General features: G+C 35.6%; 4 protein-coding genes across 4 annotated transcripts; 2 read left to right on the forward strand and 2 right to left on the reverse strand.

Moving 5' to 3' along the window:
• Nucleotides 1-3,153: 3,153 nt before the first annotated feature.
• On the reverse strand, nucleotides 3,154-7,112 carry LOC141717614 (glyceraldehyde-3-phosphate dehydrogenase, cytosolic). Its single transcript, XM_074519766.1, has 12 exons — nucleotides 6,984-7,112; nucleotides 6,854-6,877; nucleotides 6,657-6,757; nucleotides 5,848-5,963; nucleotides 5,634-5,733; nucleotides 4,951-5,097; nucleotides 4,803-4,863; nucleotides 4,613-4,710; nucleotides 4,346-4,488; nucleotides 4,071-4,154; nucleotides 3,724-3,813; nucleotides 3,154-3,542 (listed from the first exon to the last, which is right to left on the reverse strand). Exons 1-12 carry the CDS (start codon nucleotides 6,985-6,987, stop codon nucleotides 3,497-3,499), a joined length of 1,014 nt encoding a protein of 337 aa, XP_074375867.1. The 5' UTR covers nucleotides 6,988-7,112; the 3' UTR covers nucleotides 3,154-3,496.
• Nucleotides 7,113-13,589: 6,477 nt separating this feature from the next.
• On the forward strand, nucleotides 13,590-14,489 carry LOC141718238 (uncharacterized). The gene has a single exon (XM_074520619.1). The coding sequence runs from the start codon at nucleotides 13,590-13,592 to the stop codon at nucleotides 14,487-14,489; it is 900 nt and encodes a 299-aa protein (XP_074376720.1).
• A 27,905-nt stretch (nucleotides 14,490-42,394) lies between these two features.
• Nucleotides 42,395-46,206, reverse strand: LOC141717615 (glyceraldehyde-3-phosphate dehydrogenase, cytosolic). The gene is made up of 12 exons (XM_074519767.1): nucleotides 46,074-46,206; nucleotides 45,941-45,964; nucleotides 45,751-45,851; nucleotides 44,947-45,062; nucleotides 44,732-44,831; nucleotides 44,098-44,244; nucleotides 43,950-44,010; nucleotides 43,754-43,851; nucleotides 43,485-43,627; nucleotides 43,218-43,301; nucleotides 42,870-42,959; nucleotides 42,395-42,667 (listed from the first exon to the last, which is right to left on the reverse strand). The coding sequence occupies exons 1-12, from the start codon at nucleotides 46,075-46,077 to the stop codon at nucleotides 42,622-42,624; spliced, it is 1,014 nt and encodes a 337-aa protein (XP_074375868.1). The 5' UTR covers nucleotides 46,078-46,206; the 3' UTR covers nucleotides 42,395-42,621.
• Nucleotides 46,207-54,683: 8,477 nt separating this feature from the next.
• On the forward strand, nucleotides 54,684-63,988 carry LOC141717617 (uncharacterized). Its single transcript, XM_074519769.1, has 20 exons — nucleotides 54,684-54,862; nucleotides 55,580-55,666; nucleotides 55,778-55,846; nucleotides 55,951-56,083; nucleotides 56,220-56,266; nucleotides 56,363-56,449; nucleotides 57,865-57,926; nucleotides 58,168-58,210; nucleotides 58,293-58,373; nucleotides 58,921-59,040; nucleotides 59,716-59,821; nucleotides 59,984-60,047; nucleotides 60,367-60,409; nucleotides 60,863-61,132; nucleotides 61,214-61,375; nucleotides 62,056-62,202; nucleotides 62,447-62,581; nucleotides 62,810-62,896; nucleotides 63,440-63,508; nucleotides 63,598-63,988. The coding sequence occupies exons 1-20, from the start codon at nucleotides 54,731-54,733 to the stop codon at nucleotides 63,703-63,705; spliced, it is 2,052 nt and encodes a 683-aa protein (XP_074375870.1). The 5' UTR covers nucleotides 54,684-54,730; the 3' UTR covers nucleotides 63,706-63,988.
• Nucleotides 63,989-72,089: the final 8,101 nt, after the last annotated feature.

Genomic DNA, 72,089 nt, shown 5'->3' on the forward strand with positions numbered 1-72,089 from the left:
GAAGAAGATGCTAGTCTTACTCTGATTTCAAAGAAGATCTTACAAACAACCTCTGACATGGCTCATGTTGTTCAGAGTCAAGATGTAGTAAGTTCTAATATGACAGTGAAGCAAGCAACCTCTGACATAGCTCAAGTTGGCTTGATATCAGAAGATAAGGAAAAGGAAACCTCTGACATTGCTCATGTTAAACCTTCAAAGACACTCCTACCAGGATTCACCAAAGCTAAACAGGCTCAATCTTTGAAGACTGCAACAAGTGGTTTTGAAGCAAGAGTTGTTACAAGAAAGGAAGCAAGAGATAAATCTGGATTGGGTAGTTCTGATGAAAGAAGAGTACATAACACTACCAATGATCCAACTTCCTTAAGTGAACCAGGTGTTGGAGCAACTCCTGAAAGATTGAATCGACTTGAATCTGTACAAATGGTTTACCATACCTTTTTGAAAGAACATATCTTGTTATATTTTATGACAGATGGAAGGGTATACCATATCAGGCAGAATGCTATACCACTGAAGTATTTTGAGGAACTGGAATATGTTATATTCCTACTTCAAGTGAAAGACAGATTAACAGATAGTGTTAAAGGTTAATTAAAGTCACAAATTCAAAGACAGAAGAAGCTTTATTCTATAAAGTCTGACAGCACATACTGGCCCAAGTACAGAGATCACAAAGGTGATATTGTCGAAATGAAGCCTAACTCTGCTAAGATCATAACTACTTTTCTGGGTTATAAGGCTGTGGAATTCAATTTAGAGTCTGACAAGGCATATCTGATTAGACTAGATCAGGAGATAAGAAAAGCTAAGATAAATGATCTCAAAGCATCTGTTTTTCAAACTAGTGAAGATACAGCTGAATTGATAAATGCTAAAAGGAGGATGGTCAATGAACTTGAATATGCTGAGAGATGTCTTTTGAAGAACTATCTCAGAACAACTCCTGACATCAAAGAGATTAGAAATTGAAGCCAAGTCAAAGATCTACAACTGCTTAAATTCTGAAGCGCATACAGACTGAAGCTGTTATCAGAAGTTAAAGATGGTAAAGCTGCTTAAATTTTAAAGTGCATACAGACTGAAGCTGTTATCAGAAGTTAAAGATGGTAAAGCTGAAAGGACTGTAAGTTATAGTTATCTAGTCAAATTCTCATGCATTTGTACTTAATATTTTTGACATCATCAAATATCTGTTAAACTTGTATATTATGCTAATTTACAAGTTGGGGGAGATTGTTAGATATATTTGTGATGTCATGGCTAATATGTGTTTAAGTTTTCAGATCTTACTTAACAGGACAAATCAGTACTTAACTGAAAATCAGTACTTATACTGAAGTCAGGACTTAAGATATCAGAACTTAAGATATCAGAACTTAAATTATCAGAAGATATTTATTAGGAGATAATATCAGAATTTAAGGAGACTTTCAGATAAGGCAGCGGCTGATTGAAAGGAAAGAAGATCGAGACTAAGACAGAAAGAAATATGCATGAAGAAAGAATTCTATGAAGAATAGAATACTTGGAAGAAAAGATAACTAGTTAATATATTTTAGGAAGCAAAATTATATTCCATATCAATTAGAACATTATCTTGCAACTGTGTAGTATATAAACACAGGCATAGGGTTTACACTATAAGTGTTATTTTAATCGAAGTTATTATTCAATATAACCCTAGCAGCTCTCGTGATAATTTGTTCATCACTGAGAGAGGACAGTTTCATATTGCAACAGAGTTTATTGTGTTGAATAAAATCTGTTTTATGTTACTTGAGTTCTTATATTCGATTTGATTGTAGTAAACACTGTATTCAACCCCCTTCTACAATGTGTGTGACCTAACAGTGTCGTGTTATCGTGTCATGTACGAAATTGTCGGCTCTACTCCTAGAGGATGTCTCTATTGGAGATGCTCTAATATGTAACCAGAGCTATTTTCATTGATAAAATTGATGTGACATGGGAGTCTGTCTTATGTAAATAAGAATATCCCATCTAAAATTTGGCAATTACGTTTATCATTAAAGAATTTCAAGTATTTAGCATTTCACATTAAAGAATTTCAAGTATCTAGCATTTCTCATTAGATTGCGTTTGGATAAATATTAACATATCTCATCATCACGAAGAGTGACGAGAGGGATGGAGTCGATCCACCCTATACCCGGCATCGGAGTCCATCATATAAACATATCTCATAAGAGTGGTGAGAGGGATGTAGTCGATAAAGATCGAGAGTGAAAGACGAAGAATAATTAGAATGGTTAAGATGATTGTAATTTCAAATGAACCAAAAAAATTGTTATTTCAATTTCTCAGATTATAACTTTTGTTTTAACTGCTAGAATTTGAATCAAATTCAAATCCTAATCCTAATTCCTAATCTATCCAAACGGGGAATTTGTTACAAATCCATCATTCCAAATGAAATGATGGTATCCAAACAGGCCATTTCAAATACGCGCACTATTGTAGTGTATTTTTTTTTGACTAATTTGGCTTATATGCCTTACAATTGAGTAGTCCTAACAAATCTCAGGGATGAGCGAGAATCGAAGTCAGAACCTGGGACGATAAGAGATAAATAAGCCTTTAACCATTTAAGCTATCTCATCGTGTTCCAGTGTATTTGGTTTATTTCTGCAGCCAAAATAAGTAGTAAAGTGCGAAAACAGGATAATTTGTTGGGGGACACCCCGCTAAGGTCCCATATTCCAGACTTTACAGCATTACCAGCACTAAAAAAGTAAAGGTGACAAACTTGTTAAGCATTTGGAATTATTATACTGCCAATACAAGATACACTTCGGACTAGGCAAGGGAAACAATGCCAGTAGTGAGTGCTGTTATCTCTCGCACCGCTAATTATGCGAGTATTTCTTCGTTTTCTGGATACAGTGAACTCTTCTCAGAAGGAACTGTCACAAGACCAAACAAGATCTTATATTATCTGTCACTGTGCCTAGAAAACGAACAAGCCATCTTCCGGACAATGAACTGTGAGAGCCAAAAGGTTCGCAAAAACATGTAATTATCAAAGATGTTATAGAAAGACCAAAATAAACAATCAGGAAGACAGGAATCGATTAGTAAAGGATTGAAGGGGCTAGATTTAGACCCGGACTGTTATGACACTCTGGATTTTCATAACTTTGTCAAAATTCATAACTGAAAAATATGGACATGACGCCATAAATAGACGATTGATCCAAGTTGATAACAGAACTAGAGAAAACATGTAAACCAAAATCGAAAATCACAAGGAAGACCAGGGAGTTCAAGTCTTAAATTATTACATTTGTCTGAGAAGCATCCCAGGAAATATTCAGCCTAATGGAATTTCAAAAGAGAGTTTCTCACTATTCTACCCTAAGCAGTCTTCAGCTAAACACCTCCACAAGATAAGAGAAACAAATCCCTCTTAGAAAACTTCCCATTATTTATTTAGATATCTCACGCTGCTGCTATCCGAAGTAGCCACAACTTACTGAACAGATGCCATGTGAACAATCAAGTCAACCACCCGGGTACTGCAGTGAACACGGAGACAATTTGCTCAGCCAAAATTCACGAATGTGAAAATTTAGTACAATAAACAATGTTCAACCACTAGGCTCAAGCTCCATAATCCGCAAGTGTGAGACTCTAGTGTGTGGCTCACGTAAATCTGTTAAAAGCAGCATTTACAAAAAAAAAATTAGGGTTATTTACCTGTATCCCCATTCATTGTCGTACCACGAAACTAGCTTGACAAAGTTGTCATTCAGAGCAATCCCAGCTTTAGCATCAAAGATGCTTGACCTGAAGATTTCAATTATAACTTGTTAGGAAATATGATGCAACACTACTAAAATGAAAAAACAAGATATGCAACAGTCGTAGACCATCCTTTTATCATTTAATAGTGTTTAATAGTTTATTTGTGCAAGTAGTTAATTTAGATGGAACAGTTGGATATTAAAATAGTTCCAACTTGCAGAATTGCAAAAGCACTACCTCAAAATATGAACAGGTGAGTCACAAAAAAATTGAGAAAAACAAAACCACACAAAACACACCTGCTGTCACCCACAAAGTCGGTGGAAACCACATCATCTTCGGTGTAACCCAAGATTCCCTTGAGCTTTCCTTCAGACTCCTCCCTAACAAGTACAAAACACAGTGCAATACATAAGAAACAAATAACACATTCCTAAAAAGATACTAGCACATGAGCAACACCAGATGTGCAAGGTTCTTGATCTACGCATATGACAGATCACCATTTTCCATGGAAAATGGACAAATGGATTTCACAAGGACAATTATGGGTAACAAAATTAATGACGCTTACTTAATAGCAGCTTTAATTTGTTCATAAGTAGCCTTCTTTTCCAGCCTGACAGTGAGGTCAACAACTGAGACATCCACAGTTGGAACTCTAAAAGACATTCCAGTCAACTTCCCATTCAATTGAGGAAGCACTTTACCAACAGCCTAATAAAATTATGATAAAGCAGCACCAGATAATGAAAAAAATGTATAAGAAAATTCAAAGAGAACAGAAAGGTTACAAAGCCATGTCTATAGATCCCAAAATCTTTTGCAATAAGTAAGGTACCTTGGCAGCTCCAGTGCTGCTAGGAATGATGTTGAATGATGCAGCTCTTCCACCTCTCCAGTCCTTGGCAGATGGCCCATCAACAGTTTTTTGTGTGGCTGAAAGATGAATAAATACGTTTAGAAACAACCTTATTGTAATGTGCAATATGTACATATATACATGCCCGGGAGATAATACACATTCTCACCTGTAATTGAGTGAACGGTTGTCATAAGCCCCTCAACAATGCCAAATCTATCATTGATCACCTGCATATTTAGGATCAAAATTAAATTTGATGTTTATGCCCCTCTTGCATTGCACACAAAACTTGCACAGCGGAAACAACCAATCACCTTTGCAAGGGGAGCAAGGCAGTTAGTAGTGCAACTAGCATTAGAAACAATGTGAAGGTCTGATTTGTATTCCTTCTCGTTAACACCCACAACAAACATGGGAGCATCCTTGCTAGGAGCAGAAATGATAACCTTCTTTGCACCTCCCTGAAGAATGAGAACAGACATCAAAGAAGAGAGATAAGATCAATTTAAGGAAACAGTAAGTTAAAATTTAAGCAAACAAAATAAAAAAAAAAATTGAATGTATGCATACAAGGGCAAAACTGTTGAAATAAACCAATAGCCCAATAAATGATTCTTCATAATAAGTCCCACAATTGCAATTAGTTCAAATTCAATGTCAGTATCTTATTCGATGTAATTAACAAATCAACATACTCAGTATTGAGTAGCAAAATATCATTTGGATAAATTGAAGTCTGGATTTATCAAATGTGATAGAAATTAAAGTTCAACTTTCCTAGATAATACAAGATATTACATATCCACATAAAATTGAAGTCTAGATTCATTAGATATGATAAAAATTAAAGTTCCAACTTCCTCAATCATACATGCAAACTACTTGTCCACAAAACATCAAATTAAGTTACCTAATAGTATCACTTATCATTCAATAAAAATACATCTACAAGCATCACATCAATAATAAGGAATTTAATTTTAAGCGCATCACAAACCTTCAAATGTGCAGCAGCCTTATCCTTGTCAGTAAACACACCAGTGGACTCCACAATGTACTCTGCACCAGTGCTAGCCCATGGGATCTCCTCTGGGTTCCTACAAATTCATCAACCAACAAATTAATAGTCAGTCAACTTGCAAGCAACCGATTGTACATACACAATCATTCAATCAGACAATAAAGTGTAGTTACAAATACAATGACCATACCTGCAACCAAATACAGCAACAGGCTTCTCACCGAAAAGAAGGGTCTTCTCATCCTTAACCTTTAGTTCATGATGCTTCCATGCACCGTGAACACTGTCATACTTGAACATGTATGTCTAAAAGAAACAAAAAAATTGATTAGTACATACTTCTACACACACAATCTAAAACAAGCAAATCAATCAGTAGTATAATCTCATACTTAAACATACATGTCTAGAACAAACAACAATTAGTCCATACTTTTACGCACAACTACATTAAGTAAATCGATCAGAGCAACATAATATCAACTATACATCAATCAATACCGTATAATACAAACAAAATACATCACAATACAAACCAGTAGCAAGCAAATCGATCAGAGCAGCATAATATTAACTAATACATCAATACACTATAATAAAATATAAATACATCAATACAAACCAGTAGCATCAAGCAAATCGATCAGAGCAGCATAATAATTAATAACAACTAATAAATCAATAAAGCACAATACAAAATATATACACAACGAGAACAGACTTGATTTTTGACTAATCAATCACGAACAATAATAAACTAAATCAATTTAAGATCTCACACCTTAATTAGCAACACAAACAAATCCAATTTGAAATCATGACCTTATTTCGATCACCAACACGAATAATCGAGTAAATATAGATACAAATAACAGCACATAAATTGGAACAGATCACAAGCTGTAAACACCAAATCTAAACAAAATAGCTTAATCAAAGCCATTTTGAACATAAACAATCACAAAAAATAAACTACAACAATAATTAAAAATAATTTACCATGTAATCAGTTGAGATAAAAGGATCGTTAACAGCAACAAGCTCAACATCATCTCTCTGCAGAGCAACTCTCGCAACTAATCGACCGATTCTTCCGAAACCTACACAATTAAATCAATTATTCACACATCGAAAACAATTAAATTAAATCAATTAAATAAAACAAACAAAATAAACATTTGAGATTAGATCTGTACCGTTGATTCCGATCTTGATAGGTGCTGCATAAACAAAATAAACAAGAACATATAAATCAGATCATATCATAACTTGCAAATAATTTAATAATTAAAATCAATAATATTAGTGTATGTATAATAATCATACCCATGGTATTGAGGATAGGAGTGAGAGAGAAAGAGAGTGAGAGAGAGAGAGTTGAAAAGTTAGACAGAGAGAGAGTGATAATAAATGAGAGAGAGAGGCTTCTCGTGAGGGTTTAAAAGGAGAAAAATGAGAGGGTTATGAGAGGCGGTGAGTGCGGGTGTATGGTAAGATATTGTGTTTCCTAAATATGCGCTGTCCGATTCGATGATTTCAAAGGGCGGCGATTTCGATGTATTTTTTACAGCCGTTTGATTTTGGGCTTTTGTTATGGGCTTTGGCTTGGGTTTTTTATGCGGAAAACGTTATCGAACGTTCCGGAAGAGGTGGGTGATTTTTATTTTCACTTGCCTTTTTTGTGTGATAACATGATAATCTCAATTTACAATTCGTGCGGAGATATTATTTTAATGTTTAGTGCTGATATATGCATAACTTTTCATTATATTAGTATATAATACATGTAATGCACGGTTGTTTTTATCATATATATTGTAAATTCTAATTTTGATTATACTTCTTAAATAATACTATTTTTTTATAATTGTAATATGTTGTCGGCAGGATTCGAACCTTATATCTCTTGAATAATACTAATTTTTATTAATAAATTTAACGGTCAACAACGATCGACAACCAAATTTTCAATGTTTTGTCTTTAATATAAGAGAGAATTACATTTTGCACCCCTTATATTTGGCCAAAACTCAATTTTGTATACTTATTTTCATAAATTGCAGTTTGCATCCCTTTACTTTGAAATCCGCTTCAACATGCACCCTTTTTGCCTAATTTTTTAGCCCTAATTGTTGTCTCCAACAATATATCTCATTTTTATCTTCAATAATAGATTATATATGTTGTTAAAGATAATAATTTTGGCAAAAAAATTGATAAAATTTGGCCAAAAAGGTGCAACTTGAAGTGGATTTCAAAATAGGGGGATGCAAACTGCAATTTATGAAAATAAGTATACAAAATTGAGTTTTGACCAAATATAAGGGGTGCAAAATGCAAATCTCTCTTAAATATAATAGTGTAGATAGCAATATAATATAAGTGTCCTATTTTAAATATAATAGAATTGATAACCGATTAATTTTAGGTGACCTGTTTTAAATATAATATGAAGTGTCATAATATAAGTGTACTATTTTAAATATAAAAGAATTGAATTCAGGTGTCCTGTTTTAAATATAATATGAAGTGTCATAATATAAGTGTCCTATTTTAAATATAATAGATATAATATGCGAGTAATTTTAGGTGTCTTGTTTTAAATATAATATTAAGTGTCATACTTTAAATATAATAGAACCACCAACAACCAAACTTTTAATGTTTCGTGTTTAATATAATAGTATAGATGTGCACATTTTTATTGTTATTAAAATTAAAATCTAATACCTTTACAATTCGTACGATGCACGGGTTTTTATTAATATTTTTATATTATTTAAAATTATAAAAAAAAATTGGTCATTACTTTATGAAAATATTTATAAATTCATAATTGTTGTAGCAGTTACATTTTTCGAGACCAATTAGGAATCGCCATGTGTCCAGGTTAAATAATAATATAAATATTTGATATTGGTGGGTTCGAACCTGGGAGATTTAGTAGTATATAAATAATAATATAAATATTTGTTGTTGGCGAGTTTTGAACCCGAGAGCTTGAACAGTGTATAGTCTTTGAGTATTGGGAGCTTGAACAGTGTATAGTATTTTAGTGTTTGAATCTAATGGCCTTGATCACTTGATTAAAAAGATCTGACGGTTATAAATGAAGATAACCAAACCAACAAAAAATATGCATACCAAATTATACCTCATTCTGGTTATTATAGTATAGATACCATTATATTAAAAATGAAACATTAAAAGTTTGGTTATTGATTCTTGATCACTCAATCCAGAGCCGTCAGATCAAACTAATGAGAATCGTTAAATATAATCTTAAAAATTATTATACAAGAAGTATAAGGTTCGAATCCTATCAGTAATATATTAAAATTATAATTTACAGTATATAATATAAAAACTAGTCTACAACTCGTGCGATGCACGTATTATTTTTAATATTACATAACTTTTTTAAATTTAATCTTAAGTAAAAATTTTAAATTATTAAACTTATTTATTTGAAATTTTAATAATATGATTTGATAATATTTATTAATATACATATAGGTGTATAAGTTAGTGATACTACAGTTTTAAATAATAATATAATGATTGAAATTTATATTTTTATTGATATTTATAAGTGTGTTTACGAAAGATTTTTATATTTAAATAAAAGGTAATTTTTAGGTGAGATCAATAGTACACAAATTGTCATTAGTCTGTTAACCAACAAAATCCAACTAACTATATTCAAATTTATGTTAGTTTAATATATTTAAACCCGAATCAACGGTAAACTTTTATGTGTCAATGGCAAAAAAATTTGTTAGCTTAAGGCTCGTTATATCAACCAAATACAGCTAATTATATTTACTATTTTGTTTAATATTATTTTAGCCCGGGGTGATTGTTATTTTATTTTAGACTGAATGAATAATATGTATTATTTTGTTTCAGTTTGATGACATTATATCGACCTCACGAATTTCCTTTCAAATTTTTATTTTGTTATAGTTCGGTTCAATAATATAATATTTTTAGCGGGATCAACAGGGACCTGCAAACTTCTCGAGCGTAAAGCTTGCGAGAGTTGTGAGAGAGGCCCCCGGCGGCTATACCGCCAAAGATTACGTCAATTACACGGTCGTCCTCACCTCGATGGAGGCGTCTGGGTGCATCATCCTGTTGTACATAGTGGACAAGTTGTCCTCGGCGAATCTTACATTCGATGAGGTTGCTGAGTTGAAAGCATTGCTTTGTTGTATGGTCGGTGTCTTCATGATATTCACAATATCTGGAGTTTGGGGGTCTGCGCGGTTTCATGGGTCTTGGAGGACGGTAGTCGGGCTCTGTTTTTAAGATTGCCAAAATTATCGCCTTTTCAGTATTGAGTTTAGTAAATTCTTTCTCAGATCGATTGCGGGGCTGCCAATCTTTTTCTCTTTTATCCCTCGGAGGGAGATCAGATGTGCGTGGTGGCGATGATCGGCGACGTTCTCGGCGCCTTTCCCTTGCGGGGGATCGTGGACTATAGCTGCGGCGCGGTTCATATCTTGACGACCTCCGAGGGGATTGTATGCAGCTTACTACTTTTTGAAGCATCATGCGATGTTCTATAATCTGGAATGCGGCTTGAAGGGTTTTTGGCCTCTTTTCAAAAATTTCTTCTAAAAGTAGCCCATGTCTGGACTTATCGATGCCTGCTGTCAGGAAATTGACGGCCATCTGCTCTATTAAGTCCCGAATTTCTGCTATCTCTTCCCTGAACCGGGTTAGGAAACTCCGGAGACTTTCACCGGAACGTTTGTGCATTGTCATCAAGGATGCTGTAACTTTGATTTCTTTGTAGTTACTGGAGAATCGAGCTCAGAACTTGCTCTTCAGAGTTGTCCCCGAGTCGATTAACCGAGGTGGCAGGTTACTATACCATCGGAGTGTCGTGCCTTGGAGGCAAGTGGAGAAAAACTGACATCTAGTGATCTCCGAGTGACCGAAGAAAGCCATGCGACCGTCAAAAGTATTTAGAAATGCTAACGGGTCCGAAGATCCGTCGAAATGATCGAGGGCGGGCGTTTTCAACATCCTGTCGATGCGTGCTTTTTCAAGAACCAACGACAGGGGACTCTTAGATACAGTTTCAAATCCCGACTAATTTCTCATTATGGTGCACATCTGAGCGATTTCCTCGTGCATCTTGGTAAATTCCTCATGGGAGATCTGTAGACTCAGTTCGCTGAGAGACGTCAGCAGACGACACTGTGCGTTGTCGGCGTCCTCGCGGTTGTGAGTACATCGACTCTGCTGATGGCTCATACTCGTCGTCGGCGTCTTCGTCGTCGATGTAGTGATCATCGTCTTGCCCATGGTTTTTAATCGATGCTTGTTGAAGTTCTCGACGAAGACGATGGATTTCACGCTGTCGTTCGAGCTTGGCTTGAAGCATTTGTGTCTCACGTTCTAGGAGCTCAAGCTCCTCATCGGAGTATGGTAAATCCTCCAGGCCTTCATTGTTTTGAGTCTTTAACCTTTCAACCTTTTTAAAGTGAAGTCGCATGTCACTTGACAACACATTTTTTCCCTTGAATGTATGGGTCCTTTGTCGTTGATCTGATTTGAACTTTCTCTTCTTGTCTCGCTGATCTGCATCTGATAACTTCGGCGACTGACCATGAGAAGCTCCCTCAAGTGGAGGGAATAAACACTTCGGCTTCAAAGTCGAATGTTTGGGTGGTTCCTGCGCCTCGTGACTTTTTGGATTGGCGATAGCTTCCGCCACCGGTTCTTTCACCTGAGTTGGTCCGGTTGTTGCCGGATCAATCTCTTCAACGATCAAACTTTTGTTGGATCTATAAAGTAAAGCTCTTTCTAGAGCCAAATGATGAGCCTTTAATATTTATTAATATATAAGACTAAATTATAAGGTGTAATCTTCTTTACTTAATTTTCCAACCCCTTTTCAAGAGGTTGTTGTCTCTTATTTATACTAAGTCTCAAATGGGCTTATTGGTACAAATGGGCATTCTTGGAGAAGGCCCATTTGCTTGTGGACACACAACTGAGGCCTTGATATGTTGGATTTTTAACTCTTTTAAAGTTTTCTCAAATTGAACCCCTAAAAATTGCGTGCCATTGTCTGAAACTAAGATTTGTGGGATTCCAAAGCGAAATACCACATATTCCATGAAGAACTCAATTATTTCTTTCTCTCTGATCTTTGAAAGGTGTTTTGCCTCAACCCATTTTGTAGCATAATCCACTGTGACCATGATATATTGGCACTGATATTTAGATTTTAAAAAGGGTCCTACGATATCGATGCCCCACTGAAAAAAGGAGCATGGGGCGAGGATTGAATTGAGCTCTTGTCGTGGGTCGATAATTTACGCTTCCATGTAGTTGACATGCTTGGCACTTTCTAACATATTCCTCACAATCTTTCCGAATTGTGGGTCAATATAGACCTTGTCTGATTATTTTAAGGGCTAGGTTTTTTCCTCCGAGTTGATCACCACAGATTCCCGTGTGTACCTCGACCATTGCTTGATGGGCTTCTTCTAATGTCAAACATCGGAGCAGCGGTTCAGATAGAACGCGCCGATATAACGATCAACCAATTACACAGTAATTTCTTGCCTTAAACATGAGTGAGCGAGCTTCGCGTTTCCCGTCAGGGAGTTTGTTGTTGATAATGTACTCGAGAAATGGCTTTCGTTAGTCGGGGTTATCCTGGATGGTGGGAGCCGCTAAGACGTCGACATATGTCGGATTGAGATTGATAGGTAAATTGGAGGATGCTAACTTGGCCAGGGAATCAGCCCACTGGTTCTCTTCTCTATCGACATTCGAAAGTTTCCATGAGGAGAATTTCTTGAGTAGCTCTTGTGTTCGTGCCATATATCGAGCCATTTTTTCATTATGTGTCTTGAACTCCTCGCTTATTTGTTTAGAGACTAGTTGGGAATCTCCGAATATGTCAATAATTTCATCCTCGAGGTCCGTCGCCAGTCTTAAGCCTGCGATGAGTCCCTCATATTCGGCGACGTTGTTTGTAGCTGGGAATTCAAACTTTAGAGCTTGCTGGACTTTAAATCCCTCCGGGCTTATTAAGATAATTCCCGCTCCTCCAGAGTCGACCATCGAGGATCCGTCAATGAATAATAACCACGGTCTTAAATAATTTTCGTCAGGTGTCTGGGTTTTAGCTTGAAATTGACATTCAGCAACGAAGTCTGAAAGAACCTGGGCCTTTATCGCAGTTCGAGGCTTATACTCGATGTATAACTGACTCAATTCAATTGTCCACGTAGCAAGTCTACCCGTCATGTCTAGCTTGTGTGGGATCCTCTTTAGGGGTTGATTCGTAAGCACATGTATCTCCCTCACCTGGAAGTAGTGTCGCAGTTTTTGGCTTGCGACAACTAAGGCATAGACCAACTTTTCTACTTGCGGGTATCTGACTTCGGCATCCCGAAGAGCGTGACTAATGTAGTACACCGGGATTTCTTTTCCTTCATCGAATCGAACCAGCACAGCCGCGACAGTTTCGTCGGAGGCTGAGAGATATACCTTCAATGGCTCGCCTAGTAAAGGCCGAGTGAGGATGGGTGGGTTTGTTAGGAATGCTTTTAGCTCGGAGAAATTCTTTTCACACTCGTCGCTCCACTCGAAGTGTGAGGACTTGGAAGCTTTTTTCATTGCTGTGAAAAAGGAAAGGCATCTTTTTGACGATTGGGGGATAAAACTTCGAAGTGCAGCGATACAACCAATTAGTTTTTGTAAATCTTTTACGAATTTTGGATTTTCCATTTCCAAGATTGCTTTTGTTTGAGATGGATCTGCATCGATACCTCTTTGTGTGACTAAAAAGCCAAGGAATTTTCCGGCAGTAAGACCGAATGAACATTTAGCTGGGTTTAACCGTATATTATTTTTCCTTGCGTTTTCAAATGTTTCGCGAAGGTATATCAACATGTTTCTCCCATGAAACCGGGCAGACCCCCAAGCTCTAGATATTGTGAATATCATGAAGACACCAGCCATACAACAGAGCAATGCTTTCAACTCAGCAACCTCATCACAGGTAAGATTCGTCGAGGACAACTTTTCCACTATGTACAAAAGGATGATGCACTCAGACGCCACCATCGAGGTGAGGACGACCGTGTAATTGACGTCATCTTTGGCGGTATAACCGCCGGGGGCCTCTCTCACATCTCTCGCAAGCTTTACGCTCGAGAAGTTTTTAATATCAATCCCTCGACAGCTAAACGCCCTCGAGCGAATCCCTCCCCGGTCATCTATTTCTCCGACGATGATTACTGTTCCGGTCTCATCGAAGGTCACCAGGATGCCCTTGTCATCACCACGCGTGTGGGAAACAACACAGTTAAGAAGATGCTGGTCGATAATGGTAGCTCCATCGATGTCCTATATCATCATGCTTTCTCCCGAATGGACATCGGAGATCGAAGACTTGAAAATTCCCAAACACCGTTGTACGGGTTCACAGGCAATGAGGTCCACATGGTAGGAACCGTCGACATGCCAGTGCTTTTTGGCTCTCCGCCGTGTCAGGTTTGGAAGGTGGTCAAATTCCACGTAATTAGTGTCTCCTCTAGTTTCAACGCCATATTGGGGCGAACAACGATCACTGCACTCCGAGCTATAACGTCTATCTCTCACTTGAAAATGAAATTCCCCACAGACTTTGGTGTAGGAGAAATGATCGGTGACCAGGAAACAACAAGACAATGCTACTTAACCACCATGTCTCCAAGAAAAAAGGCTGATGAAGAATTAGAAGTCAATCAAGTGCTCGATATCGACCCCAGAGCCCTTTTTGATCCACCCACTAGGAACTCTTGCTCTCCCGTCGAATAAACCGAAGAAATTGAAGTATTTGAAGGTAATCCTGAGAAAACTACAAGGGTCAGCAAAAATCTCCTTGAGCACTTAAAGAAAGATATCACGTGCCTTATTCGTGAATTCTCTGACATTTTCGCCTGGGATCCCAAAGATATGCCTGGAATTCTCGAAGTCGTCACTCGACACTCTTTACACATCGGCTAACACATCAGGCCAGTGAGGCAGAAACACCGAACATTTTCCGCCAAGAAAAGAGCGGCCATCGACCAAGAGATCGATAGATTACTCGAGGCCGGTTTCATTGAGCCGGTACAGTTCCCCACATGGATCTCGAATGTGATCCTGGTCAAGAAAAGTAATAAAAAGTGGAGAATGTGCATCGATTACTCAGATGTGAATAAGGCCTATCCTAAAGACTTTTATTCACTTCCAAATATAGATCAACTCATTGATGCAACAGCGGGAAATGAGCTTCTCTCTTTTATGGATGCCTTTTTGGGGTACAACCAGATTAAAATGGACTCACAAGATTGGCAGCAGACTGCATTCATCACACATCGGGGAGTCTTCGGCTACCGAGTGATGCCTTTCGGTTTAATCAATGTTGGGGCCACTTTTCAACAGATGATGGATAAAATATTCGCCTCGCAGATCGGGAGAAACATGATGATATGCGTCGATGACATGATTACAAAGTCGAAGATTTCTTCTGACCATGTGTTAGACCTTCGCAAAATATTTGAAAATGCAAGGAAAAATAATATGCGGTTAAACCCAGCTAAATGTTCATTCGGTCTTACTGCCGGAAAATTCCTTGGCGTTTTAGTCACACAAAGAGGTATCGAAGCAGATCCATCTCAAACAAAAGCAATATTGGAAATAGAAAATCCAAAATCCGTAAAAGATTTACAAAAACTAACTGGTTGTATCGCTGCACTTCGAAGGTTTATTCTCCAATCGTCAAAAAATATGCCTTCCCTTTTTCACAGCAATAAAAAAAGCTTCCAAGTCCTCACACTTCGAGTGGAGTGACGAGTGTGAAAAGAATTTCTCCGAGCTAAAAGCATTCCTAACAAACCCACCCATCATCACTCGGCCTTTACCAGGCGAGCCATTGAAGGTATATCTCTCAGCTTCCGATGAAACTGTCGCGGCTGTGCTGGTTCGGGTCGATGAAGGAAAAGAAATCCCGGTGTACTACATTAGTTACTCTCTTCGGGATGTCGAAGTCAGATACCCGTAAGTAGAAAAGTTGGTCTATGCCTTAGTTGTCGCAAGTCGAAAACTGCGACACTATTTCCAGGCGAGGGAGATACATGTGCTTACGAATCAACCCCTAAAGAGGATCCTACACAAGCCTGGCATGACAGGTAGACTTGTTGCGTGGACAATTGAATTGAGTTAGTTCTACATCGAGTATAAGCCTCGAACTGCGATAAAGGCCCAGGTTCTTTCATATTTCGTTGCTGAATGTCAATTCCAAGCTAAAACCCAGAGTCCCGACGAAAATAATTTAAGACCGTGGTTGTTTTTCGTCGACAGATCCTCGACGGCCGACTCTGGAGGAGCGGGAATTATCTTAATAAGCCCAGAGGGATTTAAAGTCCAGCAAGCTCTAGAGTTTGAATTCCCTGCTACAAATAACGTCGCCGAATATGAGGCACTCATCGCAGGCTTAAGACTGGCGATGGACCTCGAGGCTGAAATTATTGACATATTCGGAGATTCCCAACTAGTCTCTAAACAAATAAGTGGGGAGTTCAAGACACATAATGAAAAATGGCTTGATATCTGGCACGAATATAAGAGCTACTCAAGAAATTCTCCTCATGGAAACTTTCGAATGTCGATAGAGAAGAGAACTAGTGGGCTGATTCCCTGGCCAAGTTAGCATCCTCCAATTTACCTATCAATCTTAATCCGGTATATGTCGACGTCTTAGCGGCTCCCGCCATCGATGAGTTTTCTATCAACCAAATCCAGGATAACCCCGTCTGGCGAAATCCATTTCTCGAGTACATTATCAACAACAAACTCCCTAACGGGAAACGCGAAGCTCGCCCACTCATGTTTTAGGCAAGAAATTACTGTGTAATTGGTTTATCGCTATATCAGCGTGCTCTATCCGAACCGCTGTTCCGATGTTTGACATTAGAAGAAGCCCATCAAGCAATAGTCGAGGTACACACGGAAATCTGGGGTGATCACCTCGGAGGAAAAAAACTAGCCCTTAAAATAATCAGACAAGGTCTATATTGGCCCACAATTCGGAAAGATTGCGGGGAATGTGTTAGAAAGTGCCAAGCATGTCAACTACATGGAAGTGTAAATCATCGACCCACGACAGAGCTCAATTCAATCCTCGCCCCATGCCCCTTCTTTTCAGTGGGGCATCGATATCGTAGGACCCTTTCCAAAATCTAAACATCAGTGCCTATATATCGTGGTCGCAGTGGATTATGCTACAAAATGGGTCGAGGCATAACCCCTTTCAAAGATCAGAGAGAAAGAAATGATTGAGTTCTTCATTGAATATGTGGTATTTCGCTTTGGAATCCCACGAATCTTAGTTACAGACAATGTCACGCAATTTGTGGGGGCATAATTTGAGAAAACTTTAAAAGAGTTAAAAATCCAACATATCAAGGCCTCAGTTGCGTATCCACAAGCCAATGGGCTTGCAGAAGTAACGAATAGAACCATCCTACAAGGGTTAAAGAAAAGTATTGAGGAAATTCTCCGCTGCTGGGTTGATGAGCTTCCGAATGTGTCGTGGTCATACAGGACAACCCCCGAAGCGTGACAGGTGAAACCCCTTTCCGCCTAGCGTATGGCGTCGATGCAGTCTTGCCAGTTGAGATAAGCTTAATTTCCCCAAGGGTCGAAGTTTTTGACCCTTCCCCCGCACTCGAGGGCTTGCCATTTCACAATGACTTTCTTGAAGAAATAAGAGAGGAATCTCAACTACGCATGATCGCGCAACAAGAAAAGACTGCAAATTACTTTAACAAGAAAGTCAAAAACAAGCGCTTTAAACTAGGAGACCTCGTCCTTCGAGATTCCGCTGCATCACAACCCACTGTCACAGGAAAGCTTAAACCAACGTGGGAAGGCCCATACAGAGTTTCGAAGGTCGTCAGTATGGGAACTTATGAGCTCTCACACCTCGACGAACAACCAATTAAGAACGCCTGGAACGGCATCCATCTCAAGAAATTTTTCAGTAATGTGCTCCTATGTGTAATATTTGAAACTTCAAGGCTACAACTGCCCTACCAAAAACAAGCCTCGATGCAATGAGGATCATTATGAGATCCCCATCGAGGGTTATTTAGTTTATAATATTGGAAATGTTTAAGGTATTTTATGAAATTTTCAACTTATCTTTCAAATTTTCAATCACATTTGATACCAACTCAAGGAGGAGAGGCACCTAAAAAAACAAAACAAATATCCAAATTCATAAAGTACTAAGTCAAAACTTGAGAATACGGGCACGACGCGAATAGTTAGCCAAAGAAAATTCAAATCATGTCATATATAAACTCCCCGTACTATCTATCAAGACGAATTTCATTATCCCCTCGCACGCAAAAAAAAGAAGAAGAAGTTTTTTATATATATAATTGTGCATCTCTTGTTGATTCTGTATAGTAATAGCTGCAGTAGCTAATCAGTTATCCAAACATTTTACGTACATAAGAAAAGAATTGGTAAAAAACCAGGAATAGTAAAGAAAATAATGCTTGTTGCTTTAGAGTGATAGTATTTTCCTGCTCATCTTTACAAATGAAACTTTTTGTTGGAGGTGATTATAGAAAAGCCATTGAAATGTTTGAAATTTCCTCTTCTACTTTACTGCTGAAGATTGGTCTACCAATCACATGCTTGTAAAGCCCACCACTCCATGCCTGAAAACTTAAATTATTAGCTCTAACAAGTGATCATGATACGCGAACACGAACATATCTTACTTTCGAGTGGAACATACTGAGTAAAGAGTCTAAACAAACAAGATTATAATTGAGCAAGAAAACAAAAATTAGAGTAAAAAGCATATAATCTTTTACGCCTTAAAACAAAACCGACAGGAATAACTAAACAGTTTAATAATCATCCAACAAATACCAAAGGTTCAAAACTATTATTATATCACAACGGGGCATTCCCCGCCTTCAAGCATCGTCTTTAGGAGGAAGATCCCGGGCAGTCTCTCTGGCATGAGCAAAGTCGTGGATATAATCCTCGAACGAATGACCGGCTATGTCGACCCCAACACCCGATAACCTCGTCAAACAACGACCATAGCCATCACCCAACGCCTTTGCGATATCCTCAATACTCTTCTCTAATTCCGTCTTCATCTGACAGTTATCTTCAATCAAATTCTTGTTAGAAGCAGTTAGGTCCACAAAGTCCTTCTCAGCTTTCTCCTGCATTCTCTTCTCATCGTCCCTCGACAGAGTAACATTACGTAAGGCTTCCTCCAGTTCAGCTATCTTCTTGCTAGAAACATCACGCTCCGCTTCCAACTCACTAACCTGTGTGCTTAGCTTCGTATTAGCCACATCCAACTCACCAGCCCGGCGATCCGCCGCCAAATACAAATCCTCAAATTTTTTCTTCTCTCGAGTCATCGACCCAAGATCAGCGCTAAACCTAGAGGATGACCCCCCATCACCATCATTCTTAAATTCACTCATGATGTAAGTAAAATCTGAAAGGAACTGGAAATAAAACAAAATACATACGTTAAAACGAAACTTCAAAATCAAACAAGATACAATATTAGGCATCAGAGATGCATACCCGACCAGCACGGCCCATACATCTATCCACTAAATCACTGCGCCTCTTAGTAGAATAAGGCATCATGTCTTGGGGAAGCTGGAAGGCCCTAAAAACCTGTAGCGGCACCGTCGAGCCTCCAGTCCACCTCTCGTTAGGCAAAACCTCAATACGTACCACATCCCTCGATGCTTTGACATATGAGAAAGTCTTCAAAAGCCCCTTCCCTCCGACAATCGTCAGTGTTTTATTCGTCGGCACAGAATTAGCCTCAACCCTCGCCCCATCAAAATCTGAATGCTGCCTCTTCCTAGGTACCAGCTCAGGGTCGTCCGCGACAACTTCTTCACGATCCTTTACAACTCGATCACCATTGTCATCCAGCAATTCAATCGAAACATACCCGCCAACTTTGGATTCCCCAGCATTCGAACCACCAACTCTCATCTCCTCGCGAGTTGACCCACTTGCTTTCTGAACTAGGAACATCATCGCCTTATTCATCTTCTTTCCTCGAACTCCGTTGTCAAGTACGTTCTTCAAAGAGCTTCCAGCAACTGCAGAAAAGATGATTCTTATTAAACAATGAAGAAAAACAGAACAAGAACAAAACAACAGATATAAAGGGATTATATCCTTACGAGAATGACTCTCCAAAAATGCACTTTCCTTCAACAGCAAATGGGAGTACAAAGACATCGACCCATGAAAATTATCCAAAAACTCAGAATCATACTTGTCTAGCCTATTCAAAGCATCAAGAGCCTCTCGGCTAATTTTATGACAAGACTGCACAAACTCTAAGTCAGGGCCCGCAAAATACAACCACTTAGCGTAATACCCTGAGTTCGATGACCGAACACTAACTATCTTCATTCGCTTATGTCGCGAATCAAATAAACCTGACCCTCGTGGTACCGAATCCCATAAATAGAAAAGAATAACGGATTCGTTGGAACCCGACCCTTTTCATGACACAGCGCAATAAAACCGTTTACTTGAGCAACAGAGTTAGGAGTCAACTGCACGACACCACACCCTATTGCCTCGAAAAGTGCTAATTGGAAAGGGTGCATCGGAAGTCGAAGTCCAAACTCAAATAACAACAAAGGGATCCCATGTATGCCATACTCAGGCATCATCCAAACCCGGTCATTAGGAACCGGAACCCGATACCTATATTCGTTACTAAAATCGACCCAATTCTTTAATTTATTCGAAGGCACGGGCATGTTCACATAAAAACTAATATAATCTAAACTCGGCTTATCCCCAAATTCATGCCTACCCATCGATAAATTATCTGCTAACTTTCGCTCCCTAAACGCAACGGTTCTGGGACTCAAAGGAACAGGGATCTGAGACTCAACACAAAGGAGTTGTGAGAATAAAAACAGCTAAAGAAGTTGTAATTAGAACAACTATTAGTTATAAATGTAAAGCCCAAGAAGACCCATTTGTACCAATAAGCTCATTTGGGACTTAGTATAAATAAGAGACAACAACCTCATGAAAAAGGGGTTGGCAAATTAAGTAAAGAGGATTACTCCTTATAATTTAGTCTTATATATTAATAAATATTAAAGGCTCATCATTTGGTGCTAGAAGGATGGGGGATTTGAACCCTTGAGCATGGGGTTGGGTATGCAAAGCTTTTAATTGCACTCTACAACCAATTGTGTTGCCTTGACTTTGCCTTGACTTTGGTTGACTTTTTGGTATCATCACATTTTGGTCTCACAATTTATGATTTATGTTATAACTCTAAGTGTATTATTTTTATCCTTTTTATTCTTATATGGCTTATAATTTAATACTATATATATATACTATTTTTACCCGTTTTTTGAATTTTATAAGCCATGTTTTTTTATTGTTTTTATAGGTTTGAATTATATTTTTAATTATGTTTTAAAATAAATAGTTGCATATATTGACCCAACAAAATAGGTTACGAAAAATATAAATCACGATCAAGTAAATAGGTCATGTGTAAACCGATTTTTAAGTGATACCTTGATTTCACTTATTTTTTGGTTCCAACACATTTTGATTTCACCTTTTATAATTCATGTTATTATTTTTATCCTTTTTTTATTCTTATATGACTTATAATTCTAAATGTATTATTTTTACCAGTTTTTTGAATTTCATAAGCCATGCTTTTTTTATTATTTTTATAGGTTTGATAACATTTTTAATTATGTTCTAAAATAAATAGGTTCATATATTGGCCCAAATAAATAGGTTACGAAAAATATAAAAACCACGACCAAGTAAATTAATAATAACTAACATTTATTAATAAGCGAAACCCCTTTTTAAGTGGTACACAAGTATCAATTTTGGTTTCACCGATTTTTGGTATAACCAACATTTGGTTTCACTTATTCATTCATGTATCTTATAATATTACTTTTTTATTTCTTTTAATTCCGCTAAAACTTTTGGTTACACCCTTTATCTTCTGTGTGTATATTTTACACTTCTACATATCTTATGATTCTATTAAGTTTAGTTTTATTTTTGTTTTCTTATACTTCTACATGTCTTATTATGATTCTATTAAGTTTGGTTTTATTTTTATTTTACCCTTTTGACTTTAACCAATGTGTTCCTGATTCCTTAAGTATTGTTAATTCAATATATTATATGTTTTTGGTTTCATCAACTTTTGGTTTCACCCCTTTTTGAATTTCAATATAACACTAAATTGTATAATTTTTATTCTTCTTTTACTTTTATACGACTTACAATATTATATGTATTATTTTACCCGTTTTTTAATTGCAATTCTTATATTGATTTAAACTCGGAAATCCTATTTCTCATATGACTTTATAGTATATTTTAGTGGAATAATAATTTTTTTAAAATCATATAATAATTATAATTTTTTATTATAATCATAAAACAAATATTATACTCAAAAGTTTGGATTGGGTGAATTGGTTTTCTGACTAAAAGTTAAAAATTTTAACATGACACTTATACTATTACAATGTTTTAAATATATTAACTCGGCTCATACTTCGCACGGATTCTCAACTAGTATCTAATAAGAGCTATTTTCATCGATAAGATTGATGTAACATGGGAGTCCATCCTATGTAGATAAGAATATCCCACCTAAAATTTGGCAACCCACGTTTCTCATTAAAGAATTTCAAGTATTTAGCATTTCTCATTAAAGAATGTCAAGTATCTAGTATTTCTCATTAAATTGCTTTGGATAAACATAAACATATCTCATCATCACGAAGAGTGGCGAGAGGGATGGAGTCGATCCACCCTATACTCATATAAACATATCTCATGAAAGTGGCGAGAGGGATATAGTCGATCAAGATCAAGAGTGAAAGACGAGAAGTAATTAGAATAGTTAAGATGGTTGTAATTTCAAATGACACCAAAAAATCTGTTATTTCAAATTCTCAAATTTTAATTTTGTTTTAAATAGCTAGAACTTGAATCAGATCCAAATCCTAATTTCTAATCTATCCAAAAGGAAAATTTGTTCCAAATCCATCATTAAATGATAGTATCCAAATAGGGCATTAAAGAATTTCAAATACACCCCCTATCATAGTGTACTTGGTTTATTTCAGCAGCCAAAATAAGTACAAGTGAGAAACTAGAATACTTTTTGGGGGGTATACTTGACATAGAACACCCCGCTAAGGTTGCATATTCCAGACTTTACAGCATTACCAGCACTGAATTATTATACTGCCAACATACAATACAAGATACACTTCGGACTAGGCCTCACAATTCATGTGAAAAAAGAAAACAATTTCCCATAGTGAATATGTTGTTATCTCTCGCACTGCTAATTATGCGAGTATATCTTTGTTTTCTGGATACACTAAACTCTATTTAGAAGAAGACCAAACAAGATCTTATATTATCTCACTGTGCCTTAAAAAGGAACAAGCATCTTACAAAAAATGAACTGTAAGAGACAAAAGGTTCACAAAAACAGGAAATGGTATCAGAGCCATAATAGGAAAATAGGCCGAGAAGATGAATAGTAATTTACTGTAATAAATAATAGAAAAGTAAAAAAAAAATCGGAAAGTGAATAGTAAGAAACGAAATATAAAAATTAAATGAGATCTCCAGCAAAATTACTAAGAGATAATAATAAAAGTTATAAATCTAAAATAATAGCAACTCTATTAATTTATTTTATAGTAGAGAATAAAGAAACAAAACAAATGTGGAAGAAAAATCTATATAGACAGTTAATATATTTATATAAATAAATAAATAAATATTTGATTTATGGAAGATTATAAGTTAGAAAGTATTAAAATGATAGCAGATAAAAACCTTACTTTTAATAAAGATATAAATCAACATATTGAAAGTTGTAAAATAAGTATGCAAATAATAAATGAAAAATTAGATATTATAGCTACGATACGAACAATGTTGGAAGAAAGAGATGAAAAAATTAGAAGACTGGAAGAAGAAAATCTTTTAATAAAACGAGAAAAATTTATTAAAGAAACTAATTTAGAAATTCAAATAAAAGACTTAAAAGAGGTATTAACTGAACAATATAAATTAATAAATAATTTAAGACAAAAAATAAAAAAATGAATTGGATAGATCCAAATGCAATAACTAGAAATAATAGAAAAATGAAAGAATTAATAAAAAACCAAGAAAAATTAGAAATAGAACTAGAAAAATTGCAACAAAGAAAAAATAAAATTGAATGGACAAGAGAAAATATGGATGAAATAATAAGATGTTATCAACAACTTGGAAATATGATAATAACATTTAGAAATAATAAACTAAGAATACAAGGACTTAAAAGAATAATTTTATCAAGTAACATAACTGGATAATAATACAGTTTGAAAAAATGTCATTAGAAAAATCAAGTGAAAAACAAGATGTATATTATTAAATGGATGAATACGAAGAAGGAACATCACAAACTCTAAGTTTTAAACCGGATATATATAATAAAATCCAAAGTGAAACAGAAGAACTAACAATTAAAAAGATATTCAAAACATCATATTTTGAAAGAAATAAAGAAGTTAGATATATAGCTCAGAAACATGAAAATATAATGGATATAGATACGATAAATGGAAAAGCAAAAGTAAATTTAATAACACATGGTTTGATAAAAAAGAGAACTATCCAAATTAAAACAAAAGGAAGCAAATAAACTAAAAAATATTTATTTTGGACCAATAGAATTTACAATAAAAGCATATTTTCAGAAAAATATCGATACTCCTATACAGATATATGTACTAGACGATAGAATATTAGGAATATACAAGATTCATTAATAGCAGTAGTAAAAGGAAACTTGATATATCATAAATTAAAATTTATAATACAACCTGATTTTAGCATATCATTAAGAGATGAAAATAAAGAAAGATTTTTAACATTATATTATAAATTAGATGGAATAAAAATGCAAAAGGGAAGTAAAGTAATTAGTATAGAAACTAAAATAGTTTATGCTATGACCGGAAATCATCATGTAAAGAAACAAACGGAATTAGGAATAATAGTACCAAAATTATACAATGATATATTAGAAAAAATTGAACATAAAGAAGAATCTCAAATAACAATCCCAGAAGAATTTACAATAGACTTTAGTAATAGACAAATAATTTCAACACAAAGAATTAAACCAATATTAGAAGGATCTAGATTAAGTTTTAGAAAAGAATTTAGACATTTAAGTTTTAGAGAACAACCAATTATGTCAAGGCAATATAGTTTACCTAAAACTATAAATTTAATAGATGTGAAAACTGATAGATTAAAAATTAAAGTAATAATATTCGAAGGAATTATAGCAAAAGATTGTATAGCTGAAATAAATACACGCGTTGTTAAAAGTTTTATACACATAAGTAAAATTGATGAAAATAACTGCTCCATAATAGAACCACAAACTTATAATTATCCTGAAAATGAGAGAGAAATTATAATTACTAAAAGTGTAAATTTAAGATTTAAACTACAAGATTTAGAGTATAATATAAACATAGGAGTTATAGAATATGATAGTTCTAATGAATTATTATTAGGAAGTGACTTTTTGACAATGATAAATTATAAAATTAATAATAAAGGCATTGAAATAAATGACCAAGGAAAAATTCGATTTATTAATAAAATATGAATACACAAGAAAAATAAAAAACATAAATTACAAAAAATAAAAGACACTCTAAAAAAGGTGTATATTCACAAATAAAATATTTAGAATATAGTGAAAAAGAAATAAAATTAGAAAAAGACATAAAAGAATTAGAAAAAGAAAGTTCAAAAACTGAAAAAATATGGATAGATATGGAAAATGGATGGAAAAAACGAATAAATCTAACTAATGAAAAGATAAATGGATGGAAGGAATGAGCTAATAAAATGGCTAATGAAAAAATAGAAGCTTTATGGGAAGAAATCATAATAAAAGAAAAAATTCAAAATATGACATTAGTAATGAATGAGATTAAAAAGGATCAAACTCAAACAAGACAAATAATAAGAGAAGAATTAACTAATCTATGGAATGCATCTGAAATACCATCATTTAAAATAATATTAGAAAAATTAAATAATCTAGAAGACGAAAAACCAAAAAATAAACAAATGCTAAAAGAAGATATCACAAAAACACCAGAAATTGTGGCTATAAATGCTTGGAGGAGAACTAAAGAACCTGTTATGATAGATATTAGTAAAATGAAACCCGTTATACCAGAATCTGTAGATAAAACATTAGATGGATTATCTTCGTTACATAAAAAGGAAAATTATAATGGACAAACAAGAGTATAATGTAATAACATTTCATAAAAATCATGGGAAAGAACTACTAGAAAAAGAAAGATATAAATATGAACCAATGAAAAAGGAATCAAAAAATTTAGATATAGAACAGGAAAAATAGAATACATACAATTAAAGTTTGAAAAACAGGAACAAGAATTGAAAAGATTAAAAGCAGAAAATAGCAAACTCAAATTAAACACTAATGAAGAATGGTTTGACAAGTATAAAAAATATAAGAACAAATATGAAAATAATAAAAAAGATTTGAAAGAAACTAAAAGAGAACTAAAACAAACGAAAAAAGAGTTACATCAGGAAATAGAAGAAACCAAAAGAAATTTAGAAATGTTAAGAGAAGAAATCAAAAAAATTAAAGAAAAAGAAAAAATTACTGAAAGCACAAGTAACTCAGATACTTCAAGTAATAGTGTCAGTTCTAATGAAAAATTAATAAATTTTATAGAAGAATATGAGAATGAAGATAAATCAGAAATAGAAAAGGAGAACAATTAAATAATGCAAGCCTTAAGAAAAATGAAAAATGTGAATGCTATCATAAAAGAAGAACCACAAAGTGACAATCAAGATGAATATAACGAATCTATAGATACTGAAATGGAAACTGTAAATGAAAACGTTGATAACTATCCAGAAGAAGAATTAACGGATGTTAATTTAGAAGTAATAACAAGAAGTGGTAATAAAATACCTAAACATATACCAATCGGATATCATGCAGAATTTAAAGAATTTGTAGGATCTATGTCACAAGGTGTTAACCTTAATGGATATTTCTTAGATTTAGATAATGTCTACGAAGAATAAGAAATTAGTAGAAGGATTACAGATTGGAATCTAGGAACTTATATAGCACTAATGAGTTCCACACATACTGATAATTTAGATTATACTTATGATTTAATATCCAAAACATTAATAGGAAAAGTAGCATTTTGGATAGAATCTATAGCATACCAATTAAAAACAGAAGTAATGCGTAATGTAGGAAATTGGAAATCTATGCTACAAATCTTTGATATGATACTGAAAAGAGAATTTTTAGGAGAACCATGGATGGTAGCTAGAGATCAAGTATTGATAGAAAGAAAAATAGAAATAATAATGAATTTAAATAATATGAAATGTTGTAAAATAAATAAACTACCTGAATATACTATAAACTTTACTAAATTCTTTTATGAAGCTAGGTTTCAACCCGAAGAAAGCCTAATCTACCAACAACTATATTATGATCATCTTCCAAAGCCATATAATAATGAAATAACAAAAGAATATAATAATTTAGAACCAGGAGAAAACACTTTAGGAGAAAGAATAAGAGTATTAAGAGGATATCTTATGAGAAAATGCGAAGAATACCGAGTTCAACAAACAGTTAAAAAGGATAAAAAACTAGGATTAAGAGAAATATGTGGGTTTACTGAAAGAAGATTAGTATTTGGATGTGATGATGAAAGAAGAAAAAACCCAAGTAAGAGATATAAGAAAAAATACATAAAAAGATTTGATAAAAGACAAAACTACAATCGGAACAACAATCCATATTATAAAAAATACAAAAGAAGAAAGTTCAGAAAATTCAGAAATAATTCTGGCACAAGGAAAAGATTTAGGAATAGAAGAAAATTTAGAAGAAAACCATTCAATAAAGGAAAAGAAAAATTGAGTGAATGCAAATGTTGGAATTGTAATGAAAAGGGACATTATGCAAATAAATGCCCTAAATTAAAAGAAAAGGGGGTAAAATATATAAATACATCACATTTTATAATGAATCTGGAACAGATAAAAGAAGATAATAATAACTGGTATGAATACGAAGAATTTTATGTTAGTGAAACTGATAAAGATAGTGGATCATAATCTTTCATTTATAACTCTTCAAGTGAAAGTTATTCAGATTAATGGTAGCTATTTACATAGAAACTTATGTAGAACATAAGCCCGGAAAATTAATAAAACAAAAAATATTTATAGATAGCGGAGCAGACTTATGCTTGGCAAAAGAGAAAGTATTAATCTCGCATAAATGGAAAAAATCTAAAATACATAGAACTAAAGTAACATGATTTAATGAACAAAGAAAAGAATTAGATACAATAGCTGAAAACATGAGGATAATATTAAATAAAACAATATTTAAATTACCTTTAATCTATCAAGAAAATAAAATGAAGCAACCAATATTATTAGGAAATAATTTTTTAGATCATTTTAAAACACAAGTTGTTACTTCTAATACTTTAAGTTTGCAAACACCTTGCAATAAATGGATAATATTAAAAAGAATAATGCTTATAAACACATTAAGTATAAACAACTTGATAATAAGTAGAAACAATAATCTACAAGAATTATCGAAAAAGTATCATAGTCTACTAAAATCAAATTTTGGAGAAAATCCAGTACAATTATGGGATAAAGAAAACCTATTAGATATAGCTCAACGGACCAAAAATAATTTGAAATCCAGATAAATGAATTATTAAAACTAAAAATAATACAAGAAAATAAAAGTCCACATAGTAGTCCAGCTTTTTTAGTAAGAAAACACAGTGAACAAAAAAGAGGCAACGCTAGAATGGTAATAGATTATAGAGAATTAAATAAAAAGACTATATTTGATGGATATTTCTTACCATATAAAAGAAATGTTAGGACTATATGTGCATTAGTTTGATGATATGTTTAACAAAACACTTAAGTAGAAATCTAGTGTTTGTAGCCTCAACGGATAAGACCATTTTGGCTATCCGTTGATGGTGTAGCTTTACTTAGAAATAAGTCTAGTGTTGTAGCACATTTCAGTCTCTGAATTTGAGATATAAATTCTTAAATGTTGAGGGAAATTATAAGTCATGTTGACTACTAGAGGATATGCAGATAGGAAGGCCAATTGTAAGTATTTCATGCCTTGTAATTTTGTATAAATGAAATGGTGTCAACGGATAACTTAAAGACCTTCAACGGATGAGAAACAAAGCTTCAACGGATGTCTCTAAAGCTTCAACGGATAACATCCTTCAACGGATGAGTGCATCAACGGATAGAGCTTCAACTGCTAACACATCAACGGATAAAGCCATCAACGGATGAAGGCTTCAACGGATGTTCTGTTAAATAGCAGTTGACAAGTGGTAGTTGTACCTACAAACAGAGGCACATGGGTTGACAGAGACAACTGAGATGTGGAAGCCTAATTTCAGGAACATCAGAAAAAGCAGGAGGAATGAAGTCTAGGAGAAAGGCTAACAAGAATGGACCCAAGGAAACTTGGGTACCAAAATCAACTTGATTGATTTTATGGTGTGCAGGGAAAAAGAAGAAATCTATGGTACTTGGACAGTGGCTGTTCAAGACACATGACAGGAGATTTCTCCCTGCTCACAGAGTTTAAGGAGAGAGCTGGCCCTAGCATAACCTTTGGAGATGACAGCAAAGGGTTTACTATGGGATATGGCTTGATTTCAACAAGGAATGTCATAATTGATGAAGTTGCATTAGTTGATGGTCTCAAGCACAACTTACTGAGCATCAGTCAACTATGTGATAGAGGGAATACAATTTCCTTCAATTCAGAAGCATGTGTTGTCACCAGTAAGAAAGATAACAAAGTGGTTCTAACTGGAGTTAGAAAAGGAAATGTGTACTTAGCTGACTTCAACTCTATAGATGCAGAATCTATTACTTGTCTCTTCAGCAAAGCAAGTTCAGCTGAAAGTTGGCTATGGCACAAGAAGCTATCCCATTTGAATTTCAAGACAATGAATGATCTAGTCAAAAAGGACTTAGTTAGAGGAATTCCTCTTGTTGAATTCTCAAGGGATGGTTTGTGTGATGCTTGTCAGAAAGGCAAACAAAGGAAAACATCATTCAAAAAGAAGCTTGAAACAACAATTGATGAACCATTACAGCTGCTACATATGGATTTGTTTGGACCAGTCAATGTATTGTCAATTGCAAGAAAAAGATATTGCTTGGTGATTGTAGATGATTTCTCAAAGTTTTCATGGGTCTATTTTCTTGGATCAAAGGATGAAGCAAGTGAAATCATTATCAATCACATCAGGCAAGTCAATAATCATCCTGACTTGAAGGTTAGGAATATCAGGAGTGACAATGGAACTGAGTTCAAGAATTTGACAATGAGGCTGTTCTGTGAAGAAAATGGAATCATGCATGAGTTCTCAGCTCCAAGAACACCTCAGCAAAATGGGGTAGTTGAAAGAAAGAACAGATCTTTAATTGAGGCTGCTAGAACAATGCTTGAAGAATCAAAGTTACCAACATATTTCTGGGCTGAAGCTGTTAATTGTGCCTGCTACACTCAGAATATTTCTTTGATCAATCAAGCTAAAGGCATGACTCCTTATCAGTTGTTCAAGAGAAGAAAACCAACTCTAAACTTTCTTCATGTCTTTGGATGTAAATGCTTTATACTGAGAAATCAATCTGACCATAAAGGGAAGTTTGATGCAAAGGCTGATGAAGGGATATTTGTTGGTTACTCAGCTGGAAAATTTTATAGGGTCTACAATCTAAGAACCAACATTGTTATGGAATATGTGCATGTTGTGTTTGATGATAAAAAGATTGATGGACTAATAGATGAGGGACACCATGAAAGACTCAAATTTGACAACATTGAGATATATTGTGATGATAGTGAAGAGGAGATTGATGGAGATGACACTTCAAAAGGGATTCAAGATATGCCCATGGATAATGCACAGAATTCTGCATCCGTTGAAAGAGGCAATGCAGTATCCGTTGAAAGACATAGTGCATCATCTGTTGAAGTACATAATGAAGCATCCGTTGATCATAGTTCATCAACGGATAATCGATTTACATCATCAGTTGATAGAACTCCAAGTTTCCTGCAAAGGACCAACAACTCAGGGGGAGTTTCAACTGATCAACACTCTGTCTCACATCACGACAATACTGAGGCCACCTCATCTAGAGCACATCTTCCACCTCAAAGGAAATGGACCAAGAATCATCCCTTTGAACTGATCATTGGTGATGCATCATCTAAAGTGCAAACAAGAAAAGCTACTCAAAATGAATGTTTGTATAGTAGTTTTCTATCTCAGGAGGAACCTAAGAAAGTGGAAGAAGCCTTAATGGATCCAGATTGGATATTAGCTATGCAGGAAGAGCTGAACCAATTTGAGAGAAACAAAGTTTGGAAGCTGGTACCCAAGCCAAAGAACAAGAGTTCCATTGACACAAAATGGGTATTCAGAAACAAGATGGATGAAAATGGCATTGTCATAAGGAATAAAGCCAGATTGGTTGCTAAAGGCTATTCTCAACAAGAGGGAATAGATTTTGATGAAACATTTGCTCCAGTTGCAAGACTTGAAGTCATCAGAATCTTTCTAGCCTATGCAGCTAATGCCAATTTCAAAGTCTATCAGATGGATGTCAAGAGTGCATTTCTAAATGGGGAATTGGAGGAAGAAGTTTATGTAAGCCAACCTCCAGGTTTTGAAGATCAAAATTTTCCAGACCATGTGTATTATCTGTTGAAAGCACTCTATGGACTAAAGCAAGCACCTAGAGCCTGGTATGAGACTTTGTCAAAGTTCCTTCTAGATAATCATTTCACAAGAGGTACTGTTGACAAAACTCTCTTCTTTAGAAATGTTAATGGCTCTAAGATACTTGTACAAATTTAAGTAGATGATATTATATTTGGATCTACAGATGATAAGCTTTGTAAAAAGTTTGCTAAATTAATGCAAAGTAAATATGAAATGAGCATGATGGGAGAGCTAACTTACTTTCTTGGGTTACAAGTAAAACAAGTTAGTAGTGGAACTTTCATTAGTCAAACTAAATATATTTATGATCTTTTAAAGAAGTTTGACTTAATGGATTGTTCACCTGCAAAAACTCCCATGGACACTGCCACTAAGCTTGAATTAAACAAGGCTGAAAAGTCTGTGGATATTACAAGTTATAGAGGCATGGTTGGCTCACTTTTATATTTAACTGCTAGTAGACCTGATATAATGTTTTCTACATGTCTCTGTGCTAGATTTCAAGCTGACCCTAAAGAATCTCACTTAGTGGCCATTAAAAGAATTTTCAGATATCTCAAGGGGACTCCAAATCTAGGAATTTGGTACCCTAGAGAGTCTGGTTTTGATCTAATTGGCTACTCAGATGCAGATTATGCAGGTTGCAAAATAGACAGGAAAAGCACAACAGGCACCTGTCAATTTCTAGGGAACAAGCTTGTATCATGGTTCAGCAAGAAGCAAAATTCTGTTTCCACATCAACAGATGAAGCTGAGTACATTGCAGCTGGTAGTTGTTGTACACAAATACTATGGATGAGGAACCAGTTATTTGACTATGGTATGACTGTTGACAAAATTCCAATATTTTGTGACAACACAAGTGCCATTGCCATTACTGAAAATCCAGTGCAGCACTCAAGAACCAATCACATTGATATCAAGTACCACTTCATTAGGGAACATGTGATGAAAGGTACAGTGGAACTTCATTTTGTTCCAAGTGAACAACAAATTGCAGACATATTTACCAAGCCACTTGATGAATCAACATTCACAAGATTGGTAAGTGAGCTAGGTATGCTTAATTACTCTTAAAATTCATGTCCTTATTGCAATTTGAATTGAAGCCTGAAATGTATTAGCTGCAAGAACAAATTTGATTTTTAACACAGATTATTCCATCAACGGATATTCCCTATCCGTTGAAAGTCAAAATTGTTCTGTCAACGGATGTTCATTATCCGTTGAAAGTCATATACATTTCTGGAATTTTTATCCGTCAACGGATAAAACTGAAGTGCTCTTCAACGGATGACAGTTTACCTTATCCGTTGAAATATCACATCAGTCGATTCAAGTGTTTCACAGCCGTTGATTCTATTGTCTTAACCGTTGATACTCATACATACAGCTGTATGTATTTGTTTTAAAGGTAGTTTTTAGAATACTTACAGTTTATTCTTAAACGGCTGAAATTCACTTACATATATTTATTGTTTAATCTCTTATTTATGCTTTTTAATTTGAGAAAGTATATAAGCCCTTCTGATCTTTCATTTTTTACTTTACGCTTTCTTGAAATTTCAAAGCTTTTACCATTTTCTCTCTGCAAAACCTTCAAGTTATTCTCTGCAAATTCTACTCACAACAATGGCACCAGTAGTAAAGATTATGTCTCAATCCGGATTCATCTATGAGAAGAACAATTTCATAGCTTTGGTAGAAAAGAATGAAGCCCACTCCGATTATCACAAAATGATGGACTTCATCAAAAACTGTAAACTTAGCTATGCAATGCTGGAAGCCCCAACGATTTACTGTGAAGTAGTTGAGGAGATTTGGACAACTGCTGAGTTCAACTCAATAGATATGACTATTTCCTTCACTTTCAAAGGTAAAAATCACTGTGTTAACTGTGATGATTTACTAGCATGTTTTAAATTACCTGAGAACAATGCCATGACACCACACACTGATAATGATGTATCCAGCATGTTAGATTCCATAGGTTATTCTCTTAACTCTGCTAGTTTAGGGAGTATTAAAAGAAAAGGCCTTAGGAAAGAATGGAGTTTTCTTGGGGATGCCTTTATCAAGGTTTTCTCTGGGAAAATTAGCAATTTTGATGCCATAACTTCATCTCTTGTTAATATGCTCTATATGCTTGTTTCTGATAGGTATTTTAATTTTAGCAACTATGTTATGCTAGAATTGGGTACTAGATTAGGTAACAAAGCTAATAGATCTAATAACATCTATTATGCTAGATTCTTTATGTTATTGGCTAACCATGTTGCTGAAGGTTTGGTCATAACCAATGAGAATAATAAACTCAAGTGTTGGGCACAAGAGAAAAGAGTTCTTGCAGATTTATTGAGAATGGATCTCAACAGCAGTGTGCCACTGGTATATTTACCAATCATGAATGCACCTCAGGTAAGTGAGGTAATTGCTTCTACAACTTCTACTTCTTCCAACCCCTCTATTTCTTTATCTTCTAGTGTGGCCATGGAATCTGTGACAATGCCCCAACAGATTCCTACCAAGGTCACCAAAACTAAACTTTCAAAATCAAAGACAAAGAAAACTACCTCTGTTGTTTCTCAAAAGACAACAGTTGTAACATCTACCATTAACCTTGAAGGGAGTGAACAGGGTGTGAGTGGTGAGGGGAGGGGTGAACATCAAAGAAACCCCCAGGATAAGGAAGGAGAGATAAGTGCTTCCCAAGCTAGCCAAGCCACAGTTTCTCAAAAAGCTGTGGTGGTTGAAAGGGTTACTAGCATATCCCTAGCTGCATCCACCCAAAAGGATGTAACTATTGAAAATAGTTCCCAACCAGGAACACAGAACAAACGAGGGAGGGACACTAAAGCCAAACACTCATCAACAAAAGCCTTTATTAGAAGAAAGAGAGCAAGAACCCAATCTTCTACACAGGGTGCACACACTGCACAGATACATCCATCTGTATCTATGCCTTCTCAAACTCAGTTTGATGTGGCTCCAACAAATGTGGAGTCACAACCCCATTCTCTCACAATTAACACACATCAATCACCACACACTTCTTCACCATCTCTAGATGTGGATATGTTATTCCCATCAATTCCTGATTCTCCCTCTTTACAACTCAGGGAGGAGCCCCACTCAAATACAGGTGATCATCATCTTTTAGATGATTTGTTGGATCACCCGCAAATTCTTTCAGATGTAATTGAAGGATCTGTGTCACCAAAACTCATATCAATCTACACAGATTCAACAGTTATATCACTTTCAATTTCTACTTCTTTTCCTTTTTCAACGGATATCACTCATCCGTTGACAAGTGGTTGTTCTTCAACGGATAAGCTTAACAGCAGTTATCCGTTGATACCATCAGTTTCACCTTCAACGGCTATTCCTCATCCGTTGATAGTCTCTACACACACAACTGAAACAATTCCAAGTGTAGAAGACTTGATTACTGTACAATCACTTCTAGGACTGAGGGAAGGGAGTGACAATTTGAGTGAGAGGCTGGGTTGCTCCCAGGCAAAAGGAGAGATTGAGAGCTCAAACATGCATGCTATTTTTTCCAGCATGGCAAAAGTAAGTGAGAGGAGTACCACCTTAGTAGGTGAAGGTGAGGGAGTGAGTTGTGTGAGCCAAGGGGAGCCCCTGATGCAAGAACATAGAGAAAATGAGAGAAAGGCAGGTACAGCAGAAATAAGGATGGATCCAGCCATTGCTAGTGAGTCAATGATTGTGAATGATGCTGAAAAGGAAAGACAATTTCAGCAACATTACAAAGCTGTTATTGATAACATTTCCTTGGATGCTGACACTTTTACTCATCCTGTTTCAGCCTATCAATTATTGGCTGCACAGGGCAATGTGGAGGCAGAAAAGACACTACATCTAGTACATACAATAGCATTTCTTCAAAGGGACAAAGCTGCTATTAACAAGATGCCTTCAACAGCTGGTGAGTCATTTGAAGAATTTGGAGTAAATTCTGATGATGATGACTTTGTTTCTTCTGATGGAAGCATGAACTTAGGGGGAGATGAAGGCCCTGGTTCTATTCCAAATCTACCTGAATGGGCCTTCACAAAGGAGTCTACAACAGGGCAATTCAATGTCTCCTTAGTCAAACAAATCAGTACTATCAAACAGGCCATTCAGAAAACTTCTCATGCTGGTACAAAGGCTATCCTTACAGCTCACTTGGACTCACTGCATCTCATGAAGTTGCAGCAAGTAAGACAGAATCTGAGTGTGGATGAACTCAGAAAGGATATTGCTGACTTGAAATCCTACAATTCTGAAAAATTGGATTCAGTCATGCCCTATGGTACAATGCAGGACATTTTGTTGAGATTGAAAAAGGAATCACATACTGAAAAGAGGCTGGCCAAATTGGAAGACAGAGTTCAAGTTATTGAAGATTCTGTGGCCACCATTCTTCACAACCAACAATCTCAAACAAATCTACTTATGCAGCTGGCAAAAGCACAGGGCTTGACCCCTCTCCTTGATGATAACAAAAAGGGGGAGAGTAAAAGGGAAGGGGAAGGAGAGCCATCTACAAAAATCCAAATATCTAAAGTGCTAGTTCCTGCCATCACTACTTCTCCAATCATTCAAATCAAAGGAAAGCCGGATGGAATTGATTTAATCCAGCTAGCAGCAGCTGAAATTCAAGTGAAAGAGCAAAGGAGGAGAATTGATGAAAGGATGCAACAACTGTTTGGCTCTACACAAGATAAATCAATATCTGTGAAACATAGCACAAAGGTTGAACCAATCAATATGGAGCACAAGCCAGAAAGGAGAAATAAGGTTGGAGAGACTTCTTTCAAGAATCTAAAACCTATGGTTCTCAAGCCCAACACTAGATCCAGCAAGGACTCCACAAAGAACCCTCTAGACTTTGCTCAGATGAAAGAAGTGGACTTTCCTCTTCCAAAGCCTGATGAAGACAAAGTTTTGGGTACTAGCATCATAAAACACAAGGAGACCATGGATGAGGCAGTAAGGAGAAACATGGCTATTATCTTTAGAGAGGGAAAGAGCATATGTGTGATGCAAGGACATCCCAAATTCTCAATAGCCAAGAGGGAAGAAACCATAAGGTTAAAGAAAGAAGCTGAAAAACTCAAGGCTGACAAAAGAGCACAAGCAAAGCTTGAACAAAAGCTAAAGTCAAGTCTAGTTGAAAATGAGAAAGGAATTGAAGTCAGGGGTGAAGACAAGATTGCAAACTTAGATGAGGTTTTTGGGAGTATATTTGGTGAAAGTATGGAGGAAAAAGAGGAATGGCAGAAGGGAAACTGAAGAAAGGTCAAGGCACATAGAAGGAGTGAAGGCAACACTGAAGAAACTAAATCTCTACCTTCCATACCTGAACCCTTTGTTGCTGATCCCACTATAAACATCCATGGTGAACCAATCATCCCAAAAGAGGAACCTATTGATTGGGACACCATCAATTTGCCTACCTTTTTAACCACTCTTCCACTACCAAAAAAACAGAAAAGAAAATCCAAATCTACACCTCCCCTAAACTCTAAGAAATTCACTCATAAACATAAACCTAACCCTAAGCCACCCATTTCTAAAGATGATTATGTTCACATCTGTGACATAAAAGAAATTTCAGACATTGAACTCTATCTGGATGAGCTGGAGGATGTAAGGGGAATTGCTGCTTACAGACAGCTACCAGAGAGATTGGTGTTCAGATACAAAGGAGCCGGGGAAAGAACATGGCCTCTCTACAGGATTCTGAATGAAGGCTACTCTACCTTGATCAGAGTCTTTTCAGCCATACAAAAGGATTCTGGCTTTACCAGGACTGCCAAGACTGAAATTCTCAACAAGATTGCCAACATAAGGAAAACTTGGAGGGAGCCCAATGCCTTGCCCAGAACCTTACTCATTCAAGAAAGGGGAACTACAATTCACAAATCACCTCATTGGTTGATGGAATTCAGAGATGATAAAAGAGTCAGAAGATTTTTCAGACTTGAAGACCAACTCAAGATTGCCAGCAATGAAACTCTCAAAGAAATGCAATCTAAGTTGGATATCAGTGATGAAGATGAAGCTGAATTCTTCAGACAACTCCAACTCCAAATTGAGGAAAATGACAAAGGGCTAGGAAAGAAAACCAGGGATCAAAGAAGAAAAAGATGATTTGCTCAGGCTAGAGGAGCATCCTTGGAAATACTGTAAATCTTCAATTACCTTCTAGTACATACACTTTTGCAGCACTTTTGAATTTCTACTTAGTTTCAGTTCATATATTTGTTAAGTGTTTTGTTATCATCAAGTTAACCTTGAATTTATGTCTACAATTCTTATAGACATAAATAGGGGGAGATTGTTAGGAATATATGTGCATTAGTTTGATGATATGTTTAACAAAACACTTAAGTAGAAATCTAGTGTTTGTAGCCTCAACGGATAAGACCATTTTGGCTATCCGTTGATGGTGTAGCTTTACTTAGAAATAAGTCTAGTGTTGTAGCACATTTCAGTCTCTGAATTTGAGATATAAATTCTTAAATGTTGAGGGAAATTATAAGTCATGTTGACTACTAGAGGATATGCAGATAGGAAGGCCAATTGTAAGTATTTCATGCCTTGTAATTTTGTATAAATGAAATGGTGTCAACGGATAACTTAAAGACCTTCAACGGATGAGAAACAAAGCTTCAACGGATGTTTCTAAAGCTTCAACGGATAACATCCTTCAACGGATGAGTGCATCAACGGATAGAGCTTCAACTGCTAACATATCAACGGATAAAGCCATCAACGGATGAAGGCTTCAACGGATGTTCTGTTAAATAGCAGTTGGCAAGTGGTAGTTGTACCTACAAACAGAGGCACATGGGTTGACAGAGACAACTGAGATGTGGAAGCCTAATTTCAGGAACATCAGAAAAAGGAGCCGTTCTACTCTAGTACAAAGAGGCAATAGTCAACAAAGTACTTGAGTGAAATGGAGAAGAAACAAGTGGAGAACTTATTTTATTATTGTATTTTTATCTTTGTCTTCAATTGTACACTTGGTGATATATAAACCAAGTAGCAGCTAGTAATTAGAAAAGAATTTTTCCAGTGCTGTTTAGAAAAATCTTGAGAGAAAAATTATCTAGTTTGTACTAGGACGCAGCTGTGATCAACATCTAGAATCACAGATTTTCTGAAATACCATCTCTGGTGGAACAACAATCCACCAGAAAAGTTTTTAAGGTCTGTTGTGTTCTTTACATTAGTGCTTGAATATATATCTGTCTGTATTAGCTTAAAGCAATTCACACACTTGTTTATCTTGAACACAAAGCCTTTAAAACTGCTCAAAACTTGAAAAAGTTTTGAGATTTACATTCAACCCCCCTTCTGTAAATCTCATTGTTAGTCCACTAGGAATAACAAGAAATCTTATTAATAGACTTGGAAATAAAAAATGGTTTAGTAAATTTGACTGTAAAAGTGGATTTTGGCAAATTAAGCTGACCGAAAAATCCAGACCTTTAACAGCTTTTAGTGCACCGGAAGGACATTATGAATGGATAGTATTACCCTTTGGATTAAAAAATGCTCCACAAATATTTCAGAGAAGAATGGACCAAGTTTTTAGAAAATTAATAGATTTTTGCATCGTATATGTAGACGATATATTGATATATAGTGACACTTTAGAATGCCATATAAAACACCTAGAACAATTTATAACAACCGTAAAACAACATGGGATACTACTTTCTGAAACGAAATCAGAAGTCTTTAAAAATAAAATAGAATATCTAGGATATATAATAGATAAAGATGGATTAAAATTACAAAACCACATAGTTTCAAAAATACAAAATTTTAAAGATAAACTAGAAAATAAGAAAGAAGTCCAACAATTTTTAGGAATAATTAATTATGCAGCAGATCATATAAAAAATTTACCATAATTAAGAAAACCCTTACAAAAATTAACAAAAAATAAACCTTTTGAGTGGAAAGAAGAACATGATAAAGCTGTTAAAACTCTTAAAGAAAAAGTCAGTAATTTACCAAAACATAGGATACCAATAGAAACAAATAAATTAGAACTTTATACTGATGCTAGTGATATAGGATGGGGAGCTGTTCTTATTGCTTACGAAAATAATGATATTGACAATGAAAAACCCCTTATATGTGGTTATGCAGTAAGAACGTGGAAACCAAATGAACTAAACTACCATATAAATGAAAAAGAATTATTGGCAGTAAAATTTGGAATAAAAAAATTTCATTATCATTTACTACCAGTAAAGTTTATAGTTAGAACGGACAATACTCAAGTAAAGGCTTTTATTACAAACAAAATAGATTTGTTACCAGAACTAAATAGAAGAAGAAAATGGCAGTCATTTTTCTGTTGTTATGATTTTATTGTTAAAAACATATCTGGTACTAAAAATGTTCTAGCTGATTTTCTTAGCAGGTACAAGTATGACGACTAACAACTTTAATGTGTATATCAGTGATGTTACAAAAATTATTACAAAAAATCATGAAGATATAGCCCAAAAATATGAAACGATCACCCAGTTAGACAAATACATCAAGATTTTAGTCCAAGAAAATACACATCTTCTGAAACAATTATCAGATGCTATAAAAGACAAACAGACAGTGAAAACTCTACAAAACCCACTTGCACCCTCTGCCAAACCACAAACTTTTACATCTAAACTTGCAACTATGCATTCTTCTTCAAACTCACATGAAATATCTCCACCTATTTCCATGAGTGCCAGGGTTAAATTCTCATTTGAGATCATAATAGCATACGAAAAAATTATGAAATATTATGACTATAAGTCAAATGATCAGATAGTACGAGGCATTAAAACAAGTAAATATCCAAGATATTTGTGCCAAATAAATGCAAACCCAGATGTGGTAGAAAAACTATTTACCTATGGATTTATTGATAAAATATTAGTTGATGACACATTATATAGCATTTCAAAATTACCTACAGTAATTGTGGAATCTACAAAAGTCTACATGGAATCCATGGGAAATGGGATTTATGGAATCCAGATATTTGATGCTTCAACAAATTTGGTGGGAAAACCTATAGTCATATGTCAAATATTCAAGATTGGAAAGATACCAGTAAGGGGAGACAATGCAAATTTGAAACTACCTATCCCGTGTAATATAGAAAATTTTCAAAAATGGATTTCTACAAAGAGAGTAATTGGTCTCATAACCTTAAAGATCAAGATATAAGACATGTTGAGAGCAAGAAAAGCTAATATTATTGGATCAAGTCGAGGAGGACAAGCTAAAGAAATTATTATTCTATATTATGACAATGAAGCTTTGTCCCAAGATACTATCGAGCTAGAAAGGCTGTATGACAAAGTTATCAACCTAAAACACACACATGCAAAAGAAACCATAGAACAATATCACATTTTAACAAGTCCAAGAAAGAGACCAGTGATCAGTGTTAGTACAAATAATACCCCTATTAAGATAAAAGGAGAAAAATGTACTGATCCATTCCAATAGTAAAAACATTACAAGCCCAATGTAGTTTTACTACAAAAGGCCCATCAATAATACCATATTAAAGCCCAATGTAGTTTAACTACAAAAGACCCAACATATTACTACTTTACAAGCCAAAAGAATTTCAAAGAAAGAAGGAAAATGCAAGCTGGAAATGCTGAAATGATAGAAGACAAAAAAGAAAAAGGCAAATGACAATGGAAATGATGAAATGATAGAAGACAAAAAAGAAAAAGGTAATGGCCGACAGAAATAAAGACATAAAGGAAGAAAGTATTTTGGAAGACCACAAGAAAAAAGTAATGAAACAGTGTACTACTGTATCAATAATGAAGTCTACTGTATCAATAATGAAGAAACTGTATCAATAATGAAGAGATTTTCTATATAAGGAGTCTCATTGTTACAAAGAAAGACATCTGCTACTTACTATAAAAAATCTCTAGTTTCATATATCTCTCATGCGTAACTAAATCTCTAGTTTCATATATCTCTCATGCGTAACTAAACATTTCTCTTTTCCATAATTTCAGCCAAGCACAATATCATAAAATCAGAAAGGTTATATTATGAAATTATATTTAGTATTTATTAGGTTAGAAATATTATCTTAAAACAACATTTTGGAGAAGTCTGTTGAGTACTCTTAGTGCCGAGACCAATATCCCACAGCTGATGTAAGAAAAGGGAATAAGGAACCACGGTGAGTTGAGAGCTCCGATGATCTAAAATTCTGTTACAAGGTAAATATTCTAAACTAATAAATTACTATGTATAATTTTGATAAAATGATTATTTTTTGATTATGATATTAGAATTGGTTAAAAATTATGAAAAAATTAATTAAAAAATGAATTTAATTTTATTTAATATTTTGTGCAATTATAAAATACCATCTATATTCCTTCCCTTTCCCTCCTTCGGGTTAATAGATGATGAGATCCTAATATTATATTATTTCAAAAAACAAACTCTCCTCGGGAAATGGTATCCATAATATACGATCAGGAAGACAGGAATCACTTTAGTAAAAGATTAAAGAGGCTAAACATACCCAGCCTGTTATGACACTGGTTTTTCATAAATTTGTCAAAATTCGTAACTGAAAAATATGGACATAAAGCCATAAATAGCCGATTGATCCAAGTTGATAACAGAACTAGAGAAAACATGTGAAACCAAAATCAAAAATCATAAGGAAGACCAGGGAGATCAAGTCTTAAATTATTATATTTGTCTGAGAAGCATCCCAGGAAATATTCAGTCTAATGGAATTTCAAAAGATAGCTTTTCACTATTCTACCCTAAGCAGTCTTCAGCTAAACACCTCACAAGATGAGAGAAACAAATCCCTCTAAGAAAACTTCCCATTATTTATTTAGATATCTCACGCTGCTGCTATCCAAAGTAGCCCCAGCTTACTGAACAGATGCCATGTGAACAATCAAGTCAACCACTCGGGTGCTGCAGTGAACACGGAGACAAATAGCTTAGCCAAAATTCGCAAATGCGAAAAACTAGTACAATAAACAATGTTCAACACTATTTCCATTATCCACTAGGCTCGAGCTCCATAATCCACAAGTGTGAGACTCTAGTGTGTGGCTAACATAAATCTGTTAAAAGCAGAGGATTTACAAAAAAATGAAAAATTAGGGTTATTTACCTGTATCCCCATTCATTGTCGTACCACGAAACTAGCTTGACAAAGTTGTCATTCAGAGCAATCCCAGCTTTAGCATCAAAGATGCTTGACCTGAAGATTACAATTTGCAACTTGTTAGGAAATATAATGCAACACTACTAAAGTGAAAAACAAGATATGCAACAGCCATAGACCATCCTTTTATAGTTTAATAGTGTTTAATAGTTTATTTGTGCAAGTAGTTAACTTAGATGGAACACTTGGATATTTAAAATAGTTCCAAATTGCAGAATTGCAGAAGCACTACCTTAAAATATAAACAGGTGAGTCACAAAAAAATTGAGAAAAACAAAACCACACAAAACACACCTGCTGTCACCCACAAAGTCGGTGGAAACCACATCATCTTCAGTGTAACCCAAGATTCCCTTGAGCTTTCCCTCAGACTCCTCCCTGACATGTACAAAACACAATGCAATACATTAGAAACAAATGATACATTCCTAAAAAGATAATAGCACATAAGCAACACCAGATGTGCAAGGTTCTTGATCTATGCATATGACAGAACACCATTTTCCATAGAAAATGGATTTCACAAGGACAATAATGGGTAACAAAATTAACGATGCTTACTTAATAGCAGCTTTAATTTGTTCATAAGTAGCCTTCTTTTCCAGCCTGACAGTGAGGTCAACAACTGAGACATCCACAGTTGGAACTCTGAAAGACATTCCAGTCAACTTCCCATTCAATTGAGGAAGCACTTTACCAACAGCCTAATAAATAATTATGACAAAGCAGCACCAGATAATTAAAAAAATGAATAAGAAAATTCAAAAAGCACAGAAAGGTGACATAGCCATGTCTATAGATCCCAAAATCTTTTGCACAAAGTAAGGCACCTTGGCAGCTCCAGTGCTGCTAGGAATGATGTTGAATGATGCAGCTCTTCCACCTCTCCAGTCCTTGGCAGATGGTCCATCAACAGTTTTTTGTGTGGCTGAAAGATGAATAAATACATTCAGAAACAACCTTATTGTAATATATAATATGTACATAAATACATGCCCGCGAGATAATAAAAAACACAATTCTCACCTGTAATTGAGTGAACTGTTGTCATAAGCCCCTCAACAATGCCAAATCTATCATTGATCACCTGCATATTTAGGATCGAAATTAAATTGGATGTTCAAGCCCCTCTTGGATTGCACACATAAAACTCACAGCGGAAACAACCCATTACCTTTGCAAGGGGAGCAAGGCAGTTAGTAGTGCAACTAGCATTAGAAACAATGTGAAGGTCTGATTTGTATTCCTTCTCGTTGACACCCACAACAAACATGGGAGCATCCTTGCTAGGAGCAGAAATGATAACCTTCTTTGCACCTCCCTGAAGAATGAGAACAGACATCCAAGAAGTGAGATAAGATCAATTTAAGCAAACAGTAAGATAAAATTTAAGCTAACAAAATCAAAAAAATTGAAATAAACCAATAGCCCGATCATTGATTCTTCATAATAAGTCCCACAATTGCAATTTCAATATCAGTATCTTATTCCATGTGATTAACAAATCAATATACACAGTATTGAGTAGCATATCATTTGGACAAAATTGAAGTCTGGATTTATCAGATGTGATAGAATTAAAAGTTCAATTTTCCTCTATAATACAAGCATATTACATATCCACATAAAATTGAAGTCTGGATTCATTAGATATGATAGTAATTAAATTTCAACTTCCTCAATCATTCATGCAAACTACTTATCCACGAAACATCAAATTAATTTTACCTAATCATATCACTTATCATTCGATAAAAAATACATCTACAACTCATCACATCAATAAGGAATTTAAGCGCATCACTAACCTTCAAATGTGCAGCAGCCTTGTCCTTGTCAGTAAACACACCAGTGGACTCCACAATGTACTCTGCACCAGTGCTAGCCCATGGGATCTCCTCTGGGTTCCTGCAAATTTATCAACCAACAAATTAATAGTCGGTCAATTTGCAAGCAACCGATTGTACCATCACGATCATTCAATCGCACGATAACTTGATAGTTACAGATACAATGACCATACCTGCAACCAAATACAGCAACAGGCTTCTCACCAAATAGAAGGGTCTTCTCATCCTTAACCTTTAGTTCATGATGCTTCCATGCACCGTGAACACTGTCATACTTGAACATGTATGTCTAAAACAAACAAAAAAATCGATTAGTACATACTTTTATGCACAATCTATACCAAGCAAATCAATCAGTAGTATAATCTCATACTTCAACATGCATGTCTAGAACAAACAACAATTAGTCCATACTTTTACGCACAACTACATTAAGTAAATCGATCAGAGCAACATAATATCAACTATACATCAATCAATACCGTATAATAGAAACAAAATACATCACAATACAAACCAGTAGCAAGCAAATCGATTAGAGCAGCATAATATTAACTAATACATCGATACACTATAATAAAAAATAAATACATCAATACAAGCCAGTAACATCAAGCAAATCGATCAGAGCAGCATGATAATTAATAACTAATAAATCAATAAAGCATAATACAAAATAAATACACAACGAGAACTGACTTGATTTTCGACTAATAACACAATCACCAACAATAATAAACTAAATCAAATTAAGATCTCACACCTTAATTAGCAACACAAACAAATCTAATTTAAAATCATGACCTGATTTCATCACCAACACGAATAATCGATTAGATATAGATACAAAACAGCGCATAAATTGGAACAGATCACAAGCTGTAAACACCAAATCTACACAAACGAACTTAATCAAAGCCATTTAAACATAAACAAACACAAAAAATAAACTACAACAATAATTAAAAATAATTTACCATGTAATCAGTTGAGATAAAAGGATCGTTAACAGCAACAAGCTCAACATCATCTCTCTGCAGAGCAACTCTAGCAACTAATCGACCGATTCTTCCGAAACCTACACAATTAAATCAATTATTCACACATCAAAAACAATAAAACAACTAAAATAAAACAAATAATAAACATTTGTAACTAGATCTGTACCGTTGATTCCGATCTTGATTGGTGCTGCATAAACAAAACAAACAAAAACATACAAATCAGATCATATCATAACAAGCAAATGATTTAATAATAATCAAAATCAATAATATTAGTGTATGTATAATAATCATACCCATGTATTGAGGATAGGAGTGAGAGAGAAAGAGAGTGAGAGAGAGAGTTGAAAAGTTTGAGAGAGAGATAATAAATGGGAGAGAGAGAGAGAGTCTTCTCGTGAGGGTTATGAGAGGCGGTGAGTGCGGGTGTGTGGTAAGATATTGTGTTTCCTAAATATGCGCTGTCCGATTCGATGATTTCAAAGGCCGGCGATTCCAATGTACTTTTTACAGCCGTTTGATTTTGGGCTTTTGTTATGGGCTTTGGCTTGGGTTTTTTATGCGGAAAACGTAATGGAACGCTCTGGAAGAGGTGGGTGATTTTTATTTTCTCTTGCCTTTTTTGTGTGATTAACATGATAATCTCAATTTATAATTCGTGCCGAGAGATTCTTTTAATCTGGATAGTTCGTTTATTTAGAGCAATATACGTGCACATTTTTTTATTATTATTAGAATAAAATATCATTTATACATGTTTAACTTCAGATCTAATCCGCTATTTTCGTCTTAAATAAAAATTGTATGATCTTAATATTCTATAAAAAAACTAATCCAAAATCTGTGCGATACACAGATTATTTTTAATATTATTTAATTTTTGAATTTAATTTCAAGTGAAATTTTAATCTATGAAATTTATTTATTAGAAATTTTTAATAATATAATTTAATAATAATTTTAAATGCATATGTGTATAAATATCAATATAGTTTTATTGATATTTATAGGTGTGTTTATCAAGGATAAATATGTTTTAATTAAAAGATAAATTTTAGCTAAAATTAATAGTATACAAATTATTTTTAGTTTGGTATACCGACCAAATCTAACTAATCAAATTCATATTTGTTTTAGTATAATTTGTTTGTACTCGGATCAATGATAAAAACTTTTATGTCTTATTAGTAACAAAATTATGCTAACCTGTATAAAAATACATATTATTTTATTATAGTTATTCTAATTATTTTCTTATTTTAGTTTTGATTTTTCATGAATCAACTGTATAATATTTTTAGCTCAGATGAATAACATATATTGATTAATTTTAAATCGACGCAATTACAGGGACTAAGGAACCGTCTATATGTTTTTTTTATTAAAATAGTATAGATATTATAAAAACTAAAGAAAATCTGTAATTATATAAATCCAAATATTGTACACACAAATTTACTTTCAAACTTTTTCATATTTTGGCTATTAGGTTATCCCACACTTTGAAATCTACATTACACCTACCAACGAATTAGGTAGATTTTTTATTTTATTTTAACACGAATCAATAATATTAAGAATTATCTTTAGTTTGAATTTAATTTTAGTTTTACCGTAGATCAATAATACACATTATTTTAGCCTCATGCCCGTTATATCAACGAGCTAATTACATTTAGTTTATTTTTAATTTTATTTTAGCTCTCAGTGAATATTATATTGTTTTAAACCAAATAGATAATATACTTTATTTTAGCGTGATGACATTATATCGACTAACGTATTACGTTTCAAATTTTATTTTTGTTTTAGCCTAGTTCAATAAGAAAAAAATTAGCCAGATTGGTAATAATTATTAATTTATTTTAGCATGAATTAGCAAATCTTGGTTTTAGGCTCATACCCGTTATATTAGCCAAATCTAGCTAATTATATTTAGTTTTTTTATTTATGTAGAATGGTGTAAAAGATTGTAAGAAACCTATAAAGAGATTTTTTTTAGTTATTGTTGAGAGTAGTTGTATAAGGTTAATAAGAAATTATTTTTATGAAGCTTGTACAGAGGAGATTTGTAAGAGAATATTGTTTGAGTTTGTTGAAGGGAGAGGAGAGGATAGAGGTGCTTAAATAGATGTGATGAAATTTTGTTTAATTTTACTTTAGCACGGGGAAATATGATTTTATTTTAAACATAATGGATAATATGTTGTGCAAGACATACCGGTACATAACAAGACTAATTCATTTTGACAACCCTAAGGACACATTGTATGATAATCTAATTTTATATTCTATAATTGTATTTCTTGAGTCTGTAAAAATGTTAAGTAGATTAGACTGGAGCATTTGAACAGTCATCAAGCTAGGGAATACACTCTGAAAGAAGATCAAATCATGATCATGCCTCGGAGAGAAGTGTAGCAGTTTGGATTTGAATAATACTATTCTACGAAAAATGTTCTTAGTCGGATATCGACAAGTCACAAATTAATAAATATCGAGAAGTCCATAATGACTTGTAGAGAAGTCCTGAGAGATATCGATAAGTCTATATGCATGTAGAGATCTCATATATCGTCAAGTCAAAAAGAACATGTAGAGAATTGAAAATATCGACAAGTCATTTTTTCATGTAGAGATCTAGATATATCGACAATCCAAATCTTTATGTAGAAAACTAGAGAAATCGACAAGTCAAAAGCCTATGTAGAGAATTGGAGATACCGACAATTCATTATACATGTAGAGAACTGAAGACCTCGATAATTCATTAATACATGTAGAGAACTCAAGATATCGACAAGTCATTTTACTTATCTATATGTGATATTTCTACAGAATAAAAGAGAGCTCGACAAACTACTTCATAATTCATAATGCGAGCAGCTTGAAAATTCAAGATTATCAGTCAACAAACAATTCTATCACTGAATTAGGAAGACTACAAATGCAGTTTGAATAATACAAGATCAAGGGCCAAGATTTACTGGACAAAGGAGGGTCACAGACCTATTAGATTTTGCACATATTTGCTAACACTAGAAATGAAAAATATACAAAGTAGTTTTATAAATTATGTTAGTCCATTTTAATGCAAGTTTTGTAATCTCGTGCATGTTGATCTATAAAGCATGTCACGAGTCCTTTGTTTCGAAGAAATAAACAGATCTAGGAAATATCTAGTATTCTCTCTCAAGAATTATAGTTGAGTTCACGGATTTGCTAATACTGGAAATAAAAAATATACAAAGTAGGTTTAGAAACCGTGTTAGTCCATTTAAGTGCAAGTTTTGTAATTCCGTGCATGTTGATTAATAAAGCATGCCATGAGTCCTTTGTTTAGAAGAAACAAACAGATCCAGGAAAAATATAGTATTCTCACTCAAGAATTGTAGCTGAATTCTTATCTTTTAAGAACACAAATTTGTTGCAAAACAAATTTGATTTTAATAAATCAAGTGAGTTTTTTATAATTGATTATGTATTTTGCATTAGTACTTTATCTCCACAAATTCATACATCTGTCTTGTTCTAAATAGCCAAACACTTTCACAATTTAATTAAAATTCAAGAAAACACATTACCCCCCCCCCCCCCCCCGTGTTGTATTTCATACCTAACAAGTGTTGTCAAAGCAAAATATGAAAGTAAACAGATAAAGATCTTGGAGGTATGAGTGCCCATAAAATCACCAATATCAGGATTTCTGTCTTTTACAAGATAAACTACACTATGTGGAATAAGAAAATGATGTTATTCATCACAATGGCCAATCCAATATACATTGAAATTCTTATACATGAACCCTTTATTCTTATGAAAATGACTCCTGAGTTAACAGAAGGAGACATAGTCATTCTTGCACACTTTGGTCCTAAAGATCCATCTACCTACACAGAACCAGAAAAAAGAGAAGGTTGCACTTGATAATGGCTTCCAACTCATTTTAATTGAGTCTCTTGATAATGCAATGTACAACAATATCATAAATTGTATCAACTAAGAAAATACAGGAGAAGATAGAGATCTTTAGTGAAGGAACATGAGAGGAGATCTAATCGAAAAGGGATCTTGGTATCACAATATGACATTTTTATGGAAAAACCAAAAGAAGGCATAACTGAAGTTTTTGAGAGATTCAACAAACTGATAAATGACTTGCAACTTCATGACGAGTACAATGAAGCTGAAGAAGTTAACCTAAAATTTTTGCTCACTCTTCCTGACCACTTGGAACAAAAGATCTCTGAAATAAGAGAAGGAAGAGATTTAAGAAGAATAACTTTAGAGATTTTATATGGTATTCCCAAAACCTATGAGTTGGAGATGATGCAGAGAAAATCACCAAAATCTAGTCAAGGGCATATTGTGGATGTGTCAAGTGCCTTGATAGCAAATGACAATAAAGTGACCGAAGATGAAATAGACCCCCCTCAAGTTATTCAAGCTGTTGAGCAGAAAAACAAAGAACCTCAAAACAAGTCACTTTAGAGTTGGAAGAAGATGAGTTCTACACTCTTGATGAGTTGGATAAAATGGACTAATATATGATTTATCTAGCAATAAATTTTCAAACATTAGAGTGAAGAAACCTATATATTTCAAGGGTAAAGGCCATTCATCATTTAACAACAATTGGAAAGAAAAAGCTCAGTTAAATGCAACTCGCAGAGGTGGCTAAACTCAGGATTTGTGGACAGATCAAAGATAAGGTGCTACAATTGTGATGAACTTGGTCACTTTGCTAAAGGATAACTTTCAATAGTATCAAAGTATATTAATTCTTATATAGAAGTATAATGATTTTTCGGCCAACCCAATCCAGCATGATTTAAGCTATGAATTTTGTTCGATAATTTATATATTATATACAACTATAAAATGTACAATATATCATACTTTTATTGATAAATTTGTGCCTATATTTTGTATTTATGTATTTGAATTACGAAACAATCTACATTACTAAATTTTAAATGTTTCAAAAATAAAATATTAGCACTAAATCGTAGGTATTACGTATTTTAGTTTTACTTGAATTTTCAAAATGAGCGATTTTGTATGATATTAAACTTTTTAATAAAATCATTTAACCCGTTCAGACCGAACCAAACCAACCCAAACCGACGTATAATGGGTAGGACTGAGTTACAGATTTATTTTTCACGGGTTGGGTTAAAAATTTTCATACCACTTTCATTGGGTAGGGTTATAAAAACACCCTCAACACGCCCAACCTGGCCATGAACACCCGTACTATGGGTTACTCTGGTTCTAAAATCAAGGTGTTGAAGAAGAAATTACCTCATGAACACACATTTCTCTCACCTCTATGCCTTCATATACTTTTTATCGATTAGAAAAATATCTTTATTTATAATCTATATATATTAAAATAGCGTAAACATTAAAAATTTGGTTGGTATAAAGATTCCGGGAAATAAATTAAGATATAAAAATTTGCCTCTATATAAAAATTTCGGGCATCAAAATAATATACATTATTCGTCTGGGCAAAAAAAATTGTACTGTTGATCTAGACGAAAATAAAATGAAAATTAGACTAGAATTTGGTGTTGGTATAACGACTTCGATATAAAGTAGAATAATATATACTATTGATCTCGGTTAAAAAAAATTAAAGGCGAAATAATGAATCAATTGAGCCGAACTAAATAAAATTTAAAGAAAATAAAATATAATTAGTTGAATTTTGTCGAAAAAGTATAATGGGTCTAAGGCTAAAATAAAACAATAAATACAATTGATCTAACTAAAATATTATACTATTAAATCGACATGTTACAAAATTAAAATCGAAATATAAATTATTAGTCGATATAATAACATTAGATAAAAAAACGAGTTTATATTCAATCGATTTAAAATAAATTAAAAGCAATTAAATCATGGAGATATCGTATATAACACGTATTTTAAACTAGTGGTATTTAAGTTATAGTGTCATCGTAAAAAATTATTTTAGGCATTTACCAAGTTAAATCTCTATTATAACTAACATAATAATCCGTGCGAGGCACCGACTATTTTCTAGTAATATAGGAATTCATGTACATAATTTTTGAAATGTCAATTTTTTATGATTAAGAAAAAAAATATATATAATTCCTAATAATTAAAATAAAATGTAGAAAAAACAGCACCATGAGTAGTTTATGTTCAATGATAATTTAGACGCTTAAGTGAGACTTTATTATGCTATATTTATTCTCCTTTTTAAGATCCGATGATTTTACTAATAACAAATATTTTTATTGTACATCATCTCTAAGTTAAATATTTTGTTATGTATTATAATTTGCCTAGTTCCTATATATACGAGTCTAATGTGATAAAAAAATTATTGCATATGAATTAGAAGATTTCTCAACCCAATCTCAAATTTACCATCTTAAAGTATCACTATAATGCTTTTAAATTCTTTACGACAATATTTACTTAGCAATTATTGGCATATCGACTAATTATACATGAGATATATGTACTTGAGAACATGTCATTCTTTGTGAAAGTGTTGTGTCAAATCACATTTTTTTAGTATAAAATTAATTTAGCATTATTTTAATTGTTCTTAATTTTGTTGGTGAACGATTTCAATCTTTTTTCATATATACAAATTCAGTAATCAAATGTATTGGCTTTATATGCCAAACTTTTTAAATTTCGAGAAAATTTCATAAATATTATTACTTAAATTTCTAATATTTTAACGTTATCATGAAAGAAATAGTATGATAATTTATGTGATCTTTTTAACTTATAATAGATCTTATCTAATCATATTTTAAGTGTGTGCATAAATTTTATTCATATACTAAAATTAAAATATAAAAATAAATTTTCAATAACAGTAAAGTATTTTGTACCGAACGGACAATTACAAAAATTGTCATGTTTCATTCACATACTATTAATTTTATGTAATTTTAATTATATGAAACAATATATAATTTATATTCTTTATAAATAGAGTATTGTCTAAAATCATTTAAGGCTCTGTTTGGGATTACTGTTAAAAATTGTTGTGCTGTTAGAAAAAATGCTGCTGAAAAAAGTGTTGTTGTAAAAATCAGACGACTGTTTGGTAATTTTTTTGATACGTATATGTTTTGATGCAAAAAATTAAAAATAATGATGCGTTTGGTAAGGTTTGATGGTGAAATCAGCATCTGCTTCCCGCAACAGCTGAAAAGCGGCTTTTTCTAAAAGCATGGGGGACTTGCTTTTTTTCTAACAACAACTTTTAGTCCAAAAGTACTTTTCGAAAAAGCGGCTTTTAAATTTTACCAAACAGTTTTTTAACTGCTTTTCAGCGAAAAGCTGCTGTTGCTGTCTGCAACTGCAATACCAAACACACCCTAAGTCAACTAACTTTTCAAATTACATTTCCTGCTACAATTGATTTTTTTTATAAAATTGTAAAAGAAATAACATTTTTCTTCTAATTTTGTACGAAATACAAATTAGAATTTAAAATTGCTCTATAAGAATCACCATTATTAAAAAAGTCACATACACATAGTTTAAGTTTTGATATTAATTTTTATATATTTTTTAACAAAGTGAAATATGGAAAAAAAGTTTATCAGTGGAAATTGTAAAAAGTCTCGATTCCGAGGAAGTACAAAGCCGTAAACCGTAGTTTTACCCAATCGTGCGATAATCTGGATAAAATACCGAGTATATTTCAAAAATCGGGTCAAGTATATGATAAATCGTAATAAATTATGTTAGAAATTTTATATATTTATTGATTGGGACGTATAATAGTCTCTAACACATTAATACATGAGGAAATATGAAGATATATATATATATATATATATATATATATATATATAAAATGCCCAAAATACACTATTTTTCAGCTATAACTGTCCAAAATGCTGATTCGCGGTACGTTTCGCCCAAAATACCTCTGAAATACACATTTACAAGATGCGTATTTATCTTTTCAAAAATCTTGTGAATAAGTGTTCCCTTTTTAATTTAAAGGAATATGTATCGCATACTCAACCAAAATAAAAAAGGGAGACACTCACGTAAGTATTCTTTACGAAATTTTTAAAAAGTGTACACACATCTCCCATATACCTATTCAGTTGGTATTTTGGACGGATCATCCCGGGACATTTCCTCCCCAATAGTGGGTATTTCGGTTTTTCACCCATATATAGATAGGTAAATTTATTTATTTTTGAAATTAACTATACAAATAATGAACTAGTTATGTTTGAAATTAAAAATAAAATATTTTTCTATCTACAAGACTTACATAATATGTGTATTATTAATATCATATATGATATTACGGCGAAGTGGTATGAACATCTATTTGTGAATGATTAGATCCAAATTCGATCAGTAATCAACAACACATTTTTAACTAAATTTTAAAAATACAGGCATATTAGTCATTTCAATTTACAAATTAAATATCTAATTACTTTATATTCATGTTGGTGTATTATAAAGATAAAAAAGATTTACTTAGAGATTCAATGCTCAAGTCTCGTAAATAAAAAAATAATAATAAAATTTCAATTTAGCAATTTTGAAAATACAAAAAAAATCGTGGCTCAAACATACATCATTATAGTATATGATCTTCTGTCATTTATTTTTTAATAATAAATATATGTATATACTAAAATATGAATTATATTAGAACAAAATACATCAAAAATCATTTATGCATTGCAAGAGTAAGTATAAAGGCATAATTAGATCTAAACAAAATTAGCCGGTGCTTTGAATAAATTTAAGTCAGCAATTCAGCCACTTTTGAGGCCCAAAGAGCATATCGGGCTGGGCTGTAGAAAGGAGTCCACAGAAAAAAAAAACCACTGCAAAACAACGCGTTTCAAACTCTGTATATACCGTTACGTTTCTAAAAAACCTTTGTATCGGGTAGATTTCGGCGGGTGAAGAAATGGGGAAGAAAACGAAGAAGCCTGGTAAAGGCAAAGAGAAGACTGAGAAAAAAACACTCAAAGCTGAAGAGAAAAAAGCTCGTCGAGAATCCAAAAAACTCTCTCCTGAAGATGACATCGATGCTATATTGGTACTCACACTCTTCATTCTCTCTCTCTCAATTATCAATCATTTAATACCTTGTTATTACTTTAGTACTATGTGTGTGTGCGGGAGAGAGAGAGAGAGAGAAGGACTATGTGTGTATGCGGGAGAGATAGAGAGAGAGATGAGAGAGAGAGAGTGCGAAAGTTGTATAGAGAGAGAAGAGAGAGGGGGAGAGAGATGGAGGAAGGGAGGATAGGGAGGGAGAGATAGATACATTTTACTTTAGTACTATGTGTGTGTGCGGGAGAGATAGAGAGAGAGAGAGATAAAGAGAGCGAGAGAGAAGAGAGATAAAACGAGTGAGAGAGAAGAGAGGGAGATATACTTTTTTAGCTTGAAGTCTACATATTTAGTGTGTTTTGAATTATCAATTTTTTAGCATCTTGGTAATTTTGAGTTTACTCATAATGTGCTTTCTTAAGTAAGTTTTGTTGGAGAGGGAGGGAGAGAGAGAGGGAGAGAGAGAGGGAGAGAGAGAGAGAGGGAGGGAGGGAGGGAGGGAGGGAGGGAGAGAAAGAGGGGAGAGAGAGAGTTACATTTTAGCTTGTAGTAGACATTTTTTTAAAAGAAAGTCACATGTTTAGTGTGTTATAAATTATCAAATTTCTAGCATCTTGTTACTTTATCAATATACAATTATATGCGTGTGTTACTGTTTTGGTTGAAGTTGATTTGTTTGTGTGTTGCGGTGAATGAGCAGTTGAATATACAAAAAGAGGAATCAAAGAAGAAAGAAGTACACGTTGAAGATAATGTGCCTGCGCCTTCTCCTCGATCCAATTGCTCGGTAATAAGTGGTTTAAAGCTTGAAACTGAGTTCATATTGTTTTTGTTTGATGTGTTTGCTAAAGTTTGTGTTTTTTGTGGAGTGAATATTAATTTGGGTGTTTTAATGTAGTTATGTATTAATCCTTTAAAAGAGACGGAATTGATACTATATGGAGGTGAATTTTACAATGGAAACAAGGTAAAAACTATTCTGTTCTAGTGTGATTTGTTGATATATTTTAGGAGTGTTGATGATCTGGTAATCTGGTCTGTAATTGAGTTAATGACACGGGGTTATTGCAGACTTATGTGTATGGTGATCTTTATCGATACGATGTCGACAAGAATGAATGGAAATTAATATCTAGCCCTAACAGCCCACCACCTCGTAGTGCTCATCAGGCTGTTGCTTGGAAGAATTATCTTTATATATATGGTAAATAAACTATTTGTAGTCTTCTGTAGGTACTGTACATGTATAGAATCATGTATCTTGCTAATGGGCATTTGCACTAGTCTTTTCTTGTACTTTCTTGTTGACTGATATACGATTCTAATCTGTTGGTTCATAGGCGGTGAATTTACCTCTCCCAATCAAGAGCGTTTCCACCACTACAAGGTAGAAACTGTATTACCTATAACATGAATCACTTTCGTTTGCACTTTAATACGGCTTTAAGTTGAGAATTTTGCTTTTGGAGTTTTTTTATTTTAGGACTTTTGGGTGTTGGACTTGAAAACCAATCAATGGGAACAACTTAATTATAAAGGATGTCCTAGTCCTCGCTCAGGTCATCGGATGGTATGTTCTATCTTTTTTTTTGTTGTTGTTACTTCATTGCTGGCAGAGACTAGACATTGTGGAAACTTTGTCTACATGGTTATCTGTTAGGAGGACTATGGACTGAAATGAATCATTTTTCTTTCACATAAACTACTCCTTTAATTTTTTTTTTAATTCTAGATTGTACATTTTCCACTGAACTATTGGTTGGAACTGAATCAGAATTTCTAGTGCCAGTTATACACATTATTTGAATATACTCCCCCACAAGTAGTGCATTGAGGGGGTCAACTTTCATCTGTTATAAACGACGGGCACCTAAGCAAAAAATTGAATCTCTTGATTATATCATAGAGGATACCTCCCACATAGATAAAAAGAGATTAAGGTATATATCATGTCACATTTCATTTTATTTTTTTTAAATTTTGTTTTGCCACGGGGCTAAACTGATGGTCCATTTGTTTACTTTTGAATGACCTCTTCATAGGCTGAACTGACTGATTCAGATCATTTGAATTCTTCTTTTTGTTGAGCTGAGTGAATAATATACATCTGAATCATTCCTTCTTAAGATTGTGCATGACCGATTCAGCTGTATAAAATATGGACGCGGCTTTGTGCATTAATCATCTTTTTTAGAATTTTACATGTAAAAAGCATTAATCTAAGCACAGCCTACTTGTTTTAAAAATAAGAAGTAAAGGTAACCTCGATAAAAAAATAATCCCACAATAGTTCTTCATGCATAGTTTGCCTAGATAGTTTTTTAGACACCTATTTCTTGTATCTTACCAATAGCACAGCGATTACAACTTGGTTCTTTGATATTTTATTGATTTTTTGTTTAATCTTATTATTTATTGAATTATTGTTAATAACATAATAATTATTATTCATGCGTTAAGAAAGGAGAACAAAACCATTCTGACATTGTATACATTAATTTTCAAACAAGTTTATTTATTTAGGGAGCAAAAACAAAAAACACTAATGTCATTCAGAAATAGTTATATTTACTTGCCAAACAATATTTTTGATTCATTCAGATCAGATATACTAATCATTCATATAAAAATCATTCAGTTTTTCCAAATGGCCCCTGAGTTTTTTACATGATCTACTCGTGGAATGAATGTTTCTGTAAAAAGTGATGAAATGTTTAATGTCCTTGACCATTCACTGTTTTATGGCTAAGAATCTAAGATATTTCTACAGAGTTATCTTTTGCACTGTGTTTTACAACATGACTTTTAGGACCCTAAGTAATTATGAACATCTTATTAGACTCTACCCCTCCAACAAATAAATTAAACAAATAAGTTTGGTACTTCAGTGTCAAATAAAATTCCATTCCACTTCAAACCTTCAGTTTCTTCGTTTACTTTAAGTGTTTCAGCAGCCCTAACGTGTCATGTGTTAATCATTTTCAGGTATTGTACAAGCACAAGATCATTCTTTTTGGAGGCTTCTATGATACTCTTAGAGAAGTGAGGTTGTTCCTGGGGTCTTACTTTGATCATATTTTGTCCATATTACTCCATAGTATTAGCGTAATTTAATTATTTTCAGGTTTAAGAATTTTAAGATAATCATATTAACATTGGAGGTAATGGATTGTCTTTATATACCACTTACAGAGGCTTTTGTTTATTAGAAGTTTTAAAATAGCATTGGTACTATTTAAGTGGATCATCGTTGTCGTCCTTGTCATCTAAATGTTCCCAATGGTACAGGTACCACAATGATTTGCATGTATTTGACCTGGATCAATTTAGGGTAAAGAATTAAACTTCCTATGTATAATTGCTTAAATGAAGTTATGTTTGAAGTTTCATGTTGTGCATATTTTGCCAAACAGTGGCAAGAGATAAAACCTCGACCAGGATGCATGTGGCCCAGCGCTCGAAGTGGATTCCAGTTTCTGGTTTATCAAGATGAGGTTAGTAATTCAGCTATGTTGTCTCAGGATTGCATTAAACTAGTGCATTCGAGTCTCACCTTCTACTAGTTCGGAACTATAATTGCTCTTGTCATATTTTAATTTAGTGTTCACTAGGTTGTAGCAGCAATGAAAATTGAGTAGTCTCTCTTCCCAAGTGGTTTATGAAATGAAAATTTGTATTCAATGCTGAAATGAAAATTAAAAACTTCAATCCTGGTTTTTTTTTTGGAAATTGTCTTTTAACTTTTGTGTGTTCCAGTTTCCAATAAAATAATAAATTAATACAGTGAATAACTAGTTTCTGGAATTTTAGTTATTGAGTTTGTATTGCAGATGTAGTGTTTTTTTATTACTTTCTATTGTAACCAGTAGTGTTTTTTTATTACTTTCTATTGTAATCAAAACTTCCAGTGGTCACAAAAAAGGGCTTTATTTTTATGGCCTGTAGGCCTGTAGTGAAATGCATGATAGTAGTGTTCTTAACAGATTCATACCTTGAAGAGAAAGAAAATACTGATGCTTTATAATTCTTTTGATGATTTAGATATACTTGTACGGTGGCTATTCAAAGGAGGTTTCTTCTGATAAGAACAGCTCGTCTGAGAAAGGAATTGTTCACTCAGACATGTGGTCTCTTGACCCTAGGACCTGGGAATGGAATAAGGTTTATATCTTTTTTCCTTATCATAATAGCTAAAAAGTTATTATTTAAAAAGTGGAGAACAATGGAATTTCCATTATCTTATGCTGGATGAATTGTGTTGATCTATTCCTTTAATCCGCGAGACGTGAAACTATCTCTCCTCCCCCCCTCCTACCCAAAAAAATGATGTTGTGTTGAGGGAAAACTTTTGACCATAGTCTGGATTTAACTGGTTAAACCTGACCATCAGTTTTTTGCTTCCAGTTTGCATAGAATCTGATTATAATTACTTCTACTACTAGTAATCATCAAATACACACTTACAAAGCTCTCTGAAACACTATATGATAACATGTTTCTAATGATAACATATAAAAACAACTGTTTGCATATTATACCGTTCTCTTTCCTATACAAAAACCTTTTGCTTTTATGAGTCACATGATATCTTCCTGATGCTTTGCACTTTAATTTTTATTATATAGTGTATCTAGTGCTTTTGAAATAGATGTTATTTAATTATTTATATGAAACACATCATGACTGCTGTCTTTTAATTCTTTTTTCACCTACTGAATCAGTTTTTTGCAATAGATACTCTATTGCAAAGTTGACCTATTCTTAGGGCAGCTATTTTATCTGCCCAAGTGCTCTATATCTGTGACAAACATATGATTACATTTATCCATGTGATAGGTCAAGAAAAGCGGGATGCCTCCTGGGCCTCGTGCCAGCTTCTCAATGTGTGTCCATAAAAAGAGGGCTGTGCTGTTTGGGGGTGTTGTGGATGTAGAAGGGGAAGGTAACTTTTTCTTTGTATCCCACGTCATTTTGATTTAACTTTATACAGGTCTAGAGCTGGATCACTTTAGCGAACTCTTTTAGCTTATTCTTTGAAAAAATAATACTTTTATTTAGCCAGGTTAATTATTATATTAATATCTTGTGGCTTTATGTTATGCAGGTGATGTAATGATGAGCTTGTTTCTAAATGAGCTCTATGGCTTCCAATTAGATAACCATCGCTGGTAGGTTTTGCAGTTACCTGTCCATATTTGGATAAAACTTTTCTATAGTTCCATCATCGGCAACTTCCATTGCATGGCTTCTGCTATATCGACATGTTGGTATTTTGCTGACAGTGGACAGTTATATTCTTCATAAATCGCTCACAATATTAGCTTTCTAAAACTGGGTCTGTTTTATTATATTGTGTAATAAGGTTTACCCAGTGTACACATAAATGTGTTGTTATGCAACTCTGTATATGATACGTCTTTTCATTGGAAAATCCCATGATTGAACTTTTACATATGCTAAATTTGATGTTTCTTATTTTAAACATAGGTACCCATTGGAGCTACGAAAGGAGAAGTCTACGAAAGATAAGGTATATTTGCCAGTAGACATGATTAATTGTTCTCATTATTTGCATCATTATCATCATCTAGTAATTTATCATCAGTTTTAGCAATATGATTATGATGTAGGACACTTTAGCCTTAATGTTGCAGTAGCGTTTGCTGATTTGCATATATATAATATAAATATTTCCCCCTGGCATAAGGGTTCACAAAGCATGTTTTAAGATAATTGCACTAGAGTCTTTTTAGCTATATCAAACTAATTGTTTAACAAAGAGTCCATCATTACTTTTACCTTCCAGGAACTTTGTATTTCATTTACTCAAATGCAAGGTGATTAGATTTGTAACTGCAATATCTTGCTTATATTATTATGTGCAACAGTTATATTTCTTCTAATTCGATCAAGCAAGTTTACAATATATTATACAAAATTCTACATTTTTTACATGACCTAGTTTCTTGTATTTGGTTTGCAGAATAAAAGGAATATAGATGAGAAACTTGGTGGCGGTTCACTTGACTGTAAGGCTAGTCTGATCAAAACTGTAAATGGTGCAGCAAATGATAAAGAGGAGAAGTCAAATAACGATGAACCTATGGACATAGATTGCAACATTGATGATATGTCATTAGACCTAGAAAAGAATATGACTGTTGATGATTTTGATGTAATGGCTGTTGCATCTGATGGAAAGGCTAACAAATTATGTGCTAAAGCTTCAAAGCAAAACTCTTCCGTTCAAGAGGTTTGTCAAAGATTTGAAATTGTTGCATCACGTCATTTTTTCTCTTTACAAATGATCATTTGACTTAAATATAAACATCAGATTGTGAAGCCCTGTGGACGTATTAATTCTTGTATGGTTGTGGGAAGAGATACCCTATACGTATACGGAGGTATGATGGAAGTTAGGGATCGTGAAATAACACTTGACGATCTATATGCTCTTAATCTCAGTAAACTTGACGAGTGGAAGTGCCTCATAGCGGTACGTAGTGACCTCTTTTGTCTTTTATTTTCTTCTGAAAATATGGTCAAGCTGCCAATAGGCAGAGCTGATCACGCCAAAGCAAATCTGTCTGGTCACATTCAAGCCTATTGATATGTTTTCAAATTAAATCATTCTATTTCGTACAATAATAGTTGCCAGATTAAAATTGCAATTTGCAACATTAGCATTTTATTAGGGAATTTAACTTTATCTCCAGTACATAACCTTTTGTAGTCAGGTCTTGTTATGAAGCCATGCCTTCTTAAATAACTTAAGTAGTAAATTACTTATTAAATGTCTCCTTACACCGAATTGTTCACTTTCTTCTTTATCTTCCTTTAAAAAACTCTTTCAAATATTATTTTTTTGCATAATGTGAAATCCTTGTTATAGCTAGTCTAATTCCACATCTTTTTTCTAATAATCATTAATATGAGCATTAATGTTAAATGATACTCATACTTGTTAACTGTGAGTATATGAGGTCTGTGGTGCTTTGAAAGATGTGTACAATGTAAAATAATAAAATTTGCAATTCAGAGTGTTCTCTTCTTATCTAAAAAATTACACCTGCTGCAGATCTAGGCTCAAGGTGGGTTATACAATGATACTTTGTGATTGTGTGTGTATAATACTTTTTCTTCTGGCCCAATCATGCACTCAGTTCCTTTTAACAGGCATCTGAATCTGAGTGGGTTGAAGCCTCTGAAGACGAAGATGATGACGAAGATGATGAAGATGATGATGAGGATGAAGATGAAGAAGACAACAGTGAATCTGATAGCGATGACATGGAGGATGATGATGAAGATAATGGTGTCGAGGTTCTTCCCTAGTTTATATGCCTAGTCCACTTATGATTGTTGTTCATACTAATATCCTCTCCCTCTATTCCCAACAGCTTGATTTTCTCTAGTTTTCAAGCTTAATCCATTTACATTTGTTACTGCATATTATATTTGTATCATCTCTCTCTCTCTCTCTCTCTCTCTCTCTCTCTCTTCCAACTTGATATTAGACAAGATATTATAGTTTTTAAATTATTATGCTTTTACTTTACCTCTACAGGCAAAGGCTATAGAGGTAGGAGATGCTGTTTGTATTATTAAAGGAGGGAAGAAGCTTCGTCGGAAGGAGAAAAGAGCTCGAATTGAGCAAATCAGAGCAAGTCTTGGCCTTTCTGATGCACAGAGGACGCCGATGGTACTATATTCTTTCTAAATACATGTTGAGTATCTAATATTGCTAGTCCGTTAAACAAGATCTCGGGCCATAAGCCAGCCTACATAAATTATTTAATTTTGTTCGCACATGCTGATTACATGTCATATATAAAGTAGCCATAATTTTGGATGCATTTAGTCATTTTTACGAAAAAGAATATTAATCCTGACTCGGTTAATTGTTTTTGTTGCATTGTATTTGGTGAAGCCTGGGGAATCCTTGAAGGACTTTTATAGACGTACAAACTTGTACTGGCAAATGGCAGCTTATGAACATACCGAACACACGGGAAAGGTCTCTAGTTCTTTTCAACATTGAGATTATTTTTATTTTTATACTGTTTGATCTTCTGCTTCAACATTTTGTTCGTCTCCGTGTTTCTTATTAAAATGATAATAATAATAAACTGTGAGACAAGTCAATCTGGTTATTACTTGTGTGGAATACCTGAACACTGAATTGACCTAATCAGTGACCAACAATTTTAACTTCTAACTTTTGTTTAGAGGGGTTTAATATAAAATTGCAGAATCCTTGCAAATGATCATCTTTCCAGCCCTGAATGTACAGTGTCAGTATCAACTTGGTTTCAGTATCAAATATTAAATTTAGGAACGCAAGCATGTTGGGACATGATCACCTTTAAGAATCACTGGGTGTAGCATAAAATGATGTAAAGACCGCCAACATCATGCAATTTAGACAGTATGTAGGCAGACGTTTGTCAAAATAGGAGAGTACTTCTAGATGCATTTTTCAAGCTACTCACTTCCCTCTCTTGATACAAATTAATGCATTGGCAAACAAATTATTTCAAATTCTTGTCTTGCACAACAGGAGCTCCGAAAGGATGGTTTTGATTTTGCGGAGTCTCGGTACAAGGAACTTAAGCCTATACTTGACGAGGTAGTCCTAGGTTAACCATTTCAAATATTTAAATGAAGTTGTATGTAATTTGCATGTTTATATACCATTTTCTTGTGGGAAATCTGTAGTTGGCTGTTTTGGAAGCTGAGCAAAAAGCCGAGGAGGCAGAAGGACCTGAAACTAGTTCAAGTAAGAGAGGCAACAAGAAAAATAAGTCTGCAGCAGCAAAGAAGTAGTTTTCTTCCATATTCTGCTGTCGTCAGATGTAAACGAACAGACTTCCTAGCTGCATTGATAGTTAATCCTGAACATTGTACATGGGATTTTACCCCAATTTTGAAACTCCTCGACTGTTGTTGGGCACTTTGTTTTTGTTCCAAAAGTGTGTTGTGTTGAGTTACGTGCAGATTTTGGTTGTTGAATGTAGATTGTCTCATGATATTAGGGTAGACAGAAGAATTCCTATATATCTTTAGAACAATGTGTTATCATGAATATATATGGTAGACGTAGTAAAAATGTGAAAAACTCCGGAACTTTTTTGCATGTTTTATATATATTTTTATTTTGTATTTTAATAAATTGTCCGAAATGCATTAGAAATTTAACTCCATGTGCCCAAATTGTGTCAAGTAATTCAATAAGCCCCCATTACAACATATTTTCAAATTCTTGCCAAGCTTTTTACAATCCTTTATTGATTCAAATCACATAAATGTAAACATTCACACCATGTAACTTCATATAGATTCAAAAAGAATCACGTTGAGATGAATGAATCTTTGAATTGTTTTTACAGAACCGACATTATTTTGCAATCAGTTTACAGATTTCCTCTTATGTTCTAACAAGTGCCTAAACGATGGAAAAATAGCCGTTTTTGTGAAGAATTTCTCAGAAACGGCCTTGTACATGCTTTGTACATGGCTTCAGTGAGATGAAATCCATTCCATTTGATGTACCGATAAGGGTCTGTGCAGAAATCTGTAAAAATGAACCATAAGGTGCTAAGATGTTGAAGTTATATTCACCAGGCCCTCCTCCACAACAGGCTTTGAACATGTGATTGATACTATAGTGTCCTCCATTCTTCAGAACGTAGCGGTAGGCATTGTTGTAATCTGCATAAGCAATAATAGTACTTGGGAACCGTCTTCTTAAGCCTCTTAAATTTTGTTAGAAGATTGTGTTATGAATGTTGCTCAAATCGTTTACACTTCTGACGCATCCGATTTCATCCCTGTCAGTACTTTTATACATTTCCATGAAAAAAGCGAGGCACCCTACTGGTTGCATGCCTTGAGCAATAACATACTTAGCCCCATGTTTAGCAATACCTGTATTCAACAAAAAAATATGTGCTTAGTTTTTTTTAGGGAAATGCTATTTCCTGATTTTTAATTTTCAGAGCAAACAAAGCATGAAATGATATAACCGCCCCCATGCATACATGATAACAGCAAAAGAAAAAAAATAACGTGATAGGTAATTTCGCCTTTTCATGCCTTTCAACTCTGAAAATAAAAAGTTTGCTCTGTAAATAACATTTGCATTTTTTTATTGTAAAATTTTTTTATGTGTCAAAGATATTTTGCTACGCATAACTTACATGTTCTCGCAAATATAAAATATAATGAAACCTTACATGTATACATGATAATTATAAATATGAAAATTTTCTATTTGTTTTCAATTTTTTCCACTTTATGTAATGGACTTATATTACAATGTAGGTGTTATAGGGAGAATTTCGTATAACAATGTTGTGGAGGTTAATGGGCGGAACAAAGATCAAGGACGGTGTTTGAGGGCGGAGGAAGGTTGTTTGGTGGTGGCTGAGCTTGTATGTGGACTCCTTAAGAAAGAATAGGGTTTGTTATTCTCTATCAAGTGTCGACCCATCTCTCATACAAGTGCCTACGTACCCTATTTATAGGGATCAAGCCTCACGTAGTTCTTGGGGAACAAGTCACGTAGGCTAGGGTTAGGACTCTTCAGCCCGTGTAGCCAAGCCCACGATAAAGTCAGGCCTTCAGCCAATTAGTCACGTAAATCTCGATCGGCTCCACACGCTTCCTACAATCTCGCGGCATCTCCGCAATCCTTCCCGTGATTGTAGGAACAACCCGTGTCGATCCCGAAATCTACGAGCAACTCAGTCATCTATGAGTCACTTTCCATGTTGCACACAAAGTCTTTCGATGCGGCCCGGCCTGGTCACCTCGGCCCGCACCGCCTTCAAACAATAAATATAATCTTACCTCTGTTTCTATAAGATGTGGGCTCATGAGCTCAGCCCGCGTATGGGCAGCTAAGCCCACCTCGCATGAAGGCACCTGAGCCCACCTCGCGTGGGCACAACCGAGCTCGGCTCGCATATGAGAGCCCAAATGACAAATATGAGCTCACCTTACATGTGTGAGCCCAGCTCGCATGTCCTCACTTGAGCCCAGCTCGCATGTTTGAGCCCAGCTCTCATATCATGAGCCCAGCTCTCATGTCATGAGCCCAGCTCGCATGTAAACTCAGCTCGCATGTTACGAGCCCAGCCCGCATGTGAACCCAGCTCGCATGTTGCGAGCCCAGCCCGCATGTGCTGGCCCAAGTCATATAAATCCATGGTTCTAGCCCACACACAAGAGTCCAGCTATTTAATGCACCCACAGGGACCTGTTTAGGGCCCATGGCCGAAAGCGGGCATAACAACTACCCCCCAAAATTCCTGGTCGCATCTTGAGGCCAGGTATTTTCTAATCCTTTTATGGCCTCGCAAGTGTGAGCCCACCAGGCCGCACCAAACCGCCTCGCGTGTCTCGCCTCGCATGCCTTTCATCTTTGCATTCATTTTGACAGCCGTTGGACAGCTGGCGTGGGGATTCGTGTCATCTTATGAGATGACGACACGTGTCGCCTCCTCCTTTCTCTCTCCTATCTCCTATAAATATGTGGGATTTCAATTCATTTCTCACATTTCCAAAAACACTTCCTGAATTGCTGCTCAATTTGCTCAAGGATCTACCACGGCGAAGATTATCATTTCAACAAGAACCGTCTACCGGCGGCGATATTCTCCGGGACCAGATTCATCAGGATCTTCATACACCTCTCCCACAGGTACTCTTCGATTCGAGCCCATTCTTTATTCATGCTTTATTCACGCACACCATGCGAGCACACACCACATGTTCGATACGAGTTCACACACAACCACAACGCGCGATGCGAGCCCTTTCGCTCGTTTAGATACTTAGGTGCGATCCCGTGTGAGATGTGAGGACACTTAGGTGCGACCCCATACTTGTTTTTTTTTTTTTTTAGGGCCACACACTAATTTTCACCATCTTTTACAGATGTCGAGTGCGTCTTCAGCCCGCTCCTATGGATCATCTCGCTCTTCCTCGAGTCCGGCTCGCACCTCTGCTAGCCCGGCTTGCTCTTCAGCTACTCCATCTCCATTAAACCAATACCCTCCTGAGCAGCGAGGCTCCAAGGACTTTCAACGCGAGCTGACCTCTCTTTCTGGTCGTCTTAGCCAACCTATCTCTCCCGGCTCAGCTATCACCCCTCAAGGGGCTCTGAACATCGCCAGAGTTGAGAACTCGATGCGAGCAGCTGGATCCGGCTCGCTTGATATTCACCTCGACCCGAACCCTGAGGATTTTACCAGGGAGAAGAACATATATAATTGGAGAAATAGGCCCGTGGACCTCTCTCATATTCCAGCCTCCCTTGGGGTAGAAGAGCTGCTAAACCGCGAGCCTGCTCCCTTGGATAAAGACCGAGCCGAGGAGATTTTAAGAGAAATGGCTGAAGAGAGGGCAGCCCGTCTGAGGCAAGCAGCAGCTAACCACCTCGACCCCATTCACCTTGACTCAGAATCAACTGACAGCGATCTGGGGAGTGCATACTATGACACCAGGAAGAAAGGAAAAGAGCCTGTAGCTGCTGAATATCCCATCCTGGGACTCGAGGGTGAAGAGGACGGCTCGCATTGGTCCTATGACTCTCCTCAGAGCGAGGAGGTGGCAGATGTTACAAGTCAGTACAAGATTTGTAACTATAATTATGCCCCCGCAGCCTCTCCCGAGCCTTATGTGCCTCCTGCCCAGCCTGAGCTTGAGGGTGAGATTGTTTTCAGAAGGCAGATCATTCCTGATGGGGAGGAGAGCTCAACTGCAAACGAGGAGGTTAAGGTGCTCGCTTGCCGCGACCTGCCTACCTCGCTGACTCAGAAACATCTGGCCGAGCACATTGAGCAGTTTCAGCTCGAGGGCCATATTGTCTTGCCCCTACCTCATATGAGATGCTATAGATTCAATCACTCGGAGAATGGAGGCAGGGTGCCTCGCATGGTCTTGTCCACCTTCCTATTAAGGCTGGGAATCTCATCTCCTCTTCATCCCTTCATCAAAGATGTTTGCGAGTACTTCCAGCTCGCACCCCTTCAGATCAATCCAAACGGATACCGGGCCGCCCTCGCATTGTACATCATGTACCACAAATGCGGGTACCCTTCTCTAACCGCGAGGCAGCTGGGTTACTTCCTCCATTTGAAGCATTCTCCTAACGACTTTGGGTATTTCTACTTCTCTGTCTGGCCGTGCTTCAACAAGAAGAACCTCATCCACAACGGGCCGAGCAACTCAGGGAAGTGGAAGAGCCCTTACTTCTATATCCACGAGGTGCCTCGAGTCCAGACTCATTTTTATTATAATCCATGTAAGTTTTCTCCTGCCCGCTCTCGTCTTTTCTACCATAGCTCTTTCCTTTTAACAAGAATTTCTTTTATCTCCAGCCACCCCGCCTCGCACTGTCCTTGTGGGACAGGAAAAGATAAACGCGGACAGTCTTCTAAACCTTCCTAAGGCGGACCGGGACATCCGAAAACTCATAACGACCACCAATCTGGTCGCATGTGGGTTTTTGAAGGAAGGAGTGAGGCTGACTCCTCAGAAGAAATCTAGGAAGAGATCCAGAAAGGGTAAGAATATCGGGCCCGCACGTCCGGGCCTGGCTGCTCGCATGCGCGAGCTTGTGTGCTCGCGTTTATTTTCCTGCATGCATCTCGTTTCACATCGCACTTTAATTCTCCGTATTTTTCACCTGCTCGCATTACTTCTTTCCTTTGCATCTTGCTGTGACTAATCTATTGCTTTGTTGTTTTCTTTTTCAGAAATGGCCATCTCTCCTATCCCCTTCATGGAAGAGGCTGAGCAGGCTGCGGCCTCGGGCCCAGCTCAGCCCGCAGCTGCGAGCACAAGGGCTCGCTCTCAGGCCAATCCTCCGGCCCGCATGACTACCCTCTCCGAGCACCTCAAGGATTCAGGGCCCTCTCCTCGACTAAAGAGGCACAGAGGTAAAGAAGGAAAAACCGGCGAGCCTGAGCCAAAGAAAGCCGCTCCCTCTGATGCTCCTCTTCCCTCTTCTTCTTCTGCCAATGCGGTTGCGACCACATTTGGCCGGCTCGCCCAAGGTCACATCAGCGAGCAGGATTTAAAGGATTGGTCTTCTTCTGCTCTCGAGGTTAACCAGGATGCACTCTCCCGAGCCGCGGCCGAAGTATACTATCGTCAGTTATCTAAGGCTCGAGAGATGCGAGCCCTCAGCCAGACCAACACAAAGCTTGAGGCTAAGGTCAAGTCCCTTCAGAGTAAGGTCGCTGAGCACGGGCAAGAGAAAGTTACGCTGGTGAACAACTATAATCAGAAGATAGTTAACCTGAACGCTGCTCACGACAAGGCCCTAAGGGAGCAGAAGGAGGCTCATGACCTGGCTGCTGAGGCATGTAAGAAGGAGAAGGATGCCCTCGAGGAGAGGGTGCTCGAGCTGAAGGGATCAGTCTCTGCCCTGACCGAGGGCCATGAGGCCGCCCTCGCTGATGCTAGGAACCTGGGGGCCAGGAATTTCATGAAAGTCTTTATGAAGAAGGTTCCTGACTTCGATTGGGCGGCTCTGGGTGCGAGCACAGCGAGGCATGCTGACAAGTTGAAGCTGGAGATGGAGAGGGATGCCCAAATTGCTGAGGAGGCTCGGCTCGCGGCCGAGAAGGCCCAGGTCGCTGGTGAAAATCGTGAGGGAGCAGAGGCTGATAACCCTTAATGTAATTTTGATTAGAACTAGACTTTTGACTGGGTAAGCGGGCACCCCTCTCGCCTCGCGTTTGTATTTGAAATATTCTGCCTCGGGGCATAACTTATTTAACTTTTGTTTGTATAAAATGTCTAAGTTTTTTGTGCCCGCGTATGTCTTTACAGTGCTAGCTGGTTTTTTTTTTTATCTTTAAATCAAACAACCATTGAAAGAGAATGCCAAGTGGAACAAGCCCGCATCGACTCGCAGGTGTTGTAGGTGTGCTCGCACTAGGAGCTCGCATGTGTCTTCTCCTCGCATCATGCAATTTTGAGTATGTTTGATGGAGGGCTGGGCTCCCTGGGTCGCATTTATGGTTTTGAGGGCCAGGGTATGAGCTCGCATCGTGGGCCTATACCTCTATCCACATCTTTTATCTACTATGTGTTCGTATTTGTCTAAGCGGGCCGTGGCCCGGCTCGTTTCATGTTCTTGGCATCAAGCGGGTCGGGGCCCAGCTTGATTTAACATGTTAATAAAACAACTGTTCTGTCCTCGCATGGGTTCCCAAGGATGGGGTCCCCTGCTGGGTATTTAATCTATTAACAGAAGTTAAAATATCAAGTGCACAAATAGAGATCAATCGTTTATTCATAGATAATGGGAAGTGAAAGGAATACATGCTTGTGGTCTCAGGGAGGCACCTATATGGCACTACCCCCCGAGACTTAGGAATATTTGAAGATAATACTAAGTCTGAAAAGAATAATATTACTGATAATACTTGCGAAGGTGTTCCGCGTTCCAGGCTCTTGGGATCAACTTGTCTTGCATATCATTGAGGTGGTAGGTTCCCTCCCAGAGCACCGATTTTATCTTGTAAGGGCCTTCCCAATTTGCTCCCAAGACTCCGTGACTCACCACCTTGGTATTTGGCATGACCCGGCGCAGAACTAAATCTCCCACCTTGAAAGATCGGGCTCGAACCTTACTGTTGTAATGCCTAGCTGTCCTCTGCTGATATGCCGCAATCCTGATCTGAGCCTCTTCTCGAGTTTCTTCGATCATATCCAAATAGAGCCGATGATTGACCTCGTTTGCCTCTGAGTCATAGTTGTCCCTTCGAAAAGATCCTGCTCCCACTTCAACGGGCACCATAGCTTCACACCCATACACCAAAGAGAAAGGGGTCTCTCCAGTTGTGGTTCGGGGTGTAGTGTTGTAAGACCATAGGACCTGGGCGAGTTCTTCTGGCCATGCTCCTTTCTTCTCTTCAAGCTTTGCCTTTAAGGTATGCTTAATGATTTTATTAACCGCCTCTGTCTGCCCGTTACTCTGGGGGTGGCAGACTGCGCTAAAGCTCTTCTGAATCCCCAGCTGCTCACAAAACTCTCGCATCTCCTTGCTATCAAATTGTTTCCCATTGTCAGATATCAGCTTGTAAGGGATGCCATAGCGACATACAATAGCCCTGTATACAAACTCCCTGAGCTTTTTCGATGTGATAGTGGCTAGGGGCTCAGCCTCTGCCCACTTAGTGAAATAGTCTACCGCAACTACCGCATACTTGACGCCTCCCCTGGCCTTCGGGAGTTCCCCAATCAGATCAATTCCCCACATGGAGAAGGGCCAGGGGCTCATGAGGGATGTGAGAGAGGCCACGGGGTTGTTGTAATAATTGGCATATCGCTGACACTTATCACAAGCTCGGGAGAATTCAAAGGCGTCCTTTTTCAGCGTTGGCCAGTAGTAGCCTTGACGGAGGATTTTCTGAGCTAGAGAGCTACCCCCCGAGTGATTGCCACAAATACCCTCGTGTACTTCCCTTAGGATGTAGTTGCATTCCTCCCCATGTATGCATTTGAGAAGAGGAACACTGAACCCTCTTCTGTATAGAATCTCGTCGTATATCATATAGCGGGCTGCTTTGTATTTTATTCTCCTTGCCTCGTTCTTTTCGTCCGGAAGTGAACCTTCTCTTATGTATGCTAGAATAGATGTCATCCACGTGGGGCCGAACTCATTATTGAGGCTGCTCACCTCGTGCTCGGGCACACTAGGTTGCCTCTGTATATCAAGGGGCACGGTCCCTAGCAAAGTGCTCTCGCGGCGTGAGCCGAGCTTAGCTAGCTCGTCCGCGCCTTCATTCTGTCCACGCGGGATTAGTTCCAGCCTCACCTCGTTGAATCTGGCGATTATCCTCTGTGCGCACTTCAGGTAAAGCTCTGTTCTCGGCCCCTTAGCTTGATACCCCCCATTTATCTGATAGACCACAATCATGGAGTCGCTAAATACATTCAAATTCTCGACCTTCATTTCCAAAGCTAGCTTGAGACCGTTGATCAGGGCCTCATACTCAGCATCATTGTTGGTTGCATGAAAGGCCAGATGGGTCGCATGTCTGATTTTGTGAGCCTCTGGGCTGATTAGCTCGATTCCAGCTCCTGCTCCATCACCGTTAGAGGCACCATCCACATATAGGCTCCACCATGGGGCACTATTTTGTCTTTCCAGTCCAACTTCTTCTGTGCTAGGTATAACAATAAGGGCT

The sequence above is a fragment of the Apium graveolens genome, chromosome 4, assembly GCF_009905375.1.
Source record: "Apium graveolens cultivar Ventura chromosome 4, ASM990537v1, whole genome shotgun sequence".
NCBI classification, from domain to species: Eukaryota; Viridiplantae; Streptophyta; class Magnoliopsida; order Apiales; family Apiaceae; genus Apium; species Apium graveolens.

Excerpts from the sequence above, each read along its gene's own strand:
- LOC141717615 (XM_074519767.1), bottom strand. Across the intron at positions 44,832-44,946 it reads GTTGCTGTATTTGGTTGCAG|GAACCCAGAGGAGATCCCAT; the intron begins GTATGGTCATTG and ends ATAAATTTGCAG. Across the intron at positions 43,852-43,949 it reads AACAGTTCACTCAATTACAG|CCACACAAAAAACTGTTGAT; the intron begins GTGAGAATTGTG and ends TTCATCTTTCAG.
- LOC141718238 (XM_074520619.1), top strand. The coding sequence starts at position 13,590 with ATGAAACCGGGCAGACCCCCAAGCTCTAGATATTGTGAATATCATGAA.
- LOC141717614 (XM_074519766.1), bottom strand. Across the intron at positions 6,758-6,853 it reads TATCAAGATCGGAATCAACG|GTTTCGGAAGAATCGGTCGA; the intron begins GTACAGATCTAA and ends TTAATTGTGTAG. Across the intron at positions 4,864-4,950 it reads GCCTTGCTCCCCTTGCAAAG|GTGATCAATGATAGATTTGG; the intron begins GTGATTGGTTGT and ends CTAAATATGCAG.
- LOC141717617 (XM_074519769.1), top strand. The coding sequence starts at position 54,731 with ATGGGGAAGAAAACGAAGAAGCCTGGTAAAGGCAAAGAGAAGACTGAG. Across the intron at positions 55,667-55,777 it reads CTCCTCGATCCAATTGCTCG|TTATGTATTAATCCTTTAAA; the intron begins GTAATAAGTGGT and ends GTTTTAATGTAG. Across the intron at positions 57,927-58,167 it reads GATACTCTTAGAGAAGTGAG|GTACCACAATGATTTGCATG; the intron begins GTTGTTCCTGGG and ends CCAATGGTACAG.